At 39.0% G+C, this 72,089-nt stretch overlaps 1 protein-coding gene across 1 annotated transcript; it reads right to left on the reverse strand.

Moving 5' to 3' along the window:
• Positions 1-20,257: 20,257 nt before the first annotated feature.
• LOC101594980 (norrin cystine knot growth factor NDP) lies at positions 20,258-46,852 on the reverse strand. Its single transcript, XM_004665760.2, has 3 exons — positions 46,517-46,852; positions 28,727-29,106; positions 20,258-21,450 (listed from the first exon to the last, which is right to left on the reverse strand). Exons 2-3 carry the CDS (start codon positions 28,898-28,900, stop codon positions 21,223-21,225), a joined length of 402 nt encoding a protein of 133 aa, XP_004665817.1. The 5' UTR covers positions 28,901-29,106; positions 46,517-46,852; the 3' UTR covers positions 20,258-21,222.
• Positions 46,853-72,089: the final 25,237 nt, after the last annotated feature.

Consider the following 72,089-nt stretch of genomic DNA (forward strand, 5'->3'; position numbering starts at 1 on the left):
AAACTCTGTAAAAATGTCTATAACTAGTCTTTGCTATTGACTACTTACTAATATTCTAAAAAGTAATTTCAAAGGTCTACAGAAGCAAGATGGATTTATAAGGTGTGATAGATGATTGTGTTAAAGTTTAAATTAACATACTTACTTTGTCACCAAATATTTTTTCCCTAACTTGGGCACAATGCATATCTCCTGCAAACTCTTCAGTGACTGGTTATATAAACCCTGATTGGAAAATTTACCATTATAAAGGTTTTTTTTTTTTTAACCTCTTTTGTGGTAGGAAAAGGGCTCTAGCATAAGCCTCTTAATATGAAAATATTATATTTCTGGCTTTTTCTTGAAAATCATTTAAATTAAAATTGCAGCTGAGAAAACAATGTATGAAATCCTGTCTAGTGGTTTCAAATACCCTGAGTTCATTAGAACAGCAAAACACTGGCTGATAATTTATCAGGAAGTGAAAAAGGTAGTGTCTAATAGATGAAGAAAAGCAAATTTAATCTTCTCTTTAATTAAAGAGCAAAAGGTTGTGATGATCATATGAATCACATATTTTCATTGGAAAAGAGCCCATAGAAATCTAAGGCATAATCACTGGTAGTATAATATTTTGTAAATTTAACTTTTGGAATTTTTATTAGGGAGTAAGGAGATATCACTGGAGCAGTTACTGGGTGCCAATATATTCTGTGCCCCAAATTTAAATATAATGGCATTGTTTTGGATGACTTCTTATAACATCATTTTAGTTTCTTTAAATAGTGGAGACTATCACAAAGCTGTTTCTCCCATGAACCTTGATAAATTGGTTTAAAAATACAATTAACTAATCACAAATATTTAGTCATTTTGAGCTTTATTTTTGTCATGTTGGGGATTTATGTTGGGGCCTTACACTCCCAGCCCAGCTTTCTTTGTCTCCATGATTATTTGAACATTTTAAAAATATACACAATGATTAAAAACAAGAAAAAATACAATGATATCAAAACAAAAGAGACTAACAGAGAGAGGGAGGAGATATGGACAGTGGAGTTTTGAAGGGGAAAGTGGGGGGGGGAATTATCATGGTTTGTTGTCTGTAAGTGTAGATGTTGTCAATAAAAAGTTTGAAAAAATAAACAGCAGCTTGTATGCATACCTGATGAAGTTATCTTCTCAAAACAATTCTATCTTCTAGAATTTGAAGGCCTAGCAATGGAGGAATGAGAAATAATAGTCCTAATTGATGAAATAGAATGATGCATTTGCCCTTTAGTCATTAGGGTAATGTGTGTGTGTGTGTGTGTGTGTGTGTGTGTGTGTGTGTGTGTGTGTTCCTTACCACAGACTAAAACCCACAAAATAGAGCTGGCATGTCACTCAGAATTTATATGTAAGGTCCTGAGTTTGATCCCCAGCACCAAGAAGGAAAGAAACTTCATTTCATTATGGGCTGAGCATAATCTGATGCTTGGCAAGTGAGACAGCTTAATGACACTATGTCAATATTCTTTGTTATCAAGAAAAACAGAGATTCACTGGTTTTAATACAATTTTCAAGATTTAATATCCAAAGATCTTTATTTGAAATTTCTTTGCTATCTCTTATGAATGTACCATCCGGTTATTGAATATAACCACAATCTCCTCCAATGTAGACGATGGAGATGGATTGATAGATGCTGACACATTGATAGGTGTGGAGCTACATATGTCTCTTGTGACAAATTCTTCTTTGTTCAGTTCATAAATGCATGCAGAGATAATGTGAAAATAAATTATTCCTTTCTTCCAAAGCATTGTTGAAGGCTAAAATTAAAAAAATATATATATTGTGCTTGCTGTTTATGCTACCATCATCTGATTTCTCTAAGAACTACATGTAGCCTCCCTCAGCTGAATAAAATTCAGAAAATTCTCTGAGAAACCTTTGTGAGACACATCAATTAGCTTTTGCTATGAAAAATATGACTCCAACCTTGAGTAGCAAAAAACAATTGTGTTGGTGTGGGACCAGGTAGAGATGGTCTTATGCTCGTCTTGGCTGGGTAGTTGTGTATTTAGGGTAAGTATCTGCAAACATTGTTTGTAAAGACCCTGATGTAAAATAGTTCAGGCTTTGTTGGCCATGCAGCCTCTGTCACATCCACTCTGTGGCACCAAGGTAGCACTAAAGGAGGCGTAGAAACTAAATAAATAAACTAGTTTGTCTCTCAATACAACTTTATTTGTAGTCACAGGTAGCTGTCCAGGGAACTTTACATCAATCCCTAGACTATGACCAAAAGCCTGTCAGCTATGGGATAGCTAGTGACAAATTAGAAAGTATTTGGAGTCCTGTGTAATATTTTACTTTCAACCAACCAAATTCATTTTTCTGTATTGTCTTCAGCAATATATAGTAAGACATAATGCAAAGCTAGAGGTCACAGGGCAAGGTATATTCACATAGGCTTCCTGTGCTGAGCCTGCATACCCACATTGCTTTCCAGAACTGGAATTCACAAAAGCTCAAGTAGTTATCCTTTCTGTTTTTGTTTTGTTGCTATTTTGGTTTAATTTTTGGTGGTGTGGGTGATCAATGTTTTTTGATTTTTTAATTGAGTTGTGGTCTTACCCTACCTCTGTAGCCCAGGCTGACATGGCACTCACTATGTAGCTCAGGCTGGCCTTGGTTCTAAACAATCCTCCTTCCACATCCACCTGAGTGTTGGGATTACATATGTTAAGACACCAGGCTGGTTTTTAAGTGGTTCTCCTTCTTAAGATAAGGTAGATGGTCCTGGGGGAGATTGATGCCCTATGTGTCTTATGTGTAGTTAAGATATCATGCAGGGCCAGGCATGTTGGCACACGCCTTTAATCCCAGCACTCGGGAGGCAGAGGTAGGAGGATTGCCATGAGTTCGAGGCCACCCTGAGACTCCATAATGAGTCCCAGGTCAGCCTGGGCTAGAGCAAGACCCTACTTTGAAAAACCAAAAACAAACAAAAAAAGATATCATGCAGGGAAACTTGAGAATAAAAAGGACCTAAAGGCCCCAAAGCATCACTATAATAGTATATTTTCTACCATCCAGGCCACGCTTTGGGAGTTATTTTTTGCATGAATAAGAGGATGAAGCAATAACTGGATAGTGATCCATGAGACATATGAGAATTAGGAAGAGGACAGAGACAATGGACAGAATTTAGCCAAGTACGGTATATAGAATTCCATCCCTACTGAATATAACAGACCTAAATGTAGGGCATTACCTGTGGTTATATAATTCATAGAGCCTGGAAAGGGTCCCAACTAATGTAATACATGGATTACTTCAGATCAGAATGACTATATTATATTAAGTATATCATATTTCATATCATATTATATTAGAACCAGAAATAGGTATGGTTGCTTAAGTCCAAGATGAAAAGAGAGATTGTAAGCAAAAGTTGCACTAAAGGGAATCTTTCCTAATGATGGCCTACTTCATTTGGGTGGAGCTGCCATGGTGTACTAGTCAGGGTTTTGTTATTTTCTATATTTTATGGCACTTTGACACCATTACCCTTGAAACCCCAAGGAAGCATTGCCCCTCCTATGTTTAGTTAATTCCTAGCTAGAGCAAAGTATGTGCTGTAACCAAACAATCCCAAGTCTGTACCTTATTCACCCTCTATTCTAATCAGGCTCTTGTTGCTTATAGCACTGTCTCCCTTACCATAATCATGTCATGACCAGGTATTAGGCAACCCTAAAGCCCAGAGCCTACTAAGAGGATTCAAACTATCCACTTACATGTTTACCTTCCCTGCTTGGTCCACTCCTCCCAGTGAAAACTACAACAAAGATCAGCACCTCAGATTTCCCCTGGCTCTTTCTGCCTCCTGACTGACACTGGTGCTTCTGATGTGGTCCTGCATGGTGGTGTTCTGTGACTCTGATTCTAATAATCTATGAGTACAATATCTTCCACTGGGGCCATTACAACACCTGATTCAAACACAGCCCCGGTACATTTTCGTCCACAGTGTCCATAAATATTTGGGTCAAATTGCTATAGCTTGGAATTTTTCACTAAGAAACATCAGCTAAATAGAGATGGCAATTGTCTTACTTAAGCAATACAAGGAAGGTACAAAATAAGAATAATTTGGGTACATTTAGACAAGTGTACTGACAAATGTTAAAGTTTTGCACTACTATAAGTAGGTTTATGTTTGCTTTTTTAAGATTCTTGAAATGCTTAAGAAAATGTGGTCTATGAAATTTATTAGAAGGCTGAGGATGGATATTAGTGATAAAGCACTTGCCCAGCATTCAGAAGACTCTGGGTTCTATTCCCTGTGACACATACACACACACACACACACACACACACACACACACACACACACACACACACCAAAAACAATAATAATAATAATAGTATTTTGCACAAGTGGGAAGGAAGGATTTTCTTGTTAGATTTGTGAATCTGCCTTTGTAAAAATAAGGCAATGAGATATGTTTGTGAATGTAGTTTGATAGCCAAGGTAATTCATGTAACATGAAATTGGTATTAAATATTTAGTAGCTTATGCTCTGGCAAATATATGAATCAATAGAAAAGTTATCAAATTATCAACTGAAGTTATTTTTTTTAATATTTTATTTATTTATTTGAGAGTGACAGAGACAGAGAGAAAGCTAGATAGAGGGAGAGAGAGAGAGAATGGGCGCGCCAGGGCTTCCAGCCTCTGCAAACGAACTCCAGACGCGTGCGCCCCCTTGTGCATCTGGCTAACGTGGGACCTGGGGAACCGAGCCTCGAACCGGGGTCCTTAGGCTTCACAGGCGAGCGCTTAACCGCTAAGCCATCTCTCCAGCCCCTGAAGTTATTCTTTTTATTAGATGAAAGCACTATTAATGACCCATGAAATGAACCCTAACTTAAGAAGACACATATTTATTGAGGAAAAAGCATAAGGAAGGGGAGACATGGGAAAATAGGGGTGAAATAAAATATGAAATTTGTTTAAAATACAACAACATGAAATCCAATTCTTTGTATTTTAATAAAATTAATGAATTTATAAAATAAATCCTATAAGAGCATAATTAATTAAATTTAAAAAAATTAAAGCATATCTTTATACTTCTCCTTTAAAGGTGAAGTTGCAAATGTTAACCTACAGAAAAATAGGAAAACTATGTGCAGACTACATATCTAAAAGGGATTAATATCTAAAATATATTAGGGAATCATCATCCAACACAGTAGCAAAAAAATTAAAAATGATTGAAGGAGCTGATGAGACATTTTTCCAAAGGATATGTGCACATGAAAAGGAACTCAAACCATTAATCATCAGGAAAATGAAAATCAAAACCACAATAAGATAATCTTTTCCATCTGTTATCATGACTGTTATCAAAAAGACACAATAGACAAGTGTTGGCAAGGATGTAGAGATAAAGGAGCCCATATTCACTATTGGTTGGAATACAAATTAGTACAGCCATTATGGAAAACAGAATAAATGTTCTCAAAAATTACAAAAAATAGCATATGATATAGTAATCCTACCTCTAGGTATATATCTAAAGGAATTAAAATGTGTCGGTTAGAGACAGCTGTGCTCCCTTGTCCATTCCAGCACTATTCATAATGGCAAAGAGGTGGGAACAACCTAGTTTGGGAAATACTTTCAGCTCCCACATATACAAAACAATCCATGGGAAAGGACACAGCCTTATTTTCTTTCCAGCATAGAAAATCTTAACAATGTCCAGAGCTTCTCAATGCCACTGTGACACAGCCTGTCACTCACTCACTGGAAAGAAAAACTGAAAAAAAAAAAGAAAAAAAAGAAAGCAATGTCTTTCAGCAGGACTGAGACTGATGGAGCATCAGGAAGTCGCTGACATGTATGGAAAAGAGAAGAAATCAAACATAAAAGCCTACTGCAGAAAGGTTGCTATGGTGTAATGTGTTCTTTCCCGCCCCTGTTTTCAGAGCCCAGGAATGATGCTTGGTTTCACCCATTCTTTCTTAAATGAATGAATGAGTCTTTCCTGAAAAAAAAAAAACAAAAAACTATTTCACACAGTTAATAGATGCATCACATAATCAGATGATACAGTCAGGCATTCTGAACCATGTTCCACTCAATGCACAAAGGCACACTGTAAATCTAATGTATATTAATGTTAAATATATTGACCAATATTATGGATTGCATGAGACCTGCATATAATAGTCTGGCATCGTATCACAACCTTTCTATGTCAACCAAAGCTCCAGAAACGCATTTGTACTTAGATGCTTCCACAACTGTTTGTGGATTAAACCTAGAATAGGATTGAAACACAGGTTTCATCTACCCTCTTGATTCTGAGCACTGGACCCTTGCAGACTGCATTATAGTAGACCATTAGCACCATCTAAAGGCTGCATACCAAATGTCTTGCCAGTGTGCATGATGTTAAAAATGCTTTTTGCTCTCATGATAGAATTCTTTGAGGAACAACACTAAAAACTGTTGCCTACTTAGAATGAAGCAGTAGGCCACCGTGGAATTCTATGTGCCTATGTGGGCTCTGTTCCTTAGGACATACATCTTTTCTAGAATGCTTGAAAGAGGTCAAACAGTAAGCTGTGTGAATCACAAGCTGTATTGGCCTGATTTCTTGTACAGAAGCCTTGTCATATTTTAGGGAAAGTCACTAGTCAGTGGGCCTACTCTCAACCATGAAGTTGAATTAAAGAGGGTGATAGAAATGGTGCGGTAGGTCTAACAGCGTAGTCTGTGTTGAAGAGATTGGGGCTCTGGTCCTGTTTTGTGGTGGGCTAGGTTTATTACTTTAATCTTTATGAGTTTCTCATTCATAGCAAAGGTCATTCAAATTAAATATCTTCAGGGCCTCCAGTTGTTCTGACATCAGTGTAGTACTGGGGTCTGGGAAGGTGATAGTGATGGCCTAGTCTCTTTTTACATCATTCAGGGTATGGTATGAGGTATGAGAGGTAGGTCTCTATTATGAAATTCCAAAGCCCAGCCAAGTTTCACCCAAATCCTTCAGAGTCAAGGCCAAGGAAAGCCTGGAAAAATTTCCTTGGTAAGTTTACAGGTGGCACATTTGTTTTCTGGGGTTCCCAGAGTTCCTAGATGATAAAGTTTGGTCAAGAGACTTTTTAGAAATATGGGCTAGTCTTATTAAAGACTTGAATGACAATAGGGTGTTTTTTTTGTTAGAACAGATTGACCATGATCTTGACCTAGGTCTTCTGATATAGGTATCCAGTGGGAAAGTGCCCTGTCTAAAGGTCTTTGGTGCTTTGAATGAAATGTCCTCTGTAGGCTCATATGTTTTGAAAATTTGGTCCCTCATTGGTGCCAATTTGAGAAAGTTGTGGAGCCTGTGGGAGTTAGAGCCTTGCTGGAGGAAATGCTCAACTGGGTACGGGCCTTGGGATTTTATAGTCCAGACACCTTGACAGTGCTGACTAGTTTACTTTTGTTTTTCTAAGATGATATAACAAAATGTGATGTCATGATGAAACTTCCCCTCAAAACTCTAAACTGAAATAAACTTTTTCCTTCCATTGGCCACTTGTACTTGGGCATTTTGTCCCAGCAAGGAGGAGGTAACTGCAATAGGATTAAATCAAGATAAACACAGAGCCGGGCATGGTGGTGCACGCCTTTAATCCCAGCACTCTAGCAGAGGTAGGAGGATTGCTGTGAGTTCGAGGCCACCCTGAGATGACATAGTGAATTGTAGGTCAATCTGGACCAGAGTGAGAGCCTACTTCGAAAAACAGAAAAGAAAAGATAAGCGCAGAAAGAGAAGGAGATGAGTAGAAAGCACACACACAAAAAAATCTTTAGTTTAGGAGGCAAAGTTTGCTCTTGTTCCTTATGGGGCAGTGAGCCTTGGGGCAAAGTATGTCACCTCTCTAAGCTCTGCATTCCATGTCTGTAAAATGTGGCTAGCACAAAGTTATTGAAAGGATTAAATTCAATATACCCATTGTATGTAGCAACTAATGACACAGGGTAAGATGCCATGGGTGAGCACATGACCTTATCTTGAAATCAGATTGTTTTTCGTAAGGCCATGTAGGACACAAAGAAAGGCTAAATGGCTCCTGCACATAGGCACAGGCACTGGCTATAAATTCCAAGTTTCCTCACAAGCAACACACTGGCAAGTTTCCTCTGACACATAGTCTATCTTTTCAAAAGTCCTCTCAAAGCCGGGCGTGGTGGCGCACGCCTTTAATCCCAGCACTTGGGAGGCAGAGGTAGGAGGATCACCATGAGTTTGAGGCCACCCTGAGACTACATAGTGAATTCCAAGTGAACCTGGGCTAGAGTGAGACCCTACTTCGAAAAAAAAAAAAAAAAGTCCTCTCTACCTACATGTTCCTGGGAATCTGACATGGGTTCTGCACGATCCTACCTCCACTTGAAGCACCAAGTTTTTTTTGTTGTTGTTGTTGTTGTTATCAGGGTATTTAAAATTTCCCTTTGATGACTGTAACTGAACAACTCAATTATGGATAAACACACAATCAAAAACTTATGTATAACATTTCCCCCTCCAGTAAACCTAGCATATTTCTAGGACTTTAACACAAAAGCAAAGGGAATGGTTGACCCATAAAATATTGGGCCATACCCAGCCCTATCCAATACTTCTGTTACTTGGCCTTATGTTAGAAGGGAATAGAGAGGAAGACTGAACTAGGAAGAAAAGACAAATGTAACTAATTTTCTATGAAATATACCATATTCAACTTTTTGTAAAATTCTCAAGGGGCTAGGGATATAGCTAGTGGTAGAGTGTTTATCTAGCATGATTGATGTCCTGGATCCCATCCTCAGCGCTGATTTTTTTTTTTTTTCTCAGAGTGAATGATACATTACCAGTAATTCTATCTTATATAATATAATAAAGCTAACTATGTTCTGATGTTAGTCAAACTAAATGTATATTGCCTTTAGCTGAATACTGAGCTGTATCCTCAGCCTTCATTTTGCTTTTTATTTTGAGACAGGATCTCACTAAGTTACCCAGACAGACCTTGTACTTAAGATCCTTCTGCCTTAGCCTCCCAAGTACCTGGGATTACAGGCCATGATTCAAAGCATTATTTTAATGTGATTGATAGATTCCTCTAATTTTCAATCATGCATATAAGACATTTGTGCAACACTTTACCTTGTTTTATTGCTGTTATTGTTTTGATTTATGATGCTGATGAGGGAATGCCTACCCTCCCACATGCTAACCATGCTCCTTGCTTTTCCATTAAGCTACAGATCTGGCCCCATGCACAACACTTGGAAACAAAAAAAAAAAAAAAAAGGAAAAATGTAGACATAGAACACGTAAAAAAAAAAAAAGTGAGGTTTTTAGTGGTGAAAATAAAACAGGAACAGATTCTTTTCTAAAGCCTATTAATTTGAGAACAACAGATAAGTGTTAAAAGAAGAATACACTTGTACATTCTCATGAGTGCAGAAAAACAGTGTCACAATCAGGTATAAGAAACCACTAGAAAGTCTAATGATTTGCTTAGGGTCACACAGTTGGAGGGTCACACAGTTGGTCAGTGGTACGGCTTTGTGAGGTTCTGATTTTGAAAGGATTTCTATGTACTGGTAATAGTCTTTGAAATTCCAAGTAGGTATTGCTTGCCAAGGGCAAAGCTGGCTCATCCATAATTTGCAGCCCCATGCTTTCTTCTCTTGATGTTCTACTTTTCTACCCTATCTCCCCTCTTTTCCCCAGTGATTTTAATACATCCATGAAATTTCAAAAAGAATGTCTATTTCCAACTGATATGCCCTGTGAGTGTAAAATATACTCCAGACTTCAAAGATACAGTATAAAATATGCAATGTTTCATTAATATCTTTTCACATTGATTACATGATGAAATAATATTTGAGGTATATTAGTTGAAATAAAGGATGCAGATGACATTAGTTTTCTCTACTTTTTTGTTTAAGTTTTGCTAATGTTATTTGTTTATTTATTTAAGAGATGAAAGAGGCAGATAGAGAATGGGCATGTCAACTCTCCAGCCCTCTTTCCCTTTTTAACTTGATATTCTAACTTTTCAAATCTAAGACTTGTTACAGAGTTTTCTGACTCTGGACAAGTATTTTGGGAAAATGTGGGTTATTTGAGAGGCATATTACTAAGAGTTAGTAAACTATGATAATATATAACTGTACTGTTTTTAGAAAATAATTTATACCAATTAGTAGTTATACTATTTTGGAAAAACAAACAAACATAAGGAATCACATGTATAAACTTGTACTGCTTACTGCAATCCTTACTGACTTTCTGGATTCTTAAACCTAAAAATTGAAGCTAGCAATATGATTTAGTGCTAGAATACCTGCCTAGAATGTGCATGACTTCAAATTCCATCCCCAGAACTGTGAAAAAAAAGGGGGGGGGCAAAAAGAAAAAGGAAAAGGAGACAAATGTACTTTCATTAGGTCTTCCCTGAGGTCACTACCAAAATATACTTCTGAATAGTCTCAGAAAATCATATCAATAAAAGGGCTTATGAAGGGTAGGGGCAGTGCTTTTAAGAATAGTTGAATAATCAGAGGAAAATGCCACATGTATACTTAAGAATAAGGTAATTTCCCAGAAAAGTATTGAGAAATTTGCATATTTCATTGCTTTCATCATTTCAATCTAAGCCTTGTTCCAGAATGTAGGTGGATATATAAAGTGATCTCACAGGCATTTTTGATCACTTATATAAGTATAATTTGAAATCAGAGCATAAAAGATAAAAATTGAGCTACAGGGCTGGAGAGATGGCTTAGCAGTTAAGGTACTTGTCTGCAAAGCCTAATGACCTATGTTCAATTCTGTAGATCCCATGCTAGCATGTAAAGTAGCATATGTTCAATAGCAGTGGCTGAAAGACCCTGGCACATCAATTCTTTCTCCCTGTCTCATTCTCACTCTTAGTCTTTCTCATAAAAAAGGCCAGAGTTGGATGTGGTGGTACACGCCTTTAATCCCAGCACTTGGGAGGCTGAGGTAGAAGGATCGCCATGAGTTCGAGGCCATCCTGAGACTACATAGTGAATTCCAGGTCAGCCTGGGCTAGAGCAAGACCCTACCTTGAAAAACCTAGAAAAAAATTTAAAAAATAAGCTACAAAAGATCAGTGAGCTGGAATTTTCCTATTAACTTAGTGCTATGTTCTTTAAAATGGAAACTTTTTTGTTGTCATAGAGTATTGTAACAAGAAATTTAACAAGGAATATTGCAAGAAATCTTTGCTGAAAAAAAATGTGCTAAAAACAACATTGAGCTCAACAAAAACTGTATTTGAGAAGTGATAGCTTATTCTAAAGGTGAGTACATGAATTAGAAATTTTTTATATTTTATTGATTTATTTAATTTTTATTAACATTTTCCATGGTTATAAAAAAAAATCCCATGATAATACCCTCCCTCCCCCCCCACTTTCCCCTTTGAAAATTCCATTCTCCATCATATTACCTCCCCATCTCAATCATTCTACTTACATACATGTAATACCAACCGATTAAGTACCCTCCTCCCTTCCTTTCTCTTCCCTTTATATCTCCTTTTTAACTTACTGGCCTCTGCTAGTAAGTATTTTCCTTCTCATGCAAAAGCCCAATCATCTGTAACTAGGATCCACATATGAGGGAGAACATGTGGCGCTTGGCTTTCTGAGCCTGGGTTACCTCACTTAGTATAATCCTTTCCAGATCCATCCATTTTTATGCAAAGTTTTTAACTTTTTTTTTTTTTTTTTTTTTACCGCTGAGCAGAACTCCATTGTATAAATGTACCTCATCTTCATTATCCACTCATCAGTTGAGGGACATTTAGGCTGGTTCCATTTCCCAGCTATTATAAATTGAGCAGCAATAAACATGGTTGAGCACGTACTTCTAAGGAAATGAGATGAGTCCTTTGGATATATGCCTAGGAGTGCTATAGCTGGGTCATATGGTAGATCAATCTTTAACTGTTTTAGGAACCTCCACACTGATTTCCACAATGGCTGGACCAGATTGCATTCCCACCAGCAGCGTAGAATGGTTCCTCTTTTTCCACATCCCCACCAACATTTATGATCATTTGTTTTCATGATGGTGGCCAATCTGACAGGAGTAAGATGGAATCTCAATGTAGTTTTAATCTGCATTTCCCTGATGACTAGTGACGTAGAACATCTTTTTAGATGCTTATATGCCATTCATATTTCTTCCTTTGAGAATGCTCTATTTAGCTCTATAGCCCATTTTTTGATTGGCTTGTTTGATTCCTTATTATTTAACTTTTGAAGTTCTTTGTATATCCTAGATATTAATCCTCTATCAGATATACAGCTGGCGAAGATTTTTTTCCCATTCTGTAGGTTGCCTCTTTGCTTTAGTTACAGTGTCCTTTGCAGTACAAAATCTTTGTAATTTCATGAGGTCCCAGTGATTAATCTGTGGTTTTATTGCCTGAGCAATTGGGGTTGTTGTATTCAGAAAGTCTTTGCCAAGATCAATATGTTGAAGGGTTTCCCCTACTTTTTCCTCTAGCAGTTTCAGAGTTTCCGGTCTGATGTTAAGGTCTTTAATCCACTTGGACTTAATTCTTGTGCATGGCGAGAGAGAGGAATCTATTTTCATCCTTCTGCAGATATTTATCCAGTTTTCTCAACACCATTTGCTGAAGAGGCTGTCTTTTCTCCAATGAGTATAGAATAATTATTAATAGATAGTCAGAAGTTCTTGTTAGATGCCCAATATCATTATGACCTCTATACATCATGTATTAGCTTCTTTAATCCTCAAAACAGTACCAGGAAGCACATTCATATTATTCTCACCTGGCCTCATAAATGTGGAATACAAGGAACACAGAAGACACAGAAGTCAAGTAACTTGTTCAAAGTCATGTTACTAAAACTAGCAGAATAGGAGCAATCTAGCCCCAGAGTTAATGTTCTTAACATACAATGTTGAATGCTGTGAACCAACAGGTAAGAAAGAACAAATAGCCTGGGAAATTTACAGTATTAGGTTGGTTTCAACAGCAGGAAACAATCATTTCATTGTCCATAGGAAACTGCTTTGCAAGAAGGATTATGCATAAAGCATTGACCGATAGGGTGAGCCCAGGTCGGAAGATTAAAAGACAGAGGCTCTCAAGAATTACAGAAACTAGCAGGGTATGGTGGCGCACGCCTTTAATCCCAGCACTCAGGAGGCAGAGGTAGGAGGATCGTCATGAGTTCGAGGCCACCCTGAGACTACATAGTGAATTCCAAGTCAGCCTGGTCTAGTGCGAAGCCCTACCTGGAAAGAAAAAAAAAAAACTTACAAAAACTGAGAGAGTTGAATTACATGTCTTCCATGTTTCACTCAATCAGGACCTCAGTTGCTGCTTTGCTTTCTCATAGCTTCTCCAACAAAGACTACCTAAAGACATGAAGTGAAAATGGAGATATGGAACCTAATAAGGGGAAGAGAAGGAAACTGCCCCTAAAGGAAATGAGAAATAGAAAAACAGTGTGAGAGTACAGCAAAGGTTGAAGAAAACAAATGGCTATACAAGCTGACTTTACAATGTGAGCCTTTGTACAAGGACAGTATTGTCCTTTTGAAATGTGCTCTGTTTCCAGAACCACATGTACGCACAGACACTCTATCTATGCTTTGAGGTAATGATGAGAATATTTGTTTGTTTTTTGAAGATAATGAACTCTGGGATCAAAGACAAAGTTTAGAAGTCAACATGATTAGGAACCCTCATATTCTCAGAAAAGTGAGGTTGATATTTACCTTGAGGGCTATTGGGAGGATTAAATGAAATAAGGAAAGATGCTAACATCATATCTGTTTCATTCTGTGCTGTTAATCAAGGTTAACAATGATGATAACAAGGACATATAACACCAATTAGACTCCTTCTAGGGACTCATATGTAACTCACTCTCAACAAGTTTATCTAAAGTATTCATATTATGCATATGATTTATTTATTTGGTTTAATCTGGGAATTGAGACTGGAACCTCATGCATGCAAAACATAGCTTACTGATATATTCTCAGTTTCAGTCACTATTTAGAAAATAAAAATATATATTCCCTGTATAGTTGTGGAGTACCATCAGGGCAAATTTCTAACACAAAATATTCATATACATAACGGAACATCCATATGTAAGTTATGTTGTGTGCACTGTTGGCTTCTTAGCAGCATGTCTGGCACATTATACATAATGATAGGACACTGAAGCTATTCAAAAGATTTCAGCCAACTATGTGTCTGAAGCTCACAAGCATAGGCTTGGTTTCATATATAATTTTGAGTGGGTTCATATTCCCCAGAAATTCATGGTAGAATTAGAGTGTATATTCTACAAAGTTCTTTTGGCTCAAGGTCCTGTTTGCTCAATAAGCTCCATGTGTTCTGGGATCATGGTATGCTAATGAGAGATGACAGGCACCAATACAAGATGGTTTGGTGCACACATGCTTTACAGAAAAATCAAAAGTATTGTAGATGAAATCTAAAACAAAGTTGTTCAGAGTCAGGCATAGTGAAATATGCCTGTAATCCTAGCACTCAGGTGGCTGAGGCAGGAATATCACAAGTTCAAGGCCAGCTTGGGCTACAAGGCAATACACTGTTTTGATAAACTATGAAAACAATAAAAGTTACTCTTACAGAAGTAGAGAGTAAAATAGAAGCTGGTGGGGGTGGCCAAAGGTTAGTCAATAAGTACAAGCTACAAATAGATAGAATGGATAAAGCGGTGTTCTATTGCATACCGAGGAGACTATATTTAACAAGAAAGTATCATATATTTCACAGTAGCTAAAAGAGACAGTTTTTAATGTATTTACCACAAACAATAAGTAGATTCTGATTGGATCATCATATAATATACACATGGATTGTATTCAAACATCAAATAGTTACGCATAAATATGCACAATTACAACATATCAGTTAAATAAAACTCAAATACGGTACTGTAAAAATAAGACTAAAAAGAAAAAGAAAATGAAAGAAAGTTGGTTAGTTTTGAGGTCTAGAAAAGAAAGTGTAGGGCTGGAGAGATAGTTCCATGGGTAAAGGCACTTGTTTACAAAGCCTGATGGCCCATGTAATTCCCCAGTACCCACATAACACCAGATGCACAGAGAGGTGCCTGCATCTGGAGTTTATTTGCAGTAAGAGGATAGAAGACCTGAAGTGTCCATTCTCTTTCTCTTCTTGCAAATAAATAAAAATATTTTTTAAAGTGATGAAAGGAAAGTGTAGACTTTAAGAATAGTACATGTATTCCAGGTTCATATCAGCAAAACCTTTGTAGTAGTTAATCTATGCCACATTGCTATTTTGAGAACCAAATAAGATGTTATCTGCACCAGCTCTATTAAAATGATATTTCTTTACATTAAAATGGATGTATTAAATCTAAGCACTCTGAGCTAGGAATGTAGTTTATGAGTACAGTGTTTTAGTAACATGTGAAGGTCTTTGGTTTGATCTCAAGCATAAAACAAAAACAATAACCAACCAAACAAATAATTTTAAAAGTAAATCCAAGCATGGCAGATTATTCTATGTGGTTTATGTCTGCATACCACTGGTAAACTTACATCATCACTTATCCTCTATAGCCTGGACACATATTAACAGCAAAGCCATTAATTTCATCTAAGTATCTCTAACATTAAAGTATTTTTTTATTTTGGTATATGAGATTATGTACATTTATGCATGTTCATATGCATGTGGATGCACATGTGTGGGGAGTATGCCAGTCTCTTACTGAACCTGGAGTTCACAAATTCTGCTAGACCACCTGACTAGCTAGCACCAATGATGCTCTTGTCTTTGTCTTCCCAGTTCTGGGATCACTGGCATGCACCATCATGTCTGGCATTTACATAGGTGATGGGAAACCAAACTCAGGTCTTCATGCTTGTATAGCAAGAAATGTACTATATGAGCCATCTCCCAGACCCCAGCACTTAAGATTCTTGCTGACATATAGGAATATGCTTAACTTAGACCTTGATGTTAAAAAAAAAAATTAAGCCAGGAGTGGTGGTGCACGCCTTTAATCCCAGCACTCGGGAGGCAGAGATAGGAGGATTGCCATGAGTTCACGGCCAACCTGAGACTACATAGTGAATTCCAGGAGAATCTGAGCTACAGTTAAATCCTACCACAAAAAAAACCACAGAAAATCCAAAAATTGATTTTTTAAAAAAATATTTTATTTCCTTACAAGCAGAAAGAGATAGAAGATAGATAAAGGGTGTTCCAGGGCCTCTAGCCACTGCAAATGAGCTCCAGATGCATGTGTTTCCTAGAGAGAGACTAGATAGCTTAGATCCAATTAGGTACTGATGGGGTTTGTGGTGCTGTGTCTTCATTAAGGATCAGCCTTCTTCAAAGGAAAAGACATGTGGGTAGAAACCGTACTCCAGGGACAGGTCTGAAGTCAGGAGTGTTATCCTTTACTGGGCCAGTTGGACTAGGCCTCCATTAGACACTGGATATGAGCTGCCCAAAGAGGGGAATATTCTTGTGGAAGTGACTCTAAAGATGAGGCAATCCATGAAGAATGGGCAAATGGAGGCAGTAAACCTTTCCTTGAAGGAGAACATGCTTGTTGCATTTCCATGTTCACCATAGTCATCCAATTTCAAATTTTACCACACAGGAACATGGCATTAATATTTAAGGGTACAGAATATCTTATTTTATGAAACTTTTTTGAATTAAATTCATGGAATAAAAGAAAATGCCTATGCTCCCATAGACTTATGGTAGAATAGACTAAAACATTTCATTTATATATCTGCACATACACACAGACACATACACACACACACACCATGGGACATGTGTAGAGATCCAAAGGACAACTTTGAATGCCAGTCCTCACTTTCCATCTTTTTTGAGGCCAAACCTCTCAGTTTGGTCCATCACCAGGCTAGTAGGCCAGCCAATAAACTTCTCGGAAATTCTCACTCTTCTCACCATAGGTATGCTGCAATTACAGATGCCTGCCCCAGCATTTGGCTTTTATATAGATTCTGCGGATCCAAACCTAAGCACTCCCAGCTCAGTGTACAACTGTGTGACATTGAAATATTTGTCATCTACAAACATGTTGAGCTGTATGCATTCATAGCTATCTCAGGACACATGAGGCTCTCAGGGTACTGGTTGGACATATCTGAGAGGAAGGCAGAGGGTTGTAACATAGACTTATTGGCATGTGATGTCATTTTCTCATGAAATGCTGTCCTTCAGCATGCTTATGCATAGGAGGAGGCATTGTTAAATAAAGAGCTCTTACTGGGATGTTACCATGTAGATATGGGCAAAAATCTTACTGATCCTGTCTGTCTGCTGTCTTAGCTCCTAAGGTGTGTTATGAAGAGATATCAGCAAAATATGTCTTCCCTTTCTCATCCAAGCCTTCAGGACATGATCATCACATCTCTTCTGGCCCCGACACATTTTGCCTTTTGCCTTGGGCACTTCACTTGCTTACATAGTGGATATTTCAATGGGGCTTGAAGATGTAACTGAAAACAAATCCATATTTTATTTTTTACAGGGTCACAATTAAGAAATACTGTTCCTCAGGTAGTCTTCTAACCCAAATGCACACATAGCCTGCCTAACCTAACAGCAAATGTTGTATTGGGTGGGTTAGAAAACACTTGAGTTTTGACAAAATTGAGCCACTAATTACTCAGGACCAAGAGGGTTGATTTGTCCTTCATTCTAAGCTTCTAGATAAAGTTCAAGAACTTACAATGTGTATAATACTAAAGAGGACAGGTCTGGGGAGCGAGCATGTTAAGAAAACCAATTAAGTTCATAAAATCCCCTATCTTCCTGTGAAATAATAATTCATTATTTGTGTATGTGGTAGTTTGAATGAATTACCCCCAATATATTTAGGAGTTTATTAAAGTTTGTAATTTATATCACCAGCTACCTGGCTGGGGGAGGTGTCACTGTGGGTGGATCCTAGGGTTCAGCCCTAAGATGTGGGGGTGGATTTTAAGTTCCAGTCTAAAGATTTGCAAAGTGCTTGAGCTTTGCCTGGAGTTCCTAAAATGTGTTTGCTTACTTTTTGGTGGTGACTTTTTCTCTTTCTGCTTAGACCTGTAAAAGTGGGCCAGCTTCTTCTGCCCTTATGAAACTTCCTCTAGCTCTGTAAGCTTAAACAAATATCCCTTCCTCTCTAACTGCCTGATTTAGAAATTCATCTTAGTGACCTGAGGCTGACTACTAGAGTGTTTATAAAAAAATGAGGTTCAGATCAGTTCACAAGAGGCTTTTCCTTCACCATTGTGAATTATACAGATTTCAAAAATGTAAGATGCAAAAAATTATTACACTCACTTATGCATAGTAAATTGGGAAGGCAAGTGAACATTCCTTGAGCATTCCAGGAATAGTGCTTGTAACTGATCAGTGTTTTCATTTGGCTCTTTCTCCATACTTAGGGATAAACACTGAAATAAGACTAAATATGTTTAATTTTTAAGAGATATAGTACAAATTCCATAGTAATCTAATATCTAATATTGTCTCAAGTCTCTGAATTCCCAGGGCTGTTTGGGGCCTTTAGGGAAAAATATAACTCTTTTGTCTCTTTCTCAGCTTTGGTATGTCTCCATTAAACTTTATCCTATTTCCCCACTCTTTTCCAGCACATTCATTCTACTTAGCATCTAGGATCCTAAAAGTGGGGAGATAAACATTAATGGCTGTTGGGAGCAGGAAGCTCCAATTCCAAGGCTAAGTGAGTGACTGTGAGCAAGTTTCTGGAGTTCTGCGGGTGTTTGTTCATATATTTATGGAGAGAAGAGGCTGCGTACTATCTAGTAGCCCACCCAGTGTGCTGTCATATGTCCTCTAATACTCCCAGTACTTTCTGCTCATTTCCATGGGGGAGGGGTTGATGGTAGACCATGTAATGAGACTTGAAGCAGACATTTTCTATGGCTTCTAAATATTTTGGGGAGAAAATATTCATATAACTCCTCCTTTCAGTTCTGAATTCTTAGGAAGGGAATAAACACTGGTGTTTTGTGGTATATATTACAGAATTTCAAAGATAAATAAGAATTCAAAGTTAAGAAGAAACATTTTAAGACCAGAAATATTATTTCCATGTTTTGACTGACAACATAAAATAACACCTATAAGTGTGGCCAGCAATTAATGTGTTGTAATATGGTATGAATTACAGCCATTTAACTGGCTGAGGTGATGTACACCTATAAATCTAGTGCTCTGGAGGCTGAGGCAGGAAGGTTCAGAATTCAAGGCCAGCCTGAACATCACAATGAAATTCCACTTCAAAAGTATAAGCATTTAAAAGTATAACTATTTAACTTTCCACATTAAACTTAGTTCTTTTATGATAAATTTTTCTTCACCTGATAGCCCAAATTGCCATTTTAAGTTTCTTGTCAGAAGGAGGAGAAGCTTCATGTTAGTAGACTTGCTGGCTCCATCACCTGGAAGATTAAAGTCAAGTACAAGGCTTCATCTGTTTCAAAGCCATAAATATAAGTTTAACTCTTCTGGCTTTCTTAAAAATATGTGTAAGTTGGACCAAAGAGTGTAGAAAAATATCATTTCTACAGGAAAAGTAATTCGCAAATTGCTGTGCTAACAATGGGAGCATTATCATCTCTGGTTAGCCAGGACAGTGTGATGTTAAGGTTGCATTCCTGGAAACTGAGTTTTCAAATTGGCTTGGTCTTGAGGTGTTTATAGTAGACATGATACTCTTCCAGTGCCAAGAGTATTTCTGAAATGCTCATAAGTATCCTGGAAGTATCATTAGGTATGAAGGCAGGACTGTCAATTACATAAAAATTGTTGCTTGCAAACTATCCTTCTGTGGGTTCTAGACACTTCATTATGTATACTTATTCTCTTCTAAGAAAAATAAAGAAATTAAAAAGGAGGTGACATCTCTATTTCATAGTATCCAAGAAAGTCAGAATGCATCAGATTTTGTGCTAACTTGGTAAACTAAAACTTAAGACCAACAGCCCAATTTAATAAGCCACCACCACCTTAGTACACTGATCTCAAAAAAGGTACCTGCCATTTATTTTTAAGAGATGTACAGATAGTTGCTACATGGATCTTACTATCCACATCACAACAGGTTATTGAAGAAGAAGGAGGAAAAGGAGAAAAGCAATACTTACACAGCCAAAATTTTGAAGATACTGTCTTTTAATTTCAAAACATGGGAATAACTCAAAATTTGAGCCTCAAGTGCCAAAGTATATTGGAACCAACTGCTCGGAAAATGAACCAGGCCACCATTTTGGCAACAAGCCTTACATGGACAGGTGAATGGCTAAAGCTATAGCACACCCACACATAGATTTACACTTGGTTTTCTAATTTGCATGCATGAGTATGGTGCATTCTCCATGCCATTAGCACATAGATGACTTTTCCAGAGTTAGTGCAGGATCCATATGTGTGCCAGTCTCCGAAAGCCTGCTTCCTTACAAAATTTTACCATAATGTAACTGCAAGTACACTTCGATGATATTTTCCTTATGCCACCTTTACTTCCCCAAAGTCATTTCTGAGCAATGATAGCCATCAAGAGTTTCACAGTCACATAAAAGAATCCACTTGTTAGTTGTTTGAAAGCCAGTTAGCTGTTAGTGAGTAAACCTTACTAAACATATCTACATGCTTTGTGTCCAGAATTTGAACTTGGTAACCTTTAGAGGCAGTGGCGACCTTAAACCAAACTAACAAGATGAAAACAGTAGAAGATGTCCTAGGAAGAATTGGGCATGTTCTTCCCTAATATGCACCACGTAGGAATAGCCTGACACACTCTTGCATAGGGGCCCACATTTTCCCCCTAATTCAGAATGGCCAGAAACCCAAAATGCATTCAGAGCTGACAGGGGGAAATGCCTAAATTTGAAACGTAACCAAAAGAAAATGTACCAGGGAAAGGAGGTGGGAACTGAAACCAAGTTCCCAGAGTAGCTCTCTCTGTCAGAAAGTGCATAGAGTCTTTATTACTAGAATACACAGAATCCAGTGGGAATCGCTGCATCTTTATTTGCCTTAACCTGTCCTTGTCAGTCCTCCCCTGGCTGGATGGACTGCTTCTGTGGTTGTCCCAGCCAGCAGCCATTCTGCAGCAAGCCTCAGGAGCTACATTCCTCGCAATGACAGGAGAGGATGTACCGGTAGGTGGCAGTGAGTCGCATGCCCCCGGAACAGCGCAGACGTAGAGCCTTCAGCTTGGAGGTCTGGGGTCGACAGCAGTGACAAGAAGAACGGAAAGGTTGCTTGAGGACAGTGCTGAAGGACACCAAGGGCTCAGAGCGTGATGCCTGGCTGCAGTGCCCCTCGCACCTGGCCAGGAGCACCATCTGGGAAAAGAAGAGGAAGCAGTTAACGCTGTGCCAATGCCAAAACTGCAAGCAGGTTACCAAAGCATCCACTGAAAAGCCTTTAAACTCCTTGCCAATTCATTCTGGATTCTACAGGTTTACACATAGGAATCAACTGATAAACATATATTGTTTTTTCAAGAGTAGAAAAAGATTTATCACCTATAGCAGGATCAAGGATACTACATGAGATATTTCCATAATATCCTTCCCATACAAAGGAAACATGGGGATTCAGTGAGCCTATAATATATTCATATTGGAAAACACTTTAGGGGGAGGACATCCCTGAACATGCTGAGTTTAAGGAATGTATTCCTGAGCATGCTCAGCTTAAGGTCATAGTTCAATAGAAAAAGATGGTAAACATATTTCATGATATGCTTAGCACAAAGGTAGGGAGTATATGTTCAAAGGGTTAAAATAATGGGCAAAAACATTTCTAGGAAAGCTTAGGTTGTGTTATGAAGGTGGTGGAAAGGAATACTTGCTCTGCTTTTCCAAAAAGTTTTAGCTAAAAAAAAAAAAAAAAAAAAAAAAAAAAAGGAAAGGATGCTGGCTTATATTTTGGGAATTAGCAGTTAGTATTTAAGACTCACTGGTTATGGGGCTAGAGAGACAGCTTATCAGTTAAGGCACTTGCCTGAAAAGCCAAAGGACCCAGGTTCAATTCCTCACGACCCACATAAACCAGATGCACAAGGTGGCGCATGTGTCTGGACTTGTTTGCAGTGGCTAGAGGCACTGGCACATCCATTCTCTCTCTCTCTCTATCTATTTATCTATCTCTCTCTCATGGTCTTTCAAATAAATAAGTAAAAATTTTTTAAAAGCTAAACACTCACTGGTTATTATATCTGACATCATCCTACACAACTAAACCAAACATAGAGGATAAAAGCAGCAAATGGCCAGCACATCTTCCCACCAAAAACGAAGAAATGACTTCTAGTAACTAGATTACTAACAACATTATACCAGAAGATGTTGGAGGTAAATGCAACAGTAAATTAGTAACTATCATGGCAATATAAGATACTAGAGGTAAAAACTCAGCAGGGCTAAAGGAAGATTAAGTTGGACTAGACCAAATGATTGAATTTCCCTGCAAGATCACAAAGGCAGAGAGAAGTGGCAGCTATAAGCTTCTTTGATTGTGTTAAAGCTTTTTCCTCTGATCTGCCTACTCTTTAAATTGATAGACTTGGGGGGATTATGCCAGAGGTCAGTAACACATGGGTCAGTTGCTCGTGTCCGCCTCCATCTGCCTAATAAGAGAGTCCAAGATCTCCCACAGTCCTTCTCCTTGCATGTGCTAGTACACAGGAAGGGAAGCTTGATATTTCCCCTTGGACAGTGTTAAATTTGTTGCTCTGTAATTGAGATCATCTATTGGAGAATTAAGCAATTATTCAGTTGCTTTCCAAAATGGAGTCTTTAGAGATTCAGTGTTTTTTTTTTTTTTTTTTTTTTCAGGACAGGATGACTTGAGATTTCCTATGTAGTCTCAGGGACGCCTCGAACTCAGAGTGATCCTCCTACCTCTATCTCCTGAGTGCTGGGATTAAAGGCATGAGCCACCATGCCTGGTTTTTGAGATCCAGTTTTGGTCTGAGCAGATAGACCAAACCTGTTCCAACAGAATTAAGAAACGCTAAAGACAATGTGGAACATCATAGCTGAATAGGCTATTTGCTGCCCATAAAATGGCCATATCAATAATATAGTGCCATTTGCAGACAAGCAAACCTGACTGTGATTTCAATAAAAGCTTTCAGAATTTAAGTTCTATGTGTAGCCCATTGGGAAAGACAAGAACTCTAGCACTGAAGGAACTGGATTCGCCTCCAGCAAGTCTCACCCTCTTCTTTAGGAAATGGACTTTCTGTACGAGAAGAATGCACAGATAAGTGCAGTGAACACCTCCTGTGGTTGTCCCTAGTTTTCAAAATAAACCCTAAACTCCTGATCAGGAAAGCCCCCAGGACACAAATGTGAAGTATCTTGTTAATCTTACAGCTATTTGCATCACCCACTCCCCATTCCAATCAAACTTAACTACTTACGAAATTTAATTCTTCTCTTCTCATCTTTATCTTCCCTCTCCCAAGAATGTCCTTTTCACCTGGTGTTGCTTAAGGAAATCTCACCTACCTACTCCCTGTGGCCTCCTCCTCAAAGAAGAGACTGAAATTAATTCATACACACACACACACACACACACACACACACACACACACACACACAGAAAGAGAGAGAGAGAGAGAGAGAGAGAGAGAGAGAGAGAGAGAGCTATATTTATAGTGTGAACTGAACATGCTCAGAAGCATTCCTTTCCACCATTTTAACCATCTGAACATATGCTTCTGAGATGACCATGCTCACTATCTTTCCTTATTGAACTATGACCTTAAAGATCTCAGTATACAGGTTGGGAGCAAGATTCACCCATACCGTTTCTTACTTTCCTTTCTTCACTAGCAACCTGAATATATGACTGTTCAGCTCATCTCAAGGGAGCTATATCAACCTTCAAAGTGTTTGTGTCAAGTAAATGTACCAACAAAATAACACCCGAGGGAATAAAGTGGCAGGGGGTTGTAGGAGATTTAAAGGGTTGTGTGGAAACTCATCTCAGTCTAACTACAGTCTGGTACTGTCACTTGGTCCACAAATCAAACTAACATGGAGAAGCATTGGCACACTGAAAACTTCCCTTCCCTGTTTATCTGCAAGCAAAAACTTGTTTTCTTTTCATGCTACATTTTGTGTTCCCAGTGCCTTCTATTGTGCTTGCATATAGTAGGCATTAAGTGTAAATTTGTTTTTATTTTTAAAATCAAGTAATATTTCTTAATATTGTAAACTCAACATTCCTTATTCCTATCATTTTTCTTTTTATGCTATGAATTACTTCAGCAGTAGTAGGAGATGACTTGAAGGGTTCTGATGGTGCCCTTCCAATTCTAAGGCTCAGTCCTTGACATGCCAAGTTCTTTTTTTAGGGATTTTGTTCCTAAACTCCCTCATTCTTCTGTTTCTGCCCTTCAGGCACTCCTCACAGCTCCTGTGCCACTGTCTCCCACTTCACATCCAACTCAGGCCTGCCCTGCCAGTTTAATTTCCCATCTTAGGTTCCTAAAAACCCCAACCTGGCCAAGGACTAGATTGCACCTCATGTACCTCCTGGTGAGGGAAGCCAGCCAGCAGTGTCTATTCCTCTTTTATCCTCCCTCTTGAACTCAGCACAGTGACTTACATTTACTTTGCTCTCCTGCCCCCTCCCTCACCTCTGAGTCCAACAGAGCCATAGAGAAGTTCACTTTCCTAATCCCTTAAGGCTGTGGGGATCCCAACAGTTATTGAAGTCTCAGTAGTGACTGAAATAGAAAAGTGAGTCAAAACACCTGTCTAGCTTATAACTTCATCATCAGGATCACAATAGCATTTATTAAATGTCTGTTGTATGCCAGACACTGTGCTGGCTGACTTACAAATATTACCACTGACACCCGGGCATGCCCATGCCCTCAGACAGACAGCTCCATTTGCATGGGAAGAAACCAAGGCAGCAAAGAATGATTTGGTTTATCTAAAGTCATCCATTTATTTGGTAAGCTGTGGTACTCGAATAGGATACCTGGTATCTTTTACCTCAAAGCCCAAGAGGCCTGAGTTCTCTTCACTATTTTCCAGAGAAACACAAACTACTGACCTTCAGTCTGTGTACTTTTGTTTAGGATTTCAGGAAAACATGGGTTCGTGGTAAGGTTGTGCACAATTCTGTCCGTCCCTGGGCCTTATGAACCCAATCCCATGAGGTATCACTGTGAACAAAGTTACCAAGTACAATGTAAATGGGGGCTACTCTGTCTTTTCTGTCTAACATGAAGTCTTTGGCTGAACTGCTAGGAGATGGGGGACAGGAACCCAAAACTAGTCAAGTATAAATTCAGGGCCAAAGTAGACAGGGAGTCTCGTTGAAGACATCTAGAACAGTTTCCTCTATTACTTTGTTTCTCTAGAAAAATTGTGGGGTATAGGAGCTGGGCCTCAGGACAAAGTGCTTGCCATGGAACCACGAGTACAGAGTTCAGAACCACGTCACCCATATAAAACAACAGAAGCTGTGGTGAACATTAGCAATCCAAGCCACAGCTAAAAGAGGTGGAGACAGGAGGATCTGTCAAACAAACACAGTGATGAACAATGCATGACTCTGACTCAAAGGAATTGGAAGGCAAAGATTAGTACTCCAAAAGTTGTTCTCTGACCTCCACACATGCACCAACACACATGAACATGCAGATATCATACACATGTACAATGCACACACCAAAAACAATGATAGAAAAATGGTAAGGTATAAATCATTATTGCAGGTAGCCGCAATGCATGACCCATATACCCCAACAAGAAGGGGCCAGGGGAGGGGTGAGGACAGGGAGGAGGCAAACAATGCTACCAATTTGACTGTATACACTGAGTACAAAACTAATTAAAAAAAAATTGGGCCTGGAAAATAAAAAAAAAAATAGCTTCTATATTTTACTTGCATTCCTCCAACATGTAGAGCCTGGCAGTGGAAAGATGAGTACTCCCAGCAAACATTGCCATTCCGAAGCTGTATGGCACCAAGTAACCTATTTAATCATTCTTCTAGGTTTTGGCTAATTTAACCCATAGAAAGGGAATGATAATGCCAGCATGTCAGGTCTCTAGGCAGTGATGAGTACATATGTTGTGAGGTGTCTGACACAAATTAGGTGTTCAAGCCAGTGCCCTCAGCTTCCTGAAGCCTAAGTCACATGTACTTTTCACCTGTCTTCACAAAGCAAGGCAATGGATACATGTAAGCATTAACTGTCAAGCAAATAGTGGGCATGTGTTTAGTAAATAATGGCCTTGACCTTGATGTCAAGTAAAAATGTTTGTAGAGAGAAAAAGAAAAAAACTACCTTTCTAAATGTACGCTAAACATTTTATCTCAAGTATCTTCATATTCAGGCCAGTGAGTTCATTAACTGAGGTTCATTAGAGAGCTGGTCAGCCTAAGTCTGTGAAAGTTAAGAACTCTAGAATATTTCCACATGAAAACAGTTATCTTCCTGGATACATAAAGAAAATTTAATCCAGAAAATGTCTGTGTAGCTGAAATTCTGCCAGACATATTTTATGGCCAAAGGAAGGAGGTTTAAAACTACAAGAGCCATTGCTATATTTGAGATTGTTTGGGATGTTTGAAAACAGATTGTTCCCATGAAATTACAAGTATTTCTCCTAGTATTACAATTTTACACTGTTATTTACTGTGGTATTCTGATAGAAGCTAAGGGCTTCTATCATTTTGGCCAATCTTTTCAGATTGCTTTTGATTTCTTTCATATTTGTTGTGATACTGGGAATGGGACCTAGGACTTCACACCTGCTAGCGAAGTGCTCCACTACTGAGCTACAACCCTTTATCATTTCCAAGTATTTATAGATGCATGTATTTTCTATAGTACTTCCTTCATCACAATGACATGTTTTTTTAAAATTAATTAATACTCAAAGCCCAGGCTGACCTGAAAGATTTTATGTAATGAAGATGTCCTTGAAGTTGTGATCCTCCTACCCTCCACCTCCTGAGTGCTAGGACTACAAGCATATGCCACCATGCTCCATTTTATGTGGTTCTCAGGATACAACCCAGTGTTTTGTGTAATCTAGGGCAGCATTGTACCAAATGAACCACACCCCAGCTCCTTTCTTTAAATTCAAATTCCTTTGTGATTTTTAAGGAGTCACAATTAAAGAGAACAGCTCAACAAAGGGAGAAATTATTCGTTGACTAACAAACACTAAACATTAGTGTTGTCTGCTGAAGCAGGAGGGGAGGAGATACTCATAATTACTTCCACTACCTTACTCAGGACTACAAGATTTAAGCAATCATGGTCATTAAGATGCTTCTCATGTTTTTTTCTCAATTAGTTTTAATTGCTTTAGTTGTTTGTGCTTTTGTGGTGCTGAGGTGGAACCCAGGGTCTTGCAAGGTGAGTGTCCCTTGTTTGCCCTTCCCAAGAAAGAATTTAGCTGTGCAAAACTGTATGTTCGTTGAATTATTCCTTTTTGCTTTTGCTCTTCAAGTACAAATAAGATACAAAATATTTCTTCTAAGTGGAAAAATCTCTATTTCTTTCCCCATAGCCATAGGTCTTATTAATATGATGGTTAAAGTGATTTAACTGAAATTTGATTTTCCCAAACTAAAACAAGTCATCTTCTTTGGGCTATAATCATAGATGCGATGGAAAAATTTAAAGTAGACTTTAATTGTGATGTTTTTAAATGGAGGGTAGAGAGGTTGATTTCTATGGCCTTAATTCTAGTGGCTGGTATGTTTTAAATTCTTAATTATAATGGTAATTTAAAAAATACTTGCCATATGACAATGTTTAAGTGTTTTTCAATCTCAGAACTCAAGTGGAAATTTCTGAGGTTGATCTAAACAAATTCATATTTACCAAGTGTGGACAAATTTCATGCATGTGATTATTTGGGGCAATAACAGTCTTGAGAATTCTCATGTGGAATCCATTCCACCCTACATTGTGTCTCACTTCTGGGTGGTCTATGTGGCTGGCCATTCTTGGTGGTCTTTGAAAAAGCATATTACTTTGCACCCCGTGTGTCCACAATAAGAAATAGGTAACCTCTACAAGAAACATGCCACCTACTTCCAGAAAGAATGAACTGATAACCAACGTAAAATGATAAATGATCAAATAACCATCCCTAGCTTTTGAAATAATTAGAAGATAAATATGGTACATGGGGAAAGGCTCAGACCACACAGCCAGTTTCTGAGTTTTTCACCAGGAAATTATCTGAAGGCCCCTCCAAGAAGTAGGCTCTACTGTTCCATCATATTCCTCACATTCTCTTTCTCTTTATTCCAGTGGAGGTTGGAGGAATTACAATAACTTGGGGGCTGCATTGTTCTTTCTTGTAAGGAGACATCACTGGCCAGAAATTTCATAGCCAGGAACAGAAAATATCCTTCCAACAGTACAAGTATGTGTTTGTTATATTAGGCTGACAAAAGTGTAAAGCATGGTAGGAAACCCTGAAAGGAGGACTCTCCTATTAAGCACTAGCTCCATTTGGGCTATAAACATAGCTCTCCATTCCCTGACAAAGAAATGTAGCTACTCATCTGCTCATGGGGTGGAGTACCCTCCCAGACACCATGGAGAGTCCTGGGTCTTACCTTTGAGCTACATTTGTACAGTGGGTGGCTGATAGAATCGACATAATGGTGTCTCATGCAGCGTCGAGGGTCTGAGTCCATCAGGAACGGGCTGTCTGTTTTGCTGTCAGTATCTCCCATTATGGCCAGCAGGGAGAGCATAGAAAAAGATGCAGCTAGTACATGATTTCTCATTGTTGTGAGGGAAAACTTCTCCAGAAGAACAGCAGAGGGAGACCGAGGACAAAAATTGGTAATGCCTTCACCTTCTAGGATCCAGTTTCTTTCAGGGCAAGGGCAGGATCTGGCTGAAGCTTTCTGATTGTCATTGTCTTTTGTATGCCAGAGTTTTGTCTCACTCTTTGCACTTGTGATCCATCCTCATCGTTTCTGCTGCACAGCTGGAATGGAAACAGAAATTATTTTCCCCAGAAATGTTTACCCAGAAACAATGGGGGAACACAGGAAATATTAAGTAGAATTTTTACATGTTATTTTGAGTGGAGAATATTGGTTTTTATAGTGTTATTAGCATAAATTGTCATCCAATACCCTCTCTCCTCTAGATTACAGTGCTTGAGCTATGTATTTATGATCATTTGGAGATGGACACAATGGTTTAATGGAAGCATGTATTGGCTGGAGTTCATGTCCTTGGAACAAGAATAGTTTGCACCCATAGTCAAGATTCAACAAGCACTCTGACCACATTATAGCTAAATTGGGACAGGAATCTCATCTCTGTCCTTGGTTAGTAGGAGAAGGAAGAATTAATAAGATTCTCAGGAAGTTTGGTTTCAACATAAACTTACAGGGATAGAGTGGAGGCAGATCAGCACTAATGAATACAGGCCATGACACAAGAGTGCACATTTTCCACTTCAAGTCCATACTCACCCACCCACCCAATTTTCTACTTCTATGCTCTGGGCTCCTTCTGTTTTTGTTTAAAGCCCCATGCCACCCAGCATCAATGGCAAACCGCATCTGAAATTCACAAGAAAGTGATCATTGGAACAGAGACTTACCATTAAAGTGGGATTATGTTGGACCGGTTTTGCTTTGTACTTTTAACCATACCTCTTGGTCAAAGGAGCAGGGTACAGAGATCTACTCAAATCACCTCACTAGTGCTTTTATTATACCACAAGGCAGAAAGTATCAAAAAAAAAATTCCTAAATGTGGAAAATTAGGGGGATCTGACCTTATATCCCAAGCCAAAGGAATGGCATAATTAAAGCCTCAGAAAAACTTTCAAAGGTCTTTCATATCAAAATTTGGTTGTTTTGTTCATAGTACTAGTGTTTTACTTCCCATTCATGGACAGTCTGAATAAACAGGGGAAAATGTTTACAGGATCAAGATAAAAAGTTACAGATGGTATATATAAGCCAATTTGTTTTGTTATTATAGAGTGGCCTCAGACCCACTTAGCTACAATTAGCTGTCTTACAAGTGTGGGGCAAGGGATCCGGTGTGGAAAATGGGGTGTGAGATAGAGCCTATTCTGAAAAAAAAAAAAAAAAGCACCACTGGCATGTGTCAAAGGTTGATAGCCTACATTTCTGGGAAGACCTATAAATTGCAGGAAGGTCAAGTACTAGTAGTGAGGCAACCCACCTGGCATGGCCACTAATCAGATAGGGCACCTTGCACAGCTCATTGAAATTCTTCCAGCCCATTTCCTCACCTGTAGGATAGAGGAATTGACAGAGATAGCATCTGCTGTCCCCTCCTGCTCTAAAATGTCAGCACTTTATGGCTATGGGCTCAGTTACCACCATCTATCTATATGCAGAAGGTACCCCTAAAGTTGAGGAGACCCTGTTTTTATACATTTTTGCACCACTTTCATGCTACATGACAACATCTCATTAAGGAGAACAACCCTGTGTTTGAAGTCCCTAATGGGCAAAGGCTGTAGAAAAACACTTTGTAAAAGGTGACTGTATTTGACCAGTGAATGCTGTATACTATTTTAAAGTATCACACTGAAACCCACTAATACATGGAATTAATATGTGTTAATAAAGAACAAATTGAAGCTAGAGTGGTTTGTTCTGTTTTCTTTATAACTGCGTAGGTCTACTTTTATATATATATATATATATATATATATATATATATATATATATATATATATATATATATATATATATATAAATCTAACCTTGAAATTCACCCAGACTTGAGCTCAAAGCGCCAGAACTGTTCCAATGATCACTTTCTTGGGGATTTCAGGGATTGCACTTTTACCAATCATTTCCCAAATTTCAGTTGAATCAATTATCCCAAGTGGTTATCTGTCTCTTTGAAGCTTTAATTAGTCTCAGAAACAGAATTGATTTGATTTCTCCCTTTACCACTCCAGTCTACAGATATTTCCCTCAAGAGTTAATGGCAAAAGAATGAAGGAAAAAGCAGACTTTGCAGTCCTGGCCTTTCCTCCCCAATGCCAGCAACTTCTTTTTAGAGCCATGGCAAGAAGCAGCAGTTAGATGCTCAAAACAAACAGAGAAAACCAAGTGTGGCATGACAGGAAAATCAAGCAACATCAATAACCAGTCTTTATAGCTGTGTGTGTATAGTTTACATTGCCTCCACAGTAAACATAATATAAAGAACACATAAACGTAAATGGGCGCCGCCACTTATTCATGGGAAGTGAAAAGGAACCATTTTAAAATAATTTTGTTCAACTAGTCAAATGCGCAAAGATTCCAAAGTTTGATCATGTGCCCTCTGGTCAAGACTGTGCAAAGACAGCCTCACGATGGAGAGAATACAGTATAAATTGATACCAACTCTGCAAGGCAAATTTGACAATATGTTTTTATTTTAGTTTATTTATTTAAGAGAGAGAGAGAGAGAGAGGGAGAGAGAGAGAGATGGTCGTACACTGCAAATGAACCTCACACAAATGTGCCAACATGTGCATCTGGCTTATGTGGATACGGGGGAATTGAATCTGGGTCCTTAAACTTCACAGGCAAGTGCCTTAACTGCTAAGCCATCTCTCCAGCCTGACAATATGTTTTAAAAACACAAACGCATATAATTTATGTCTAACAGTTTTGCTTATTTGAAATACACTCCATATGAAATCATACAAGCACATCATTAGAGTAGCATAATATTGAAAATAGTAGAAAATATACACCTATAGGTGACTAATGAATTTATATTATACAGCTTTTAGACAATGGACAGCTAGGCAACTGAAGAAGGATGCAGAAATCCCATGCATTAAAAAATGGAGATTATATATATAATTTGTACTTGCATAGAGAAACTCTGCAAGGAATTGCTAGAAGCTCCTTGTTTCAAGTAATTCCTTGTTTGTTTCAAGAAATTAACAACAGCCAGGCATGGTGTCATATCTCTGTAATCCTACCATGAAAGAAGCTTAGGCAACAAGATCATGAATCTAAAGCTATCTTGGGCTACATAGTAAGACCCTGTCTCCAAAAACAAAAACAAAACAATGTACCAAAAAAAAGGAAAAACTACATTTTTGTGTTTTGAGAGTTTTTGAACTTTTAAATATAGTACTTATGCAAAATTCCATTAAAATGCTTTCTCCCTTAAAAGCTCAACTTAAAACTGGTAAGTTTATAATTACTCAGTTGTGCCAAAGTACTTTAATAATATAATTTTTTTGTTCCTTATAAACATAGTAAGATTGTCTGTTCTCTTTTCTTCATCAAAATACTCTTCTGGGTGGACCATTTAGTTCTTGTACACTATTTTCACCTGGCACCATCATCCTAAATTATAAGCACAGTTAAAGCTTTTTCCTGAGGAATGAATAAAATACTTTTGCAAGCAAATACTATGATTTTTATAGTAATAAAAATAGTTAATATCACATACAATGAAGCTTTGTGAACATGTCTTCTTTTGAGATGAAAACTGTACTTAGAAGTAACAATAAATAGAGACTTCCAGTCAAGATGGCGACCGCCTAGCTGCACTATAAACAACAAGGGAAAAAAAAGATAGATGCAGATCCTAAGAAGAGAGCTGCCCCAACATACCTCAAAAGGGGCCCAACTGAAACTAAGGACAACTGGCGAAATAAGCAAGGGTGATGTTTTCCTGATGAACGGGATACCAGCACAAAGGGGAAGGAGATCAACGCAGAGAAAAATCAACTCCTACCAAATCAGAGAGCCAGAGCCTCAGAGGCCCCCAACACCTCAGCACTGAAGCAGACCAAAAATGAACCCAACACGGCTCAGGGAAATTTTGTGGAAGAGGGGGCGGAAAGAATGTCAGAGTCACATGTTGGGTCATGATTTGCAGAGACATTTATCATACCAATAACTGGGGGCTAACTCCACAACGCACGACCCATTTTCATTAACAAGGAGGGTCTAATGGGAGGGGGTAGATCACAGATGAGCCTAAATAATGGTACCAAACTGCCTGTATTTACTGAAAACTAATAAATTAAATTAAAAAAAAAAGAAGTAACAATAAAAAATAAGGGCTGTGGAGATGGCTCAGTGGTGAAAGGTGCTTGCTTGCAAAGTCTGCCTGCCCAGGCAGATCCCCAGTACCCAAGTAAAGCCCGATGCATGCAGTGGCACTTGCATCTAGAGTTCCATTGCAGTGGCAGGAGGCCTTGGCATGCGCTCTCTCTCTCTCTCTCTCTCTCTCTCTCTCTCTCTCTTTCTCTCTCTCTCTGTCTCTGTCTCTTATAGATAAATAAAACATATTTTAAAAATTGAAAAAAAAAATGGAGCTGGAGAGATGACTCAGCAATTAAGGTATTTCCTTTCAGAACCTAACGACCCAAGTTCAATTTCTCAACACCCATGTAAATCCAAGTGCACAAAGTGGCACATACATCTGAAGTTTGTTTGCAGAGGCTGGAGGCCCTGGCAAACCCATTCTCTCTGTCTCTTTTCTCTCTCTCTCTCTCTCGCTTTCTCCCTTTCTCTGCTTGCAAATAAATAAGTAAATAGTTTTTTTTATTTAAAAAATCTAAAGGAGCCAGGTGTGATGGTGTACACCTTTAATTCCAGCCCTCGGGATGCAGAGGTAGGAGCATCACCATGAGTTCGAGGTCACCCTAAGACTACATAGTAAATTCCAGGTCAGCCTGAGCTGAGACCCTACCTGGAAAAACAACAACAACAACAAAAAAAAAAAAAAAATCAAAAGGAATAAAGTGACCAGGGAGATGGTTCAGTGGGTAAAATGTTTGTCATGCAACTGTGAGGACTAGAATTCAGATCCCTAGCACCCACATAAATATCTAGTGGGTGGGAAGCTGAATTGTAATCCCCGAGTTCAGAAAATAGAGAGAGAATCCCTGAGGCAAGCTGGCTAGCTAGACTAACTAAGTCAGAGAGCTCTGGTCTCTAGTGAGACTCTGCCTTAGTAAATAAAGGGAACAGTGATCATAGAAGATCCAGAAGCCCACTTATGGCCTCCACATGTATATATACACGTGCACATTTACCCACATGTGTTCACATACATATGAACTCACATGCATGCAAATACACATATATGCACATATCCATATATGCTAACAAAAGAATAAAACGGAGGCAGAGGAAATGTTGCTTCAATTCTAATTCTAAGAATTTTACTTTTAGTGTATTTGCAAGTAAGATTTTTTCCGGTTTTCTATTAAATACTAAAATAAGAGTGTGAATAATGTTAATATACCACAGAACTCATCTGCAAAGTAAGATTTTGTTCCATTTTCTATTAAATACTAAAATAAGAACGTGAACAATATGAATAAGCCGCAGAACTCATCTAATTGTTAAAATGCAAAGGTAACATCTCTACAACATAACACTGGGATTAGGTTTTTGTGAGAGGCTCCTACTATGTAGATCACTGGAAATCCTCCTGTCTCAATCTGAGGAGTGCTGGGTTAGGCCTGTGTCACCACACCTGGCAACACTGTAACTAGTGTTTTGTTTTTACATTCATTAAATGTTCAAAATGAATGAGTCAACACTGTTATATTGGAAAATAAATAAAGAACACTCAAGAAATGAACACTGTTGAGTCAAACGGTGGTAACTTTGTGCACAGGTGAGAATGTGCAAATTGGAGAGGGTCTTACCAAGCAGAAAGTCAGTAACTAAGGAAATTCACACCACCAAAATCCTGGCTCTTTGGTAATATAGTGCTATTTATGATGTATGGGAGTGTCTAACACTTTCTCAAAATTTAATTAATTCCAGTTTGCCTTTCAAAAAAAAAAAACTAATTGCTGACTGTCAAGAATTAGGACCTTAGCCAGCCAATGGTGAGTTGAATGACAACCACTCCCTTGCTGAACTTGGTAAGCCTGTGGCCTCTCTGCGCTCCAGTACAGTCTCTGAACTCTGGACTTGGCCACAGTACAGAGCCCACGTTCTCATGGCTCTGGTGCAGAGCCTCTGGGGCAGGAGAAGCACGTAGGCCAGTGTGCCCGACTTTGGAGCTACCCTGCAAACATTACCAGTGGAAAAGAACAACTGGTGCCCAGATTTCCCCACCTGTCATCCTCATCGAAATAATATAGCAGCCTCCTGGGTGAGAGATGGTATTGTGCCCACAGATCAACTCACTCTTGGGTTGACCTTGTGCCTGGTGGAGAGTGAAGTACTGTTTTCATACAAGTGATTCTAGCAACAGGCTAAGACTACTGATATGTGCCAAGAACAGTCTTATTCTTGTCCTACTTGTCAGGCCAAAAAAAAAAAAAAAGTGCTATAGCATCCACATTTCTCCTCGGGTTGTTTTCAGTACTAAAGTAGCCAGGTGCTCCTTTCTATGGCTTCTTTCAACAAGTATCTGCTTGACATATATTCATTCACTACACATCTACTGGAAGAATAAGGGGCTTTGGGGCCATAGTCAATCAGGGACCAATGCCCTGGATTAAATACCCAGCATCAAAAATATTTTAAAAATAAGAGCTGGAGGGAAATAGTTCCTATTCTAGATCCTTCTTCTAGTTTACTGCATCTATAGGCAGAGTCTATTATTTTCTCATGTGAACTTTTTGGGGGCAACCACTGATAACTGCTCCCTTAATATTCATACCCAAATGTACTGTATCATTTCTAAGATCAAGTGAAGCAGATAAAGCATATTGACTTTGGGGCTGGAGAGATGGCTTAGAGGTTACAGTATTTGCCTGCAAAGCCAAAGGAACCTGGTTTGATTCCTCAGGATCCATGTAAGCCAGAAGCACAAGTTGGTGCATGCATCTGGAGTTCATTTACAATGGCTAGAGGCCCTGGCACAACCATTCTTCCTCTCTCTGTCTCTCTTTATCTCTCTTCCTCTTTCTCTCTCTCTCTCAATCAAATATGTAAATAAAAATAAAATATTGACTTTGGAAGAGACAGTGTATCAGACTTTTTTGATATTTCTTATAAATTTTTATATATGTATGTATGTGTGCATGTGTACAAGTACATGTGCAAGCATGCATGTGTGTATATATCTATATACATATGTGTCTCTAGAGCCAGAAGTAACATTGAGCATCTCCCTGATTGCTCTCCACTTTATTTGCTGATGAAGGATATCTCACTTGAACTTAGATCTTGCCTGTTTGGTTAATCTAGCTAGCCAGCTTGCTTGCCCTGGGGATAGGATAGCCTGTCTCTGCCTCCCAAAGTCTGGGACTGTAGGTGGGCCACCACATCCACTAGGCTTTTATGTGAGTGCTGGGCATCTGAACTCTGGTCCTCATGCTTGCATTATAAGAGATTTATCCACTGACCCATCTCCCTAGTCCCTTCTTGTAATTTGTCAAACTCATTTCATAAACCAAGACTAAAGTAAAGATGGTAGAACACAGAGCCAGAGGAATTGTAATTATAAATAAATAATTAATTAAATAATTAAATAGCAACTGTGTTAGCATGGAAGACAGCTTGCCACTAGATAACACTTCATACAAAGATTGGAAAAATGAGAACCTCTAGGTCTTATTCAGACAGTGAAAGGTGCTAAGTTGGCCCTTCTCCGGAACCCAAAGAATTCTGATGGGATGTAGTCAACAAGATACTTCAGAGAATGAGCCAGATGCCTCTTCCCAAGACACTTAATTTATAAGCTGTAAACAGTATTTTGGATTGCATAAAAATCATACCTTGCACTCAATGAATACTTAATAAAAAAATATATTCCTATCTGAAAGCACATGAGTAGTAGCCCAAAGAAACAATTTAAGCTGACCCAGAAACAATGGAACCTAATGGAAAAGCTGCCAGGCTCCCAGTTTATGAACCCCAGAGGTCACCAAGGATGGATAGCCACAAGATCAACAGGGAGAATATAGTTTCCGTACCCTTTATCTCATGATGACCCATAGTGTTGCCCTATGAGAGAAAAGATGCCATCCTTGCATTTAAACAATGGTCCTCAGTCTGCGATAGGACACAGTGTTCCCCTAACTGCACCACTAGCCAACTGTGGCAGAGCTTCACTGCAAGGGATAATAGAGGAAGAAAAGGAAGGGAGAAAGATAAAGGAGAAGAGGAACATAGCCAAGGAAATAGGCAATAAATCACAACACTGGGGTAGATAAGTGTGCTCAAATGCCGTCCTAGGAATAGAAATAATTGAAGGAGATGTGAATCAATTGCCGAGTAGCTTCACCTGTACATGTGTCCTTGGCTTCAACAGTTCTACTGTCTGTAGAGGGCCTGCAGTGGGTGAACTTGACCTTGAGTTTGACTAAAACTGAAAATCCTGACTGTCAAATATTGGAGTCCACAGAAACTTATTGTTATTCAATCTCCCACTTACCAACACCATTATGTTTCTCTCTCCAGAACCATTGCTAGCTTTTGGCATTAATGTCCAATGTCCCAGAATTATGCATTATGCATCTGTTTGTTAGAAGTATTTGATAACTATCCTTGTGCATTCTAAAGCCCACAGAAGCATTCTTGTGTCTCTGACCCAGTAAAAGGAAGGCTGATCTGATGGTTCTCCCTTCTTTGGCTGTGTGAGACTCATCAAGTCACCTATCTTCCCTGGGATTAATGTTTCCTTATCTACAACATGAATGAGTTGGTCTAGGTACTACCCAAAGCCCTGTCCTTTTCTAATAGTCTCTAACTCTTCTCTAGCTACTCAGGCTACAGCACTCACTTTGAGGCCACATAGTCCCCAAAGCAATCTTACAGCAAGACGACTTCTTCTTCAAGAAGTTAATGATCATTGAAGTGCCCAACCACATTTTAATGAGCTTCTTGAGACAACACGGAAGGCCAAGCTATAAGAACTTCCTCCTCCATGAGTTTGGGTGGCCTGGAATAAAAATAGCTGCTAATAACCAATAGATATGTTTGCAATGTACTAAATGTAGTTCACAGATTAAAAATATCATGAGGGTTTGGTGGTGGTGGTTGGTTATTTTTGTTGTTGTTTGTTTGTTTGTTTGTTTGTTTTTTGAGACTTGTTTGCTTTTTGAACTTCTTGTGTAAACCAGCTTGGCCTCAATCTTATGGGTGATCCTCCTGTTTCTGCCTCTTAAATTCTGGGATTCCTGGTATGCACCATCAACCCAGCTCATATCCTTTTAATAACAATAAAAAGCACTTAGTATAGTGAGGTAATTCTTTCTAGTTCTCTTCAATCTGTCTTTATTTTTTTATTTTTTTTTTTATTTTTTATTTATTTATTAGAGAGCGACAGACATAGAGAGAAAGACAGATAGAGGGAGAGAGAGAGAATGGGCGCACCAGGGCTTCCAGCCTCTGCAAACGAACTCCAGATGCGTGCGCCCTTGTGCATCTGGCTAACGTGGGACCTGGGGAACTGAGCCTCGAACCGGGGTCCTTAGGCTTCACAGGCAAGCGCTTAACCGCTAAGCCATCTCTCCAGCCCCAATCTGTCTTTAAATGTAGGCTGTTTTGTCTGAGTCTTGGGGGAGGAACAAGATCAATGGTAACAAACATGCAGGAATAAGGCTTCTTCCATTTGACAATAGTGGCAATGCAGACTGAGGCCTGGTTCCACACAGAGCTTCAGCCACAGCTAAACAGCTACTCAGGCCCTTGTAGGTCATATGTGATGCTCTATGGGTCATCTTTGATGCTTTGGTCCAGGAAAGGAGAGGAGATTTCATCAGTAGAGTAGTCTCTGCAAATGTAGAAATCTCAGGGGTCAAGAGTAAGGCCCTCTGCTTGGTAAAATATCTGCAGGACTTCTGTGCTAAGGGAGAAGCAAACCTTAAGTCCTGGGCTGGAGCTTGAGCCTAAAATTGTTGACCACAGTTAATGGCACTTGGATCCTTTACTGGCTGTCTGTAGTTTAATGGAAAGACTCAGTCTGAGTTCATCACAGTTGACTTTTAGTATATAGATTCTCAAACTGGATCTGAGTAAAGTGATAAACTGGAAATGGCTAAGTCTGATTACTGGAGTGTCAGGCAGCGCTTTTGGTGAAGTTTTGTTTTGTTTACTTTTGTTTCCCCTTTTTGGTTTGGAATATTTCTGTAAACCTACCCACCTGACTATAAGCTATGACTGCTATAGTGATGAGCTGTCGGAAAATATTCAAGGGTAGCCTTTTTATGGTGCCATAAATCACTATTAGCTCTACCTAAACACAGAGTTCCTGCCCATCTTTTCTTCCATAGGGAATAAGAGCAAGCAGAATGACAGCCACAGAAGTAACTAAAGCAAAAAAGGATAGTTCTGGATGTCCTCAACTGGCCACTGCTTTTTTCGTTTTTCTTTTGTGTGTGTGTGTGTGTGTGTGTGTGTTTTGTTTTTGTTTTTGTTTTTTTTTTTTTTCAAAGGGAAAGTTCCTTTTCTTTTACTCACTTCCTTCCAGGAAGAGGATGGTCTCATGTGGAGTGAAACACCAAGTACCTTGCTAAAATTCTTTGGAAAACAAAGCAGAAGAGTTCTGAGATCCTCAACCTAGAGGACACAGTCCTTCCCAAGCACATGAAGACATGCCATGCCATACACGCATGCCCCACCATGGGAGAAAAAAAGAAAGAAAGTCAGGTGTTCTGGGGACCTTTGTGCTAAAATAACTCTACATGTGCTTGCTGCTGACTGCTAGATGTGGCTTGGCTTAGAAGAGAGATGATCAATGTTAGCTCAGGGTCCGGCTCCCTTTCACCCTGGAGCCAAATGAGTGGTCTGGCTTTTCTTCAAAGTGTCCACTAAATTATTTCCAAAGCTGTATTTGAATCTCCTTACATGAAACCACGTTCTGGAATAGTGGATAGTGTGATCTCACCTAACAGCTGTAGGGCCCTTAGGTAGGAAAGCGACTTTAACAATATGAGCTGCTCTATCTTTTCATTCCTCATTCAATTTGCCATTTCTGTGCAGGTATAGGATTGAATACTAAATTTGAATCAGAACACTCCTGAATTCATGCCTACGTGATAGGGGTAAGGCTAGCATTAACACCATGCTAGCTAATCATGTTGCTAATCACCCTGAACTTATTGGGATATTGCTTTTATGATTGTATTTTCAACTTCACAGACGAAAGTTGTACCTTTGGATTGCCAGCTCCTTGGGATTCCAAACCTCAAAATAAAAGTTTAAATCTGAAAAGGAGTCATTTTCCATAATTGAGGAGGGGAAGGGGATCACAGAAATTATTAAACCCTAAAATATCCCCTTAAGTTTTTAAGAACAAATTGAAGTTGATTAATAATTGGGTTTCTTTGATTATTCACATCTGTGTTGGAAATGCATGTACCAGCATTTTAACTAGAGTTGAGTTTGAAGGGTGTTTTCCACTTGAGGAGTTGACCTCTTTTCAGGTAAAAAAGGCAATTTCATACCCCTTCCCAAGAGGGAATGATTGAAGTGAAGGAATCCTTCCCTTTCTGAAACTGAGCTAGTTGAAGAGGCAGCCAGTGTTTAGCATCAAGAATAATTTTTCTGGCTGGAGAGATGGCTTAGCAGTTAAGGTACTTGCCTGCAAAGCCTAAGGACTCAAATTCAATTCCCCAGCATCCACATAAGCCAGATGCATAAGGGGCAGCATGTATCTGGAGTTTATTAGCAGTAGCTAGAGGTCCTGGGCACCCATTTTCTCTATCTCTCCCTCTCCCTCTTTTTCTTTCTTAAATAAATAAATAAATAAATAAATAAATAAGATAGTGTTTTAAAAGAGGTAATTTTTTCCTACTTCTCTATAGTGGCTTCTTCTGTGACTCCTTATTTTTATTCCATATGGATGGGAGAATGGAAGGGCACTCTGGATTTAGGACTACTGTTGCTTTGAGCATTTACTAACAGCTCACCCACTTTTTTGAATGCCCTAGTCTGGTGCTCTTTCATTTGTAAAGGATACTGTAATTGGTTAGATCATAGCTTTAAAAAAAGTTGGGACAGATCCAGGCCTTAGAAGAGAGCAAATTGTCTGAATAAGTCTTAGCTTTTGTGGGAAAAAAAAAGAAAACCTTATACCCTGCTACCAGCCAATGCTCATTTCCAGATTTTGACACAAGGATGAAATGGACCCCAATTGGATGAAATCCTGATTATAAGCACTCAGGATGTCTTGCCAGCTGAACTTACCCAGTCTTTGAATCTTCTGGGTCAGCACTCTTTCTAACAAAAAAGTAATTGTTCCAGACTGTAAACGTCATCTAGGCTGTTAGATTCTGACAGTTGAAAATGGGTTTAGGGAGTGTGACACTTAGTAATATACACCTAACAACCAGTCTTGGAGACCCTCTGAGGAATGGGACAGTAAGCATGAATGGTACAGAGAAGCGACTGCCAGAGGTTCAAGAAGGAAGCTTTGCAGATGCAAGGGCAGCTGGCATCAGAAACAGCATCAGAAAAACTATCTTTAAAAATATGTGAGTATGTAAATCTGCACCTTGAAACCTCCACAGCCAAGTGTGCAGCCATGTGCTCTTTGCACTCACACCTCCCTCTGCCTGCTGCTGGCACATGGGGGTTTCTGAAGAATTCAGCACCCTTTGTTTTCTCCTAGAATCAGTGAAGTTCATGGTTGCTGACCTCATGGGTGAGGAGTGGGTACCAACAACTGGAATGCTGCCACTGGCAAGGGCATTCAGGAAAACAGGAATGCTCTTAATGTCCTCCCAAAGAAAACCTTTGATGGACAAAAGAATAGTTGTATTTTTACACTCTTTCTTCATGCTGCCAGGTGTCTTTAAATAGATCCTCTAGCCTAGGGACTTTTACAGAATAATTCATATTAAAACCCAAAAAGTGGTAGTGAAGTTGAGGTGCTGTTTCTCTCTCGCTCTCTCTCTCTCTCACACACACAAACACACACACACACACACACACACACACACACACACACACAGTCAAGCTAACAGGAAAAGACTCAATTTTAATTCACTGTTTTAATTTTTTCCCTTCGGGTCTTTTAATGAAGTTTAGCTACTGTGGAAAATCAAAGTTCGCAGGAAAAGAAAAAGAATAGGAAGCTACCTTGTAGATTGATCTTTAATATTTTTTGCCCCCAAGGGCATTAGTAGCACCTTTTTAGGATGCTGCACATGGAGGTTCTTGAATGGGAATCTCTCTTCAGTATATTCCACTTGAAACTCATGAGCCAAACTACTGTGTGAAGAGGAAAGGAAGAGGGATGGAGCGAAGGAGGGAGAGAAGGATGGAAGGAAGGAAGGAAGGAAGGTAGGAAGGGAGGAAGGAAGGAAGGAAGGAAGGAAGGAAGGAAGGAAGGAAGGAAGGAAGGAAGGAAGGAAGGAAGGAAGGAAGGAACTAAGGAAGGAAGGAAGCAAGGAAGCTGTCCATCTCCAAAGCCCCAGGCATTTTCAGTGGTCAACCCAGGCTTGATTTCTCAGGTCTTCCTTTTATCAAATGTGTTCCATAAAGACATTCATGCCTGGGCTGGCCAAATTAAAAGTCCTGTCTCTCTTTCCGAAGTGGGGTGGAGGGGGGGGGTGGTTACTGGACGTGGGAAGGATGTGGAAAAGGGGCAGGGAATGGCCCCAGGATCCGGGGATCTTTGTTCCAAGTCACTTGTCTCTCCCCCTGAAACAAAATAACCACATTTCTCTTAATGTGGGCTGAAGTGCATCCAGGCATTCCCATAGCACTCCCACCCCCAGGCCTTTGCCGGAGATGTCCGGGTCACTGTGATGGTATGCTTGTCCCTGCCAACCCGGGTCACTCCAGCTCTGCTCTTGGACAGCCACGTGGCTGCTCCTCTCTGTGAGTGGGTTCAGCCTCAGGGCTACAAAAAGCCCCCATATCCTATCAGCCCTGCAGAACTAATGCCAAGAATGACATCCTGGGAATACTATGGAGATGAGGAGACCTCATGGGCTGTTGTTTCCCAATGGTACAGGACCCAAGCTGTCTGTAGAACAGACGGAGCAAAGAGCAGCTCACAATGGAAGGAGCTCAGGCGAAGGGAAAAGGGGCGGGCTGAGAGCAGTGGTGAGCAAAGAAATGAAAAGCCATATGCCACCCAGGAAGATTTCAGTGCATGCAGGAGGAGGAGGTGGAGGAAGAACTTGCAGGAAACAAGTACCCAGACATGGCACTGCCAGTCTAGCTGGATTCTTTGCTGAATTAGATTATGTGAAAGAAAGAGGGGAAATATATAGCCGGCCAGCTGTTCAAAGGCTTACAACCTTGCTTTTATTGTCCGGGTAAGTTGGTGAGGTGGGGCATCAGAGGAATTCCAAACATACCATCCCAGAGAAATTTTAATATGTTCCCCAGTGTCATACACGAAGAGGAAATGACAGCTGATCACAGCTAGGACAGGCCACAGAAATTTGGGCCCTAGGCTCACCCACCCTCCCACCAACCGGCTTTCCCCTTTCAGTGTTTGATGTTCACACTTTTCAGCCCTTCCACCTGCCTCCCCATCCCCTCTGCTTCTGCTGGCCTGGCAGGACAAAGTGACTGTCATGTGGAGAGGTGAGCATGGGTTTAGAGATGATAGTCAAGAAGCTAAAAGCTAGCTAGGGTGAGTCAGGCACCCCAGGAGTCAGAGACATTTTAATCCAACCACAGAGATTTTCTGCTGATAAGCACCAAATCTAGGTCCCTGATGATGCTGTCATCAGGACTTTTTCCCAGTAGTCTAAGCATGTGATAAAACACCAGGCTGGAAGCAAGCAACACTGTGTGTGGCTCAGACAGACCTGGGTTTGGGGAACAACTTCCTGCAAGTTACCCCAGGGGCCTCATGAATTTAGGCCAGGCCTAGAGGTCATTGGTTTCCTCAATATAGAGAATGGGACAAGTAAGTAGTGGGAGATGGTGACGGCATCTTCCTCTGTGCATGTTTCTAATTCAATGATTCATCAAGTAGTCCTGATGTCAGCTGCTCAGGAGGTGACTCACACCCATCCTGATAGAGGCAGCACAAGGTCCCTTCCAGAAAGTACTCAATAGAACAGAAAAAGGATAAGCTGCTCTTTTTCTAAGCTTCTTCTACCCAAGCCGACAAGATCCAGGCCATGATAGCTATGAAAGTGAAATATACCCACAATCTCTTGCTAAAGGCCAAAGAGGAGAGTCCCCTTCATTGTAAATGGAGAGAGAATCCACTGATAAATGAGAAGCATTCCAAATAAATGTAGACACCAGCAGCTATTTAGAATGGTCCTTAATAACCAGAAAATTCTTGCCTAGTTACCCAGTGGCAAAGCCCATTCTAGTACTAAAATTCAAATGGAGAAGGCATACTGAGTGAAAATAAGGGTGTGGGACAATATCCTATTCACCTTTGTATTCATCAGGACTAGCCAGGCATATTGCAAATACTTAATAAATATTTATTAAGAGAATGATGGAATGAATAATTAACCAGTAAGAATAACAGTGCCAGAATTGTGTGTTCTTAAAGTAGAATAAAAATCACCATCCACCATTGGTGGCTATAATTCCGAGAAAGTCACCACATTTTTTAAGGGCCCAGGAAAATAAATGAGTTGGAAATTGTTGAATGTATTGAAAAATGATTTATTTTTCCCTCGACAATGTCATTGGAACTCAAATTAAGATTGAAAATTACACAGGCATGTTTCCATCTGCGGGTGTCAGCTGCTTGATACACAGTCATAGTAAGAAAGCCTCAGCCAGTTCTCCCATTACCTGAACCAAACGTGTTTTAAAAGCAACGATGCAATACATTGCATGTTGTGTTCAAATACTCTCATGTAATGGTCTGAATAGTAGTTTAAGAAAATTGTTCTGAGTTACTTAAATGCTTTGTTAGCAGCAGGAGTTTTAAGAAAATCACCATAACATTTTATAACAATACAATCCATGGGGTTCTTTATAACCCTTTTTGATTAGTGAACATCCCAAAGATGTCAATTAGCTCCTTTCAAAGTCTGATTTTCATTCAACATTGTTTGCTAGGCTAGTTATTTGAGAAAATCCAAAATGTTCACCATAAATCATGTCCCATCTCCACAATGAAAGCTGGTCAATAGAACTCTAAAGTTCACTTCCAGAAGCAAGACTAGTGAGAAGAAAATGAGCAGATGCGTGCAGGAAGTCTACATACTCATTTGAGAGGCATTCTGCAGGTCTCCTTATATTTGGTTGATATCTTCTGCTAACACTGCACTTGAGGCAACACTGTACTTTCAAATGCACCTAGTAGTTAATGTGTTGAAGCAATTTGCTATGCTACTCCTTGTGTTAAAATACATGAGTATTAGACCTAGAAAGAAGCATGCTCTGCAGCAGATATATCTGCTATTAATGACAGTTTCAAAGAAAGTTTGTGGGATTTCCATCTTGCCAAACAGATTCCTTTGCAGCACCTGAATCTCAGCAAAGATGGGGGGGAGGGCTCTTTCATAGAGGCTTATCTGGGCTTGTCCATTACAATGAGCCTCAGTCACTGTGCTTTCTGAGTCATTAACATTCTGTACACAACCAAATTCCCTGTCCCTCAAGAACATTATGCCCAGGCCTCCTACAGCTCAATTGTTCATTTAATGAGAGAACTTGGATTTTGGATTTTGAATAAACCTTCTGAATATTCCTCAGGTGTCTGTAGGAGTCATTCCCTCCAGGTCTGGGTCCCTCTGCTGTTGGGAGCATCCTTTCCCTGTCACTCTTTGGACAGTGGAGCGTTAGTCTTGCTGCAGGGACAAGTCGACTACTAAAAATAGACCCTGCAAGTAAGGCCAAAGCAAACAACATGCATTTCCTCAGACTTTTTGCCCAATCAAAATCTTACGGCATACCCATCCTCATCACGGCGCTCCCGAATGCATCTATGGAAGCGAGGTCCAGCAGTGCGATGGGAGAAGAGTGCAAAGCAGCTAGGCACTGAAAGCTAGGCATAAACGTTGCCTATTGTTTGAAGTCATTCTGAGCACTCCAGCACAGTCCTGGCAGGAGATCAGCCGCATACATAAGTAGTAATAAAAGTAAACAGTGCGCATTTAACCTCACAGGCTCGCCTGCGTTAATAGTGCCCCCATTGTAAGTGGGTTGAAGGCGGTGGGGAAGATACGGGGCTTCAAAATCCAAGTCGGCAAGCTTACTGCTTCTCTGTCCCCTTTCACAGAGGCAAATATAAGAACCATTACAAAGTACATCTAACTACGCAGAGAGTTTGAAAAGAAAATAGAAGTGAACCCAAAAAAATATTTTCCAGTTTCTCTGGGACGATCCCAACCCGGTCACAGACTTCAAAGACCCGTTCATTTAAAAAACACAAGGCTGGCATGCTACAGATTAATGCAAATTAAAGTAATGCAAATTTAAGTGGTATTTAAAGGTTGTCTCTTTGTCTGCAAAGAGGATGAAACGCTCGGTTTGGAAAGAAGTTAATTTCCTAGGCTAGCCGTCAGCGCTTGTTTTCCTGCTTACCTTTGGGGAAACGCAGGGCTCCTTTCTTCTCAGACTTTTCTGAGAGCTAGAAAGAGGTCCTGTTACTTCCAAATGCTTTTGTTCTTCTGTCCCTCTGTCACATGGCTTGCCTTTTATATTTGCAACACACAAAAGTTAGGACTGTTGTTTAAGCGACACAGGGAGAGAGGGAGAGAGAGAGGGAGAGGGAGGGAGACGGAGAGGGAGAGGGAGAGAGAGAGAATGAGAATGTCAAATGGAAAAGTGCCATTGCAGGCATATATCAATCAGGCATATGGCCGCAGCAGCGCACTAGCAAATGGGAATGCCACGGAAAAGCGAGGAGCTTCTTTTGGGGGACTCACAGCCTCTGCCCACCGCTGGGCTCCCGTCTACAGAGCATCTTAGGATGGGCACAGCTTAGAAGAGCAGAACAAGAACACGGAAGTTTTTTCTCACCCCCTTCTATTTGTGGAGGGAGGTACTCTGCCAATAATAAGAGACCAAATGAATATTATGAGTTTAATTCTTTTGCAAACATATCATAAAGATGTGCAGTTGGCAATAGAGACACATAGTTTTGGAAATACAAAGACAGGGTGGCATTCTGTTTAACGATTCAGCAGCTGACCGGGATGAAGTTGAAATGCTAAGAGAGGGAAAAGATGGACATCAGAAACCTTTCTCAGGCTGTGCTGGGGAAACAAGTGCAAAACGCTGCCCCATTTTATCTTAATGTGCGTGGGTGGTGAGAGCTCTTTTTTTCCAAGTTATTCATCCATTAAATGATTTTCAGCAGCATATACATGATTAAACTCACAGTGGCACTTTAATCAGTGCCTTCATCTGTACCATTTAGAATAAAACTTTATAATGGGTTTTGAAACAATGAGACTGTGTGGTCCCATGACTCTTTGTGACATGTGAGGGTGTGACTAACAGGTAAGGGCAGCTTACCATATCACAATGAGCAGAAAATTGACAAATGTAACTAAGTGTGGGCTGAGCACCTGCAGCTAAATAATACTGGGTTATAAGTTGTGGGACCACAGAGGGAAATATTTCATAAATTTTGATATTAAAAACCTTAAAATTAAAACAGAAAGCCATCAGCAATTTTTGAACATTGAGGAAAATACAAAAATTACTTATAACTGTTTTAATGTTGTATAGATACAGTTCCAGAATAATTTGTTTTATTAATACTGATAAAAAGTTAAACCAAAAGGAAAAAAAGAACCTTCACAAAATTCTACAGAAGAGTGAATTTCACAGCACAAAACTTAAGAAATGTCTCTTGGGAGCTCCATAGAACTACTAATACTCAAATTATATTACAGTGTATCTGTAATATAAATTGATAATCACATTACTTTTCCACAGAAACTTTATTTCAAACATCAGCCACTGGTGTTTACAAGAAGACTGACTTTTTTTTTTTTTCATCTTTGCCTCCACCTTTAAATAAGAAGCTCCCTCCTTTTGCTTTATCTGGAAAACCTTGTCTACCTTGGACCAGTCAAAAATCCACCTGGGAGTGTTAAGGATAAATGACAAGTTCAAAACCTTGAAGAAAGAAATCCTGGCATATGGCTGGTGATAGAACAGGCTGAATGTTTTAAAAGCAGAAGATCAAAAAGCTAATGGGAAATCTTAAAAATGGAAATAATCTGAAAAAGGAAATGACTTGCCACTGACTAAGAGCCATGGAAAGCCATGAATACATTTTCTGGCTCAGTTGGGTAAGTCAGACTGGAACAGAGAATAGACTTTGACCACCAACATTTTCAAATATCAGAGTTTGACATCTACCTATCTTCTTTCTCCTAAGAAATAATTAGTGGCTTTCTCAGGAGATGCTACTGCTCCATCCTACCAGTCTTTCACCTTAGAGTTCCCAGGGTTATTCCATCTACTGTGAAGCAACATAAAAAAGGTAAAGTTTTTCTTGGGAGGAATTTTCCAGCATTCTACAATCTGCCCTTCTGAAAGAGTATCACCAAAAGTGTAAAGATTACAAACACATTGCTGCTTGGCCTTAGAAGACAGGCTTTCTCCCAGATGGAACCCACAGCTTCCTCCCCCGTTACCCTGTCAGGGGTAGCAAACACTACCATCTGCTGACCCTTTCAAGAGGGTGGCATTGCCTTTGCCCGGAGGGCTCCAGGGGACCTGTTTCTACTCCTGCCAATAGTAATCTGGCAACAGCAACTGTTTTCAGCACATCACAGTGCCTTTTAGAAATGTCACTGTGCCATGTGGTTACTTTACTGGTCATGATTAATATTATTGAGAAGGAAAGTTACCTTTATTTTTTTTTTTTTTCTGAACCTGTGTGTGGTATAGGCATGTGTGTATATATGTTTCTATGTGTGTGGGTGCACATGTGTATGGGGCCAAAGTTCGACCTTGGGTATCATCCTCAATTGCTCTCCACATTAGTTTTGTCACAGAATCTCTCTCTGAAGTAAATGGACCATTAATGTCCAGAGATTTTCCTTTTTCTACCTCCCCAGAAGCACACCACTACATTTGACTTTTATGTAAGTGTAGACCCCAATTCAGGTCCTCATGTTTGTATGGAAAGTAACTGAATCATATCCCCAGCCTCAAAATTTACATATCTGTAAAAGTGGATAAAGATTCTCCTGATGCTATTTAATATACACACAGAATAGGAAAAGTTGCAGGAGATGGCTTTCAGCTGGATGAGAGTCTTCAAGGGCACCACCCCCCACAAACACAGGTTTGGAGATGGAACCTAGGGAACTTAGGGACTCAGATATATTGACAAAGAGTACTGTCATTGAGCCAAACCCCCAACACCCAAAGGACCACTTCTGAGCATTTTGTTTCTGGTCCTGTTTTCCAGTTGCATCACTCTTTCTGGAGGCCTCAGTGGAGAGTCAGAGGAGTTGCTCAGCATTCTAAGGCAGGTGGGAGGCTATACTTGGCCCCTCACTGCAGAACCTAAAAGAGCAGGTGATTCCTCTCCCCTCCTCAGGGTAGCTAAAGGAACTGGATGAGATCAATCTTAGTTCATCTGACAAGCTATTGAGGAAGAGTGAGAATGATGCAAACATTCAGAAATCATTCCTTGTGGCTGCATTACAACTGAGATACAAGGAGCTGTATCAAACCAGTTCCAAAGCAATAAATCCCAGAAATGTGACAGTTGATGTCCTTGTGGACATACAACCCCACAGGAGGGCAATCTTAGCAGTCTGTGTTTTTTGTTTTGTTTTCACTGAATCCAGGTTTTCCAGCATTTATGGACTAGAACCACCAGTTTTTCTGATAATTCTGTGAACTGCACATCTTCCCCAGCCTTGTTAGGATCTTCTCAATAAATTTTGTTTTGCTTTAATTAGCTAATGTTAGTTTGTTTAGATTGTCAACCAGAAGTCCTGTCTCAAATGATATTTTTGCCCCAAAATTTAGGTAAACTAACACCATTAACATGCAAATAGAAGTACATCCTTTACTTCTTCATAGTGACTTTCGCAAACAGATAAGTGGCTTCAGGTTCATTGTCAGGTCTGCTCTAATCTCCACTAGACATTGTGAGTACAGAAAATTCTTATGTTGGTATATAATGATGTGCATGGTGTTAGGTGCTCTGTGTGTGTGTGTGTGTAATCCCAATCCACCAACGTAGTCTACTGGGGATGGTTTATATCTTTGAGAACACTAATCTGTATAGCCCTCCAGAATATAATTTTTATCTATTCAAGAATTACCTGATAACAGTAATAGCAACTGCCTAGTCAGTGCTTATTCTCTGCTGAGCTCTATACCAAATGTTCCACATGCATTATTATTTGTTTTGGAGAGCAACACACAGCTTTAAAAAGTAGATGCTATTATTGTCTGTGATTTGCAATGAAGAAACCGAGGCTTTGAGAGGTTAGGCAATTTGCTTTGGGTTGACACAGCAAGCAAATGGCAGATATAACTTGTGGTTGTCCTGTCTCCCAAGACCATAGCTTAAACCCTACACTGTATTACCCTATGCACAACAAGTTCCTTGAGCAATGCCTATTAGTGGATAAAAAAATAAAAATAGAGCACAGATTCAGTTCTTAAGGTATATATGAAGTAGTTAGAATAGAGACATTTTCCATTATGAAGATGTTGCCTTGTGGAGGATGAATAGGGACAAATGAGAGGAAGTAATACATCCAGGATATGTGCTGCCTCCATTAAGCCCGAGTTTGAAAGATACAGAGAGGAACGCGAAGGGTGAAGGTATGTTTGTGGAGTACCATAAAGATATTTTGACTGAGCTAGGCATGGTGGCACATGCCTTTAATCCCAACACTTGGGAGGCAGAGGTAAGAGGATTCTCGTGAGTTTGAGGCCACCCTGAGTCTACGTAGTTAATTCCAGGTCAGCCTGGACCAGACTGAGACCCTACCTCAAAAAACAAAGAAACAAACAACAACAACAATAACAAAAAGATATTTTGACTGGGCATGAATTTATGCTACAGGGAGCCAGAAGGATATAAGCATTTAGCTAGGCTGGGAAGCTGGGTCCAGATGAGATTCAATACAAGGTCCCAAGGTCAATCTCCAACACTACAAATGAAAGACAAAAAGAAAAAGAAAAAGGTAAAATGAAGAGTCAGTCTGAGACAGAGGAGACTGAAACAAAGCACAAAGAAAGCTTAAGTAACTGATATGGGTGCACACAGATGTTGTCATTCATCCATTCAACATTATCATTCAACAATGGTTTGTTTGTTTGTTTCTTTTGATATTGGGGATTAAACCATTTTTTTTTTCTAGGTAAGCACTCTAACACTGAGCTATATCCCCAGCCCTTTGCTTACTTTTTGTATTTTCAGACAGGGCCTAGGCTAGCCACGAAATTTCAATCCTTCTGCTTCAGCTTGTTGACTAATTTAGGCATACAGGCCTGCTCCAACAGTCCCAACTCAACTATTCTTTTATAACGAAACAACCTCTGGTGAACAGACCTAAGGGATGCCATCTTGGGCCACTCAAACATCTTTACATTCTCAAAGAGCCATAAGAGCTTAAAGATTAGCACAGAGCATTAATTACAAGAATAAGGACGTGGTTCCAATAAGACATCTGGTGTTTGCTCTCACCCTGAGGTCAAGATGTCCTGATATTTGGTATCTGATTTGTACCTGGTGCTAACTGCAAAAATTCTGCTTTTGTAATCATGCTTACTTGCTTGCTTCTGCTAATGAAAATTGTGTATGGAGGGGGTGGCTGGGGGTTTTCAAATCATTCTAAAGAAATGTGGTTTTTGCTTTTAAAAACTCACCGTAAAAGTAGGAAGGGGCTGCTCTCCTCCTTGCTGTGAGGGGATAGATGCCAGCCGGCTTAATAAAGACTCTCCTTTTTAATTTTCATTCAGGTGGTCTTCTGCTCATTTCTGGTCTGGGACTCACTACAGTAAGGAGAACTGATTTTCAGAAAGGATGATTGTTTAAAAGACATTGTCACAAAGACATACTAAGTAACTAAAAACAAACTTTGAAATCCAGAGAAACAATTCCTTGAGTATCTCCTGGCTGCCTGAAGCTGTTTGCATCTCAGAATTTCAGTGTTAGCTAAGACAAAGTTCCCATGGTTATGGTTAAACAATATGTTGTGCCACATTAAAGGCATTAAAAGCAAATAATGAGCACCTTGGATATTAGTTGATTAAAGCATATAAACATTTATGATCCTTGATCAGGAAGTGGCAGGTCTAGTGGAAGTATAGAAAGGACTCCTCAAAATGCAAGTCCTTGCTCTCTCATCGTGCTCAGTATTGGTGGCTTCTGTTTTCCTTTGAAAGTTCAATTCATGGGCACAAGATGGTTAGTGGAACTCTAAAAATCACATTGAAATTCAGGAGTCCAGAGGAAAACCATGGAGAGTTTGCTCTTTGATTGCTTCTATAATCAGCAAGGAGAAATGTCAAGAAACCCCAATCTTCCTTTTACATCCCATTGCCATGAATCTGACCTAGCCCAGCAACAATCTCTGTTAAGGTAGATATGGTTGTCACCACTAGCCTAGCCCAATCACATCCCATGCCTTGTTGCTGTGTGCACAGTAAAATATTTAGCCATGAGATAGTATGGGTGGCCATTCGGTAGATAACTGGTAGCATCTTCCACAATAAGAGTGACAATATGTACACAACATAACCACATTGTGGCAAACAATAATGAGAGAAGTGAAATGGTTATGAGATAGAGAATAGCTAGCAGATAAGCTAATAGGTTGATCAGAGTGAATCTCTATGTGGAAGGAACATCTGTATTTAAATAATAAGAGCAATCCTAGTTAACAGAAGTGCCTAGTTAGCTGAAAACAATGGGAAGGTTAAATAATAAGACATGTAATCAGAGATAAATGCAGGGCTGTATCCAGTGGTCCCATAAGGGGTTTCTAGGACCCCTAAGTTTAAAAAAAATGGATGGTCAAGTCCTTCAAATAAAATGACATAATATTGGCATAGAAGCCATGCATATAGTCTTAATTAATTTAAATGATTTCTACATTATTCATAATACCCAATACAATGCAATGATATGTAAATAGATGTCATATTCTAGTGTTTAAAAATAAAGGTAACATAAAAATACATATTTAGTACAAATGCCAATCTTTTCTCAAATACCTTCTATCAACATTTGCTTCAGTAAAGGAATGAATGTAGAACCCACTGATATGGAGGGCCAAAATAAAGCTTTGTAAGAGCCCAAACACAAAATCTGGGGTTTGTCATTGGCTATGTTCCTCCAGAATAAAATATTCTGAAGTCCACTATACTTACCAATGTGACCTTATTTGAAAAGTTTGCAATGATAATCAAGTTAAAATAAAATCACTAGCTCAGTCCTCAATCCACTATGACTAACGTCCTTATAAAAATGAAATTTTAAGCCAGGTGTGGTGGTGCATGCCTTTAATCCCAGCACTCGGGAGGCAGAGGTAGGAGGATTGCTGTGAGTTCGAGGCCACCCTGAGACTCCATAGTGAGTTCCAGGTCAGCCTGGGCTAGAGTGAGACCCTACCTTGAAAAGCAAAAAAAAAAAAAAAAAAAAAAAAAAAAGAAAAGAAAGAAAGAAATTTAAGAGACAAATATTCACAGAGAGAAGATATTGTGAACACACATCAGGACAGGGACTGGAAAGCCATGTGACTGGAGTAATGCATTTATAAGCCAAGGAATGACAAAGATTGCCAGCAACCACCAGAAGCTGGAAGAGGCCAGAAAGGATTCTCCCCTAGAGCAGCCAAAGTCAATATGGCTGTGCTGGCACAGTAACTTCAGAATTCTGGCCTCCAGAACTACTAGACAATACATTTCTGTTTTAAACCATCCAGTTGTTGGTACTTTGATATACCACCCATAGGAATGCAATCCATTTTCTGTTTGCTATTGAAAGGGAATTCATTTGTGAGTTGAAATCACTGATTTGCATCTCTAGAAGTTTACTCTGGCTCATAGGTAGAGGTGAATCATGGGAAGATGTGATGATGAGTAGGAATAAGAAGTGGCAAAAGAGAGGTCACGGTCTCTTAGGCAACATAAGGAAGTCATTTGAACCAAGGTTCAAGTATTGGAGATGGAATGAAATGGACAGATTTCAGATGTCTTTTGAGCAAAAGTTATGGTTATGAATGTGGGAGCTGATGAAAAAAGAAGCTCCAAAGGTGACTCTTGCCCCATGGTGGAGTAAAAGAAGTGCAGGTTTGGCGAGATAGAATCATGTTCAGTTTGGAACTGGTTCAGTGTGACATTCTAAGATATACCAAGTTGTAATGTAGCTGGGCGAGGTGTCACACGCCTTTAATCCCAGCACTTGGGAGGCAGGGGTAGGAGGCTCTCCTTGAGTTTGAGGCCACCTTGAGTCTACATAGTGAATTCTAGGTCAGTCTGGGCTAAAGTGAGACCTTACCTCGAAAAACCAAAGAAAAAAATTACAATGTAGAGAACATGGTTTGTATGCAAGTCTGATTTTTAAGGGCGACTTCAGAGCTAGGGGACTTATCAACCTAGGGAGGGCAGTTAAAACAACGTACCTGATCAAGAACACTGGAAATGGGGGTCTATGATAAAGCCCTGGAGCACCATTGTGTGAGACTGAAGCAATCTAAGGGAACAAAAGGACTTCCAAGTAACATGGCAGACTAGAAACAGTTTCACTGCAAGCTGGTGAGAAAAAATAAAAATTAGAACTAAAAGACTGTCCCAAAGAGGGAAACTAAAGAATGTCAGAAAACTATGAAGCAGTAATACAAAAAAAAAAAGACACCAGGAATATAGAGATTGGTATCTGTGACCCAAAGGCAAGCCTGAAAGATCCACAGTAGGTACTAAGCACAGCTCCAAGCTGTCAGCCACAGAGGAAACTGCCTGGGGACTCCAGTGCTACTAAAGTGAAAATCTTAAGTTGAAAGGTCCACCAGCAAACATAGGCAAGCACCAGAAGAGTTTGGAAATTTGAAACTAAGAGACTTCCAACCCACACAAACCTCTCCTTCCAATCCTACCACAGACCAGAGGAGAAAGGGACCACTTCCATACACCAGAGGAGGCTCCCAGATTCCAAAGGCTTCCAGACTTTGCAGAAATTGCTCAAGCTGTAACAAGAAAACTTTCCAGAAAGGAATAGCTAGGGAACTATTCAGGCCTGTAGACTCTGCTCCAGAGAAAAGGAAGTTTTTAACTGGCTCTAGTGGCCTGGCCTTAGAAATTAAACTCCTAACAAATGGAACTACTCATCTCAGGTAAGAGAAATCTCAACAGAGGAATATCCATTTTAGTAGGTGAGCACATTCAGACAAGGGCAAAATATGAGGCCACTCAGTTTGTAAATCTCTACCCAGTGCTTTCTTTCCCTATACTTATCCTCTTTCTAACATTTATTGTCATCCTAACAAGGCAGCTTGGCACTCACTCACATTACCTTCTATTATTTTCTTTGTTGTTGAATATGAAATGTATAAGTAAGGGGTATTTGTACTTTGTTTTTGTTTTGTTGGTGTCATTTAGTTTTCATTTTTCTTTTTCCTCCTTACATGTTCCCTGAATATCTTCTTCTCCCAAAGAACATAGCCTATTGTGGTTTGCAGGAAGTATGAGCCTCAGCTTCTTGAGAGATGAAACTATTCTACATCAACTACATACCTCTATTCCTTCAGTCTGTCATAAGATAAAATTCTCCCATACTTCCCCATTTTTTCTCTTTGTTACTTCTCCTTGTGTCCCCCTCCTTAACTTTTTCCATATCAAACCAATATTAACTACTTGTTCTGTGAAGATTGTTCCTTCATTATTTTTTTTTCTTTCCCCACAAACTCATGATAGCTAATACACTCATGCATACAATACTGTCAATGTTCCACCACTCTCTAAAATTATTAGCATTTAAGAAGTGATTATTTTAATATTGACTAACATTACTTTTAGTGGGTCTATCCAAAAATAGTAACTGTTGTTACAACCAGTAGTCTACTCTAAGAGGAGGACTGGAGAGAGCCTGATGCTCTAAACACCAGGCTAACAGAAGATGGTGACACTTCAACTACAAGTCATTCCTGAATATAGCAAGCATCTCCACTGAAAAGATAAAGGTAACATAAATTAAAAAAAAATCAATGAGCAATCTAACATATGATGTGAAACTACCAGCCCCCCTCTCAAAAAACCCAAGTAATATAAAAAGACAAGTCATATCTCCTCCACAGTCTATCAATTCCAGAGCAATGAACCTAATGACATGATGATAGAGGCTTAGATGAAATTCTAGACAAATAATTCAAGGAAATGGTGATAAATATGTTCAAAGAAATGAAAGAATTCTAAGAAAAAAGAAATAATTAGCTGAATGAAATAGGAATATAAAAGGAAGAGATTGAAATGGATTTCAAAAAGGAAATAGAAATATTGATTGTGCAAAGATAAAAAACAAAATAAAATTTTTAAAAAAGAAATAGAAATATTGATGAAAACAAACTTAAATGATGCTGTAAATGAAGAATACAGTAAGTGAAATAAAAAAAAAAAACTCATTGAAAAGCCTCACTATCAGAATGGACCATGGGCGTAACAGAATATCATGACTTAAAGACAAGTTAGATAAATTGATATGTTTAGTCAAGGAAAATTCCAAACTTACAAAAACATATGGACAAAGCAGGAAAGATCTTTGGGACACCATGAATATTCCAAATATATGAATTGTAGGTATAGGTAAAGAAGAACACTATGTTAATGGAATAGAGAATATTTTCAATACAATCATTACAGAGAATTTCCTAAATGTAGGGAAGAGATGCCCATTCATGTACAAGAGTTATATAAAATACCAAATACACAGGACCAGAAAAGAAATTCCCCATGCCACATCATAATTAAATTACTAAATGTTCAGGACAACAACACCAACAAAAAGACATCGAGAGCTGTAGGAAAGAAATGCCATGTCACCTATAAAGGCAAGTCCATTAGAATAAGCTGACTTTTCAATGGAAACTTTAACAGTCAAAAGGGCTTGGAATAATGTATTTCAACTCCTGACAGATCAAAATTGCCAAACCAGACTACAATATTTACTAAAACTATCAGTCATAATTGGTGGAGAAAGGAAAGCAACAAATATAAGAAACTTATTTTTTGTATGCTATCTGACTACAGTAGGATAAAGCTAGAAAAGCCAAAGCAAGAGAAAGTACAGAAAATATGTAAGCTCACAAATATTAAGCAATACACTTAAAAATTGTTTTGTTCATTTTTACTTATTTATTTGAGAGTGACAGAGAGAGAGGGGCAGAGAGAAAGAGAGAGAGAGAGAGAGAGAGAGAGAGAGAGAGAGAGAGAGAATGGTCACGCCAGGGCTTCCAGCCACTGCAAACAAACTACAGATGCACGCGCCCCCTTGTGCATCTGACTAACATGGGTCCTGGGGAATCGAGTCTCAAACTGGGGTCCTTAGGCTTCACAGGCAAGCACTTAACCACTAAGCCATCTCTCCAGCCCATACACTTTTTAATGATGTATAGGTTATTGAAAAACAAAAAGGAAATTATATATAACTGAATAAAAATGAAAACACAACATACCAAAACCTAAGGGACATTACAAAGGCAGACCTAAGAGTAATGGTTATAGCACTGAGTACCTGTATCAAAAAAATCAGAAAAACTAAAATACATATCTTAATGATACACCTTAAGTCCTTGAAAATATTAGAACAAACCAAACCCCGAAACAGTAGATGAGAATAAATAATTAAGATCAAGACTGAAATCAATAGGATAGAAAAAAATACAAAGAATCATTGAAACAAAGAGTTGGTCCTTTACAATAATGATAAGCAAGACTGGCAAACACTTATACAATGTAACCAAAAGGAAGAGGGAGAAGATCCAAGTTAATAAAATTGCAGATGAAATGGGAACATTACAACAGATAGGAACAAAATTTAAAAAATCATAAGGGCATGTCCCACCGAATTAGATAATCTAAAATAAATGGATGAATTTCTAGATGTACATGACCTATGAAAGCTAAACTCAAATGAGATCAATAATTTAAACAGATTTATAACAAGCAATGAGATTGAAACAGTAATGAAAATCTCCCAACAAGAAAAGCCCTTGTCCATATGGAGTCATTGCAGAATTTCAGGAACAACGAAAGCCTATATTACTATAGTTATTCCATAAAATAGAAAGGCAAAGATACTTCCAATCTAGGAAACCAGTAATACTCTAATACCAAAACCAGAAATTGACAAAGCAAAGAAAATTATAAGATAATCTCCCTGAAGAACACAGATATTAAAAAAAAAAACTCAATAAAATACTTGGAGGTTAAATTCAAGAACACATCAAAAAGATTATATGCCACAATCAACTAGAGTTTATTCTACAGATGTAAGGAAGGTTCAACATACATGAATCAATAAATGTAATTCATCACCTACATAGACTCAAGGACTGAAATTACTATGTAATTTCAATCAATGAAGAAAAGGCCTTTATCAGATTCTGACATCCCTTCATGATAAAAGTACTGGAGAGGCAGATATGGAAGGAACATATCAGCATAATGAAGAATATATATGACAAATATATAGCCAACATCTTTCTAAATGAAGAAAACCTTGAAACATTACCACTAAGATCAAGAGCAAAACATTGGCATTCACTATCTCCAATCCCACTGAACATAGAAATTCAAATCTTAATAAATCAATAAGACAAAACAAGTAAATGAAAGGGATACAGATAGGAAAAGATGAAGGTAAAGTATCCTTATTTATAGATTATATGATCCTATACATAAAGAATCCTAAAAACTCCACTGAGAAAACTAGAGTTGATTAACACTTCAAGCAAAGGGGCAGTATACAAAAGTAGCATGTAAAAAATCATTAGCTTTCATACAGACCAATGACAAATATATGGAGAAAGAAATCAGAGCAGCAATCCCATTCACAATAGCTTCAAATTAAATAAAATACCTTGGAATAAACTTAACTAAGGGAGAGAAAAACCTCTATAATGAAAACTTTAAAATGATGAAGAAAGAGAGTTAGATACTAAGAGATAGAAATACCTCACATGATTATAGGTCAGAAAAATTAATATCATAAAATGCGCATGTTACCAAAAGCAGCGTGCCACCCCAGTCAAAGTTCTACAACCATTTTTCACTGAAATAGAAAATTCATCCCTAAAATTCATATGCAATTTCAAAGGACCCCAAAGAGCCCAGACAATACATTTAAAAAGAACACTGTTGGAGGTATCACTATACCTGATTTTAAGTTACACCACAGACAGTAACTGTCACAAAAACAATGGAATAGGAATAGGATACTTTTGACAAGTAGGCAAAAAATATTTCTTGAAGAAAAGACAACATTGAAGAAGAAATAAGAGAAGGCTTCTTTTGGGAAGTTTTAGTTAGAAATTGAGGCCCAGAGAACCAGGAACCACCATCCCACATGGCATCCCTCCTTGGTATGAAGGGAACACTTGGTAAAAATGGAACTCGTCGTGTCTGACTGGTACTCATCTACAAGAGTCATCTACAGTGCCCCCCTGCTGCCTACAGTCTAGCATAGTATCTAGGTCTGTTTGTTCTGGTTTCCACCCTCCAAATATACAAATCATTCATTTCTTCCCATTACATACATGAATTTGATGAAAGAATACATTTTCAATTAACTATAAAGGCCTGTCCATACTGTTTCCAGACCCCTTTTTTTCTGTGCACCCATTTTCTCACTCTGTCTGCCTGTCTTCACCCTAGCCATAGCTATATACTTGAGTTTGACCTCTCCCCTCAACCCATCCTGGCTGGGTGAGGGGAGAGAATAATATTATCTCTTCATCTGGGGGAATTTTCTGCTTGCCTCTGCATTATAGTTTAGGGTAATTTATTACTGGAATTACATTTATTATTTTCCTCTGGTATCTGAATCTACCATGTGGGTATTTCCCTTATACTCCAGGTCTTCCAGATGGATACCTTCACTGACTCTAAGCCTGTAACATGTGCAACTTGTCTAAACTTGGGGTAGCCATGGGTACAGCTCCCAGTACTACTTATTTCTTATCTGAATTTCTTTGTTTCTGCTTTGATATTTTCCCTCTGCTATTCCTCCTTAAATTCCCATGGCTTGCCCTCTAAACTTTGTTCTATAAGGAAGCACAGGGCAGATGATATGTGTGCTTCTTGTAAATCCCCCTATATATGCACCTAAGTTTATCTTCCATGTGCTTGTGGCTCTACTCCAGTCTTTCCTTGAAAGCCTCAATTTCTCTTAAATGAGCTTTATGAACTATCCTCCATATGGTTGTGGCTCTACTCTAGTCTTTCCTTAAAAACCTCAATTTCTCATTAAAAAAATTGAATTATGCAGTGTTTTCTACCTGAGCACATGTTTCCCACTTCCAATGTGCTCTGACTCTGTTCTAGCCTTCTTCCTAGATCCCAGTCTCCCTTAAATAAACCCCAGTTTTGTTATTTATTCCTAAATAAGCCTAATAATTCATTATTTATCTTTATGTTCATTTTTAGCAATCATTTGATAAAAATGGAACAAGACCCAAGATTAGGGTTCATAAACTTGGGGGACCTACCTTGAACACCAAAATCCTGCATCAGAGTCTTCAAGATTCAACATCCATGTATAAGTGAATGAATCTAGGCCTTTATCTCTCACCCTGCACAAAAATCAACTACAAACATATCAAAGACTTTAATGTGAAACCAAAGACTGAAAATTATAATGGACATATTAGGGAGTGCACTAGATGATATAGGAATAGGTAAGGATTTTCCGAATAGGACTACAGTAACTTGGGAAATAAGATCAACAATGGACAAATGGAACTACATGAAATGAAAAGCTTTTGTACAGAAATACAAGTAGACAATTGAACGAAAGAGAAGCTTAAATAATGGGAGAAAACCTTTGCCAGGTACACATCTGACAGAATGTTAATTTCTAGAATATTCAAAGAATAGCAAAAAAAAAACCTCAAGGGGGAATATATATATATATATATAAAATGGTGACTGCCAGGCGTGGTGGTGCACATCTTTAATCCCTGCACTTGGGAGGCAGATGTAGGAGTATCATCATGAGCTCAAGGCCACCCTGAGGCTACATAATGAATTCCAGGTCAGCCTGGACTAGAGTGAGACTCTACCTTGAAAACCATCAAAAAGGAATAATCCTTTCCAATAAGGATTTTTCCTATTGCTATGGTGGTAGTTTTCTGACAAGGGAAGACTTTAACATAATGGGAAAACATCAAAATTGGACATTAGGACATATTTATATCCTTCTATTGGAGGCATTTGATTAAAATCTAATCATCAGCTTTCAAATGGCCCAATCAATAGACTTACAACATATATCTTGATACTCTAAGTCAAAAAATTTTGTAAATATTACTAAGAACAGATCAACATTTTTTAATTTTTTTTAATTTATTTATTTGACAGCGACAGACACAGAGAGAAAGACAGATAGAGGAAGAGAGAGAGAGAGAGAGAGAATGGGCGCGCCAGGGCTTCCAGCCTCTGCAAACGAACTCCAGATGCGTGCGCCCCCTTGTGCATCTCGCTAACGTGGGACCTGGGGAACCGAGCCTTGAACCGGGGTCCTTAGGCTTCATAGGCAAGCGCTTAACCGCTAAGCCATCTCTCCAGCCCAGATGAACATTTTTAAAACACCTGGTACGAAGAACCAAGTTTGGAAGGCCATAGGCCTTAGAGGGAAGCTGCTACTGTTCTTATGTAGAAGCCCCACTGGTGCCATCTAAGGGTTAGGGTTTGTTTCTTAATGCAAACAAAGGATTGGACATGTCAGAACAATCAGAAACTCAGAAAGGTGGGGAAAACAAAAGTAACTGGTTTATTGTAAGCTCAGAATGGAAGAGTTCCTGAGCTGGGAATCTGAGTGGACTCAGGGATGGGGGTTTTATAGGGTTACCTCCCTCTCCTTCTTCCCTCCTCTTATGCTAATGAAGGATTCAGTTCCTCATCTTTTCATTGGTCTCTTTTGTCAAGGACCTTTTTTCTTCATCTGGCTTAGTGGTGGATGCTGTAGCTCACCAAGGGCTTCCCCAAAGCTTGACTTCATAGCTACTTCTTCATGTGCATCCCACAGAAGGATTTCACTTCCTACAACTCCCCAACTTCCAGATACTTAGGGCAAGGCAGGCTACCACAACACCCGAACTGCTCTGGTTTCTCTGGACCATTCACCTGGTCACTGCAACCACCATATGCAGAGCCTGGCTCTTGCACAGGTGGCCCTCCTCATGCCCTAATGACAGGTGCTGCACCTGTGGTCCCTCTCAACAGGACACCAAATTCTGGGTGCAGGCTGTGGACCATGCCTCCCACAGGGGCCATGTACCTCTGTTGCCTGCTTTAAGATTTGCTGCACTTTGGGCTGGAGGCCATTATAGCCAGTAACAGCACATCAGTTGTGAGGCTCCTCTCATTTCTTTGACTAAATGGAGCTTGTATGCCCATCAGAAAGACCTTCTAAATGTACAGGTTTATGCCATTTGATTAATGTTCTCACTTTTGGTTGGAGAATCTGCTTTTTATAGATGGCTGTGAATACTGGGAATACCAAAAACCTATCAAACTGCTTGTTTTTCTTTTGTATGCAGTATAATAAGCCAGTTAATTTAGGAACTGTTTTACTTTTTGGTTAGAGAATAAAGAACCTGTCTTTCCTAGAGGAATTATAATTCTTGAGGTAAAAATTGTTAACATGGACTGGAGATATGGCTTAGTGGTTAAGCGCTTGCCTGTGAAGCCTAAGGACCCTGGTTCGAGGCTCGATTCTCCAGGACCCACGTTAGCCAGATGCACAGGGGGCGCATGCATCTGGAGTTCCTTTGCAGTGGCTGGAAGTCCTGGCGCGCCCATTCTCTCTCTCTCTCTCTCTCTCTTTCTCTGCCTCTTTCTCTCTCTGTCGCTCTCAAATAAATAAAATAAATTGTTAACATATATCAGGAATGACACCACAGTTGGCAGTTTAGCATGACAGCAACCAAACCACGAAATGACATGTGGATTTTAAATGCATGTTAGTACGTGAAAGATGTACATCTAAGAAGGCGTGCTTTGAAGCACACGATATTATCGAAAAGGCTAACTATGGAGGCATGAAACAGATCTGTGGTTTCCAAGCATTGTGGGGGGGGGGGGATTAATACATGAAGCACAGAAGAATTGTAGGGCAGTGAAACAACTCTACGTGCCACTACACTGGTACATATACTTCACTATACATCTTAATATATTGGTGAGTGTCTATCCAGACCCATAGAATGTTCAAGGCTAAGATTGAAGTCTAATGTAAACTGAAGATTTTAGATGATTATATGTCAATGTTTGTCATCATTTCTATCACTGTGGCACTGATTATGAATAGCACATGAGAAGTGCCTACTTTCCACTCAATTTTGCTGTAACCTGAAAACTGCTCTTAAGAAAACAATATCTATTTGAAAAACCTGATACAAATCATTCCACATTCTTCTTTCCCTCTAGAATAAGGACAGTCTCAAGAAAACAAAACAACTTCCCAGGGGGTTTAAAAAGCAGTCATTTTCCATTACAAATGTATATAGTCTATCATTCAGTAAACAAATTCATAGGTAAAATCAATCTGAGAAACTACTAGGTATGTGTTAATTTTAATGAGTAATTGCTTTTGGCATCTTTCCTACCACTTTATGAGCTCCTTCAAAGCTCTGAGAAGACATTTTTTCTTCCAACATACTGCATATCTCATCAAAGGCATAAATCAGAGGCAATCTTTGGTTTATAAAAAGATACTGAAAAGAAAAAGGCTCTCAGCTCTAAATTTAAGCACCTTTTGAACTTTGTAGAAATCACTTTAAGAGCAGCATTGTTGGTGTATTAGAAAAAAATCAAGATTTTTATCTAGTCCTTTTCTTTTAAAATAAATTATCTGTGAATAACCCCATAAAGATAATAAAAATTATTTTATGGACAAGATGAAAATCCAAGGATTTAAGGCAGTGCAGAGAACATGTGAGAAAGCAGGACTTGTATTTAACAAGAAACACATTCTCTAACAAAGTATGTTATCTTCATTGTGATTCTAATAGTTTTCCTGTTTTATTTAGGTGAGAAATCAAGTCATAACTTGGTACTCTGCTGGACTGCTGGGGTCCTCCATGCTGACAGTAAATAATCCAATATCCATTTTATCGCAGAGGTCTTGTTCACATCCTAAAAGATTTCTCAATAGTATGTAATATACCTAAGTAACTATTCCAGAAATTTCCTTCCTCTGTTATAGGAGCTTCATCATAGCATACAGTTTAACCTCTTAGAATCTCTTTAATACCTCAGTTTTCATCTCACTAACCTGAGTGATTTACATAGGTCATTTATCCAAATCAAATGTCAGCTCAATGTCAAGTTTTGTTCTTAGCCTGCTTTCTGAACTCCAAAACAATAATTTCCACTTTCTCTTGAGAAATTCTCATTTAAATATCCCATTGGCACCTCTAACTGGAATAGCAAGTCAAACTGATAATTTCCTTGTATCATGAGGCTCCAGGTTTTGCATGTTTAACTCAGTTCTATCGAAATTGGCCCAGAATAAACTATTACTGAGTTCTGAATTTTTGAGAAAGTTAATTTCTTATAGCCCCAGGTACTTCATCTGTTTATGGGGGAATAAAGGACCCAGGCCTAAGGACCCAGGTTCAACTCCCGCAAAACCCATGTAAACTAGATGCAAGTGGTTCCACATGTATCAGGAGTTCATTTGCAGAGTCTAGAGGCCTGGTGCACCCATTTCTCCCTCTCTCTCTCTCTCTCAACCTATCTATCTATCTATACATATATATATATATACATATACATATATATATACATATATATGTGTGTGTAAATATATGTATATGGAGATACATATGATATATATATATGTGTATATATATATATATATATATATATATATATATATATATATATATATAGAGAGAGAGAGAGAGAGAGAGAGAGAGAGAGAGAGAGGAGACATTATATATAATATTTTTTATAAAAAGAAGCTTGTTGTGAAGGTAACCTGAGACATTGAACTGCCAATGTGCTTTAAAATTAAACAGTATTTATTCTGAATTGTTTAAGAAGGCCATAGCTGTAGAGTGAACTGTGAACTAAGTTAAGTCCTGGCTATAAAGAAATCTATGGTATTTGACCCCATATCAGGATGCTTATGTTTGTAAAACTATTGGCAGTCTCAGAAGAATGGCTTTCTCCATAGATTGAGGCAGATCAATTATGGTCACATTTGAACTCAAATTATATTCTCTTTTTTTGTGAGACAAAGATTTATGTAGCACAGGCTGATGCTGACCTTGAATTTGCTGTGCAGCTGAAGCTGGCCTTGAACTCCTATTCCTTCTGTACATAACTCCCAAATACCAGGATTCCAGGTATGGACCACCATGCCCAGTCAATTGTTTATATTTTTTAAGCAAAATAGTAGAGTCCACTATCAAATTTGGTTTTCTCAAAATCATCATTTTCATAGCATCATGAACATTCATTTCTTTTATTAAAGCATGACATTCACCTAGAAATATATGTATATATATTTGTTTTTTGGTTTTTCGAGGTAGGGTCTCATTCTGGCTCAGGCTGACCTGGAATTCACTTTGTAGTCTTAGGGTGGCCTTGAACTCATGGCGATCCTCCTACCTCTGCCTCCTGAGTGCTGGGATTAAAGGTGTGTGCCACCATGCCCGGCTTAGAAATATATTTTTATTTAACTTTGAACTATTTAATTATTGCTTCACTAGTAGCTCAAAAAATTCATATAAGGTTTTAGTTTTACTTATTGTCAGTCTCACATAAAACAATTATCCTTAAAGTTTGTTATGACAGTTCATGAGTAATATACACTTTTGAAATAATTAATAGCAAAAAGTTAGCAAACATCATATTTGACACTTATTTTTCCTTAAAATGTTTCAAATACTGAACAGTTTGTCTGTCACAAATGTATAACCTTTTTCAAGAAAGCACCATTGACCATTGAGCCATCTCTCCAGCCCTGACTTTTTCAATTAAAATTTAATCTTTTAAACCTTAAATTTGACCAGCCAGGTCAAATGAGCCAACAGGTGCAATAGTGGCATGTCTGTTATGGGGGAACCATCTGCTCTCTAATTGGACTGGAGACCCAATCCATGGGAGGGAATAAATCCCTGATACTGAAAACATACAACAAGGGTAGTCATGAGTCCTAGGGGTGTAATGTCTGCTGCTGTCTGGCTAAATGTATATACTATGCTCACCAAACTGCCAAGTAAGCACTTCTCTTAATATTCATGCCCATATATTAATGTTACTCTTACTTTTGGTTAGAGAATCTTCTCTTTTCAGAAGGTGATGACCACAGGGATGACTCAATATGCAGCATGAGAAGAAGTGACAGAGGAGTGCTCAGTACTGAAATATCTCTATCACACCTTCCAAGGCTGAGTGTCCATTGCGGAAGAGGTGGCGGAAAGAATGCAAGAGCCAAAGGAAGGGTAGGACTCCTTACAACATGCTCCTCCAGACACAAAATGGCCTGGATATCCATGACCTCACAGTGCCTGACACTACCTACACAAGACCATCATAATAGGAGGAAAAGATGGTGACATCAAAATACAAGAGAGACTGATTGAGAGTGGGAAGGGGCGTGATAGAAAATGGAGTTTCAGTTTCCATTTCAGAAAATGGAAAGTGGGGCAAAGGAGGGAATTACCATGGGTTATTGTTTACAATTATGGAAGTTGTCAATAAAAAAATAAATGTAAATAAAAAAACTTTTCTTTTGCTTGTGTGTGTGGTATGTATGTACATTGTATGTGCCCTTGTGGTGGCTCCATTACTCTTTCACCCATTCTTATATGAGTCAAAGCCCTTTACTAGTGCTGGACTTTGCATTTTTTCTCAAGTACCATCAATTCTCAGCTCTCTGCTTTCACACTGGACTGGGGTTACAGATATGTATGGCCATGCCCTGCTATTTATGTGGGCTTGGGGATCTAACTTACATGGTCTCTCAGGCCTCCTCCAGCCCTTTGCTTGCACAGGAAATGCTCTTTAACCACTTAGCAATCTTTCCAGCTCATTAAACTCCTTTCATTCATTTATTTATGAAATAATTTTTGAGTAGTGCCAAGCCTTTTGTTTGTTTGTAGCTAGAGGTAGGGTTTGCTCTAGCCCAGGCTCACCTGGAATTGACTACATAATCTTAGGCTGGCCTCAAACTCATGGTAATCCTTCTACCTCTGCCTCCTAAGTAATGGGATTAAAGGTGTGTGCCACTATGTCTGACTCCAAGCTGTGTTTTAAGCATTAAAGATAGAGTAACAAATAAGACAGACAAGATCTCTGTTTCATGAAGCTCACATTCCACTAAAGGGACAAATCACAAGTACACAAATAGACTGTGCTTTCACATGACAATCAATGCAAGTGGAATGTTATTTCAGAAGGATAAATGCACCAGAAGGAAATAGTGTTTGAACAGATATGTGTGACTTCCTAGAGGTTGTTTGAGGGACAGAAGACCATTCTAGGCAGAGAGGATATCGTTGGGGTGGGAGCAAGCTTTGGCATGTTCAAGATGAAGAAAATGACAGGAACAGAGTGAAAAAGAGCAAAAGCAGAAAATTTGTCAAGGGCCAGATAATCCTATGACCATGCTGAAGCATTTCTGTGTATTCTAATGAGAAGCCCTGTGTGAGACGTGAACTAATGAATAACATGTGCTGATTCATATTTATAAAAGATCAGCCCATGCCCTTTGTGGAAATAGTATGATTAGGAGGCCAATGAAGTAAAACATGGTGGAATTCTGACTATATATTCCAAGTGGAATCCTTATAAAAGTTGTTGATGGGTAGAATTTATGGGTTGATAGAAGAGCAATTGCCAATGGCAGCTAGTTTTTTGGTATGAATGACTAGAAAGATTAGAGCATAAGCACAGTGGAGGTAAAGCTTTGATTTGGTTAGAATAAAACATATATTGTATAGTAAAGACTGACATTGTGAACTGAGGGTGATGCTGCACACCTTTAATCCTAGGACTTGGTAGGTAGTTGAGGGCAGCCTGGGCTACAGAGTGAATTCCAGGTCAGCCTAAGCTAGAGTCAGGCCCTGCCTTGAGAAACCAGATAGCTATTATTGTGTGATGGTTAATAGACCACACCTATTGCAACAGTGTCATGGCAGCCACATAAGTTGCTCTTTGCATACACTGAGGGAGCTTTATACCAGATATGAGATGTGGGAAAAGACTAAGAATCTGGGGCTATGGGGCTTTTGTTTTGAATCACTAGAGAAAACCCAAGAGGTTTCTTGATATGATAAAGGGTCAGGATGCAATAGGAATATGATTGTGAGGTATATCTTGATAGTACAGTATTTGCATCACATGTCCTAAGACCCTGGGTTCCATTCCTAGCAATGCAATCTCACAGACAGAATATGATTCAGTGACACCATACTCCATTCCTATTCTGTGAGTCTGCCCTCTGGTATAATCAGGGACTAGAATATAATAACACTATGATATAGCAGAACCTTGTTCCACTGCACTTTTTACAGTTCTCCTTCCAGTGCTATGGAAATGAAGGGAGGATCCCACTTCATTTGGCAGCTGTGTGGTTCAAAAATCTAAGAGCAGGGTTTACCATATCTGTGTTAGTTTGTGAATTGAGAAGCACCATGCACTATCCCCTACCCCATGAACAGAGGACTGAGATCCAAGGCTCATGGTTGATCAAGATTGATTGCCATAAATATTGGCCTGGATCATTTTCTATGGAGAGTAACAGGAGGCAAATTCTCTCTCTGCTTGGGATAATTCATGGACAAATTAACACTTACCACTTGGTGAAAACTTGGATTAAGTCAGTAGTAGTAGAGTGGTTAAATGTTGTTGGATTCTGGAAATAGTCTGAATGTAGATTTTTCTAAAAAGTTGCTGATCAGACTGGAGAGATAGCTTAGCAGTTAAGGCACTTGCCTGCAAAGCCAAAGGACTCAGGTTCAACTCTCCAGGAACCACATAACCCAGACTCAACAAGGAGGCACATGCATCTGGAGTTTGTTTGCAGTGGCTGGAGGCCCTGACACACCCATTCTTTATCTCTCTCTCTACATGACTATTTCTGTATCTCTCTCTCTCTCTCAAATAAATAAATAATAAAATACTTTTAAAAATGTGGACAAATAGGCAGAAGATATAAATTTTGAGGTCAAAAGCATATTGCTGTCTTTGGAAATCATGCAACTGAATCCTCTTAAGAAGAACCCGTGAGGTGTCAATCAATATTTATAAATCTAGAGCAAATCTAATCCCACTCTAGAAGAATCTTGATTGCTTGCACTAAGAAGAAACAGGAAAGCACAATGTAGCCTCAGAATAATGCCAGTGATTTACTGGATGAGGAGAGCTGAGAAAGACTAATGGGGGATATGTGCTAATGCAATGGAGGACTTGCATGCACAGAGATATAAATGAAGACAAAAGCATAAAAATTAAAAGCATGAGAGTCTCCCCTTCCACTAAGGAAACTGTCTGCCATCTCAATAAGAAATTTATAGAAGTCCATATTGTTTACTATTTTAGAGATTTCTATTTATATCGTTTTTCCAATGATTTTTAACTAGAATTTCTTATTCAATGCAATATTTCTTAAATGTTTTATTTCTCTCTCTCTCTCTCTCTCTCTCTCTCTCTCTCTCTCTCTCTCTCTCTCTCTGTGTGTGTGTGTGTGTGTGTGTGTGTGTGTGTGTGTGTGTGTGTGTATGCATGTCCATGCACACACCAGCATATCTTGTCACTGCAGATGATGCAAGTCTGGCTTTACTTGCATAGCTAGAGAATTGAACACTAGCTGGCAGGTTTTGCAAGTAAATACCTTTAATTGCTGAACCATCTTTCCAGCACCTCAAAGCAGTATTCTAAAAATCCCATCTTTAGTAGAGCAATATCTACCCTTCTAAAGTTACAGGGGTCTTAAATTACAGGAGCTTCCTATCACATGATAGGCCCATTTTCTGCTTCAAAATGAAGTTTGTCAGACCATTGTTTCAGTGAGGGAACTCTGATGTTTCAGATATGGTTATCCCACTAAAGATGCCTGGAATAGACTCTATGACTTTGAGAGGAAATCATCAAGGGAAGTTGAAAATGCCATTAGCTTTTGGGTCTAAGTCTAGTAATTGGTTATAGCCAAAGCTAAATGAACTAGGTATTGAATCAATAGTGATAATACTTAATCAGAAACTAAAATTGTACTTGATGTGAAACGTCTAACAGTATAAAATAGAAATTTGGTGACTGAGCGTATAGCACAGTGGTAGAGTGCATTTTAACATGTGTAAGGCCTTGAGTTCAATCCTAAGTATGAAAATAAATAAGTAGATAAATTAATTAACTTAGTAGTAAGTGATTCAGGCTCTTACATATTTAAGTTCATTTCCTGCTTCTATTTTTTTAATTTATTAATTTGAGAGCAAAATCAAGAAGGAGGGAGAAGGGAGGGAGAGAGAGAGCGTGTGTGTGTGAGAGAGCAAGAGAGAGGAAGAGTATTGGCGTGCCAGGGCCTCTAGCCACTGCAAACTCCAGACAGATGTGACACCTTGTACATCTGGCTTTACTTGGGAACTAGGGAATTGAACCTGGATCCTTAGGCTTTGTGGGCAAGCACTTTAATCGCTGAGGAACCTCTCCAGCCCTCCTGTCACTCTTAATAAGAAAACTTTGAGACAGGGTCTCATATATCTCAGGTTGGCCTTGAACCCATTTATAACAAAGAATAACCCTGAACTGCTGATCATCTTGCTTCTACCTCCCAAGTGATAAGATTACAGGCATGTGCCACTATGTCTAGCTAAAACTCATGTTTGAAAATTAAAAAAAAATTAAGAGGCTGGAGCTATGGTTTAGCAGTTAAGGCACTTGCCTACAAAGCCTAAGCACCCAGGTTTAATTCCCCAGTACCCACATAAAGCCAGATGCACTAGATGGTGCATGTGTCTCGAGTTCCTTTTCAGTGGCTAGAGGCCCTAATACACCCGCTCTCTTTCTCTCTCGATCTATCTATCTATCTATCTATCTATCTATCTATCTATCTATCTATCAACTATCATCTGTCTAATATCTATCTTGTTATTTCTTTTAAATAAATAAAAATAAAATAAATAAAACTTATTAAAATATAAAATATTAAACCTTAAAACTTGTCATAACCAGAGAAATGTCTAATGTCATAGCCAGATGAAACTTTATGGAATTTATAGAAAATACTGAATAATGTAATGATTGCCACAAACAATTGCTTTTTGCTCAATCTCCTTTCAATTTCAATGCTCTTTCAAATTGTTCAGCCACCTCATTTTTGATTAGTCAATATAACTACATCCATTTTGGCTGGATCTAGTGTAGTATCTCTGTCCCAAAAAATGGTGTTCTACAGGTGTTATGCAACATTCTCCAGAGTTCCCTGAAGGGTCAGGCTAAGGCTAGGATGTCACCTACAAACCACCCTTGCTTGATGTATCAGTGACTTTCATGTTGCTGAGACAATCTACCTAACTAGAAGTAATTTATAGACTGAATGAAATGGATTTAGTTTGTTTTACCATTCCAGAGGGAGAGGACTATCATAACGGGAAAAGTATGGCAGGCCAGAATGGGAAGATCACGTCACATCACACAGAAAGCAGAGGGAGGAAACAAAACAGGAATTGGCTGTAACACCTCAAGCACTGCCCTTAGTGACACATTTCCTCTAGCAAGGCTCCATCCCATAAAAGTTGCTCAACTTTCCTGAACAGCACCCATACCTGGGCATTATGTTTTTAAACACATGAGTGTATGGGGATCATTTTATACTCAAACCATTATCCTTAGATTCTTTCCTCTTGCCTTGCTTTCCTCACCCCCTTCCTAGCTTCTCCTGGGAGCAGTTTTTAAAATAAATCACATGAACATAAACCTTCAAGTTAGAGTCAATATT

Source organism: Jaculus jaculus, chromosome X (assembly GCF_020740685.1).
Source record: "Jaculus jaculus isolate mJacJac1 chromosome X, mJacJac1.mat.Y.cur, whole genome shotgun sequence".
Lineage (NCBI taxonomy): Eukaryota > Metazoa > Chordata > Mammalia > Rodentia > Dipodidae > Jaculus > Jaculus jaculus.

Bases quoted from the DNA above. Each gene is read 5' to 3' on its own strand.
- LOC101594980 (XM_004665760.2), bottom strand. From the start codon at position 28,900: ATGAGAAATCATGTACTAGCTGCATCTTTTTCTATGCTCTCCCTGCTG. The intron at 21,451-28,726 runs GTAAGACCCAGG...TTCTTTTCCCAG, and splicing joins TGTACAAATGTAGCTCAAAG to ATGGTGCTCCTGGCCAGGTG.